This window comes from Vidua chalybeata, assembly GCF_026979565.1.
Source record: "Vidua chalybeata isolate OUT-0048 chromosome W unlocalized genomic scaffold, bVidCha1 merged haplotype SUPER_W_unloc_9, whole genome shotgun sequence".
In the NCBI taxonomy this organism is placed as follows: domain Eukaryota; kingdom Metazoa; phylum Chordata; class Aves; order Passeriformes; family Viduidae; genus Vidua; species Vidua chalybeata.
Window position 1 is genome coordinate 666,031 of NW_026530344.1, and position 72,089 is coordinate 738,119.

Below are 72,089 nucleotides of genomic sequence, written 5' to 3' on the forward strand. Positions count from 1 at the left end.
CCTTTTAGTTGTGATGCAGCCTTTAATCTGACCCCAAAATTAGTCTAAAGTAAAACACCTCTCAAAGCTCTAACAATCTTTATAGATGGCTCAGGGTCATCCCATAAATCTATAATGACCTGGAAGGACCCTAAGACCCAAAAATGGGAATATGACATCCAAATAGTGGAGGGATCTTCACAGATTGCAGAGTTATCAGCTGTTGTCAGAGCCTTTGAGAAATTCAAAAATGAACCCTTTAATCTGGTCACAGATTCTGCATATGTTGCAGGTATAGCTATGAGAGCAGAACACGCTCTTCTCAAAGAAGTTTCCAATCCAAAGTTACACCAATCGATTTCGGCATTAACACGCTTAATCTCCCTCAGAAAGCAACCTTTTCATATCATGCATGTAAGGTCGCACACCGACCTCCCAGGTATCATCACAGAATGAAACAGGAAAGCAGACGTATTGGCCACGGCAATAGAAACTGCTAACGTCCCTGACATCTTTGCCCAGGCAAAGTTGTCACACACATTTTACCATCATAAATGTATCAGCCCTTATCAGAGTGTTCAAGCTTTCAAAAGATCAAGCAAAAGCTATTGTCGCCACATGCCCAAACTGCCAAAATTACCAGATACCCTCTATGGGGACAGGAGTCAATCCCTGAGGCCTGAACAGCTGCCAGCTGTGGCAGACAGACATAACTCACTTCACACCTTTTGGAAGGTCAAAATATGTGGATGTATCAGTTGACATGTTTTCTGGAGCAATATTTGCATCAGTGCATCCAGGAGAAACTACACAGCACACCATAAAGCACTTCCTCCTTGCCTTCACTACCCTGGGTGTCCCTAAACAAATCAAAACAGATAATGGACCTGCCTATACCTCTCGAAAATTAAGAGAGTTCTTCAGTGAATGGGGAATAGAACACAAGAGAGGTATACCAGCAAATCCCACAGGACAATCAATCATGGAAAGGACACATCAAACCCTCAAAAGAATCCTCAGTCAGCAGCGAAGAGAAACAAAAATCATATCTCCAGTTGAAAGACTTTGCAAGGCTCTCTATGTCATCAATTTCCTAACTGGTACAACATCAGAGCCTGACCCGCCAATACTTCGCCACTTCACAAATACCACCCTGTGGTAGATAGGGACAGGCGTACGGAAAATCTCGGGATGTGACGGAAAGCAAGACCCTTCCCCCCTCATCCTGCTATAAGTGATCAATCACCCCTGAAGCATGCAGCCCCTCCTAACTCCAGTAGTTTTCCACTCCTTACTAACCCTAGCCAGACCCACCGTCCCCCTTTGACGTAGTAAAGCCCCCTTGACTATTTAACCCCACAAGATGAGATAATAAACGCCATTTGACCATCCACCACATTGGTGTCTGTGCATGTCAGTGGACCGAGTGACCCGGGCGAGGCCGGGTCGCCGTGCTGTATCTTGAAACCAGGTCGCCTGCCTTCTCAGCAGAAGGTGACACCACCCAAGCAAAGCTCACTGAGAAACCACCTGTGCTAGTGAAGGAGCCAGAAACACATTAAATTTCTGAGCCTTTCCAGTTGATTACTTGGGGTAGAGGGCATACGTGTGTTCTACTACCATCTGGCCCAAGATGGTACCCAGGAAAAAAACATAAAACCATACCTAGGCACTGCACACACTACTCCTACAAACAGTGACAAGAATTCCCCTGAGTCAAATACAAGACCTCCTCAAAACCAGACAAGTTCTGCCTGGAGACGAAGGCACCACCAAATGTCCACATACCGAAGAAAAGACCGTCCCATCACGCGACAGCAGACAAAACAGAAAGTGGAACAGCATTCTGCTGTATCTGTCAAGCCATAAGCCAGACACAGCCTGAACACAAATTATTCTCTGAATTACATGTTATTGCCCCTTTTTTACCCTAAAAAACCTTATTGTTCCCCTTTCTCAACTCTTACCAAAAAGCCCTAACCTTATACCCACTCCCCCATCCTTAGCTTATAGAAAAAACAAAAAACAAAACAAAACAAAAAAAAAAAAAAAAAAAAAAAAAAGGGAAAAAAAAGGGGGGAGGGAAAGGAGGAAAGGAACAAGGGACAAAACCGTAACCCTCCCCTCCCACCATAAAGATAACTAATGTTGCTTATATTCCCTATCAGAAGCCCCATCGTTGTCCAAAGATGAAAATTATCTCCGTTGGTACTGTTCTCACTGCTGCCAGGATGCTCCTCACTGTACCGTATGCCTTCGGCTGGATTAGCCCACAGCCTAGCCACAATGTTTTGGTAACCTTAGCAAAGGCATTAAAACAGGAAAACATGCTTATCCATGGGAAGCCTTGATAATCCACTTTCCACATGTCTGGTAGGGATTCCCTTCATAGCAGATGACTGGCCCGTCTATAATTCAGAGCTCCTCCGCACCACTGGTAAGACACCCAACATGGTAGATACTTGGGACAAGTGGACAAAAATGTTGCCCAATGCTCAAGAGGAACCCCAAGAATTGGACCTGTTGGGGTCCTCCAAAGCAACATACTGTGTCAAATTTTACTTTAGACATCCAAAGAGCAATTGGCCAGAAATTGACCAGACAAAAAACACATACAGAAAGGATGTATTACCCATTAACAAAGCCCATAACTATCCGGATTGGTGTAATTACACCGCTCGGGTGATCTCTGTATCCTCTCTCCACCCCAAAGTATTACCCAAAGGAACGTTTCTCATCTGTGGTGACCGAGTATGGGCTGGGATCCCCTCACGTCTCCAGGGAGGGCCTTGTAGCCTTGGAAGACTTTCTACCCTCACTCCAAATATCACCTTGTTATATAATTAGAAAAAAGAAAGCGAATTAAAATGCCACAAAAGATCCTACATGGAATTTGATGAAAATTGCGATCCCAAATTATACTATTGGAACAAACCAAAAAAAGATTGCTGTCTCCCTATTCCTACCCTGGGTAGCTGCAGCCAAAGCCTTTGGTGAAATAAATCACCTAGGGTGCTGGCTCAGCAAGCAAGCCAACGCTACATCTGCTGCCCTGAGTGATCTTTTAAAGGAAGAAGAAACCACGAGACATGCATCACTTCAAAATCGAGCAGCAATTGACTTCCTACTGCTTGCCTACAGACACGACTGCCAAGACTTCAAAGGGATGTGCTGCTTCAATCTCTCTTCATACTTGGAATCCATCCACACAAACATCCAGAAACTGAAGGAACTTGTGAAGGACTTAAAAATAGAAAACAACCCAGACTGGGTCAATGACCTTTTTGGTCAATGAGGATTAACAGGATGGGTTGCATCTTTGGTTAAGGGAATTTTGTGGACTTTCATTGCAATTGTCATTGTATTAGCTATGTTCTCATGTCTGTTCCATTGTTTTAAAAGAACTATTGAGAACGCCTTTTTACTAAATACAGAAAGTGGAGTTGTAGCAGCCACAGGCCCTGCAAGGCCTCCCTGGCGGTCACTTGCCTAAGATAAAGACATGCCTAGTCATGATGATTGGACCAAAGAAGCCCCTCTTCTGCCTTCGGACCCTCATTATCTTTCTGTAAGACCATAGGTCATATTCGCCTTGACCCTTACTATTGGACTGTTTCCCAAAACCCCTACACCCTATATAAACCCGTATTCTGCGCTGTTCAGCAGAAGAGCTGTAACTGAAACCCTTCGCAGAAGCTGCCAATAAAGACACATCTGTGGAACCTCATACAGCCTTCTCCTCTCTCTCCCCACGTCTGCTGAGGCACTTAGCAAGCAAAGAGCTGAAATCACTGAAGATCTGAATTCACCAAAGAGCTGATCTCACTTAAGAGCTGAGCTGCTTGCTAAGATTGCCTGCGGCTGGGAACCTGCCTGAGGGACCTGGACAGGTTGTGCTTAGCGGGACTTCGCTATCCTGGACACCTACAGCAGCTGGGGTCGAATAGACCCCAAGAACCCCCACCGTGGGTAATAAAGAGGTATCAAAGAGGCAGCTCTACATAATTGAATCAGGGACTCATAAATTCCGGGAGGCTGGATAGGACAAACGCATATCCGCACCAATGTGGTGAAACGTACGTTCTCCCTTTATTGTTTGTAAGATTGCAGTTCATATACACTTCAATATAGTTTACAATTGTGAGTACAATTTCATTGGCAAGTAAACATTGTTTGTCTTCGTCTTAAGGTGGTTAAAATTTCACACTGCAGACCTATACTACTTCACACCCAGAAATCTCAATTAGACTGTGATTACCTTAACATAATTTCTAACTGCGCCACAGACTGAATTTCTAACTGCGTCAGAGGCTTCAAGGCTTCACCAAGGCCTGCATCTGAGGCCTAGGCTGGGGTAGCTCAACCTTCTAAATATAAATCATGCCCTCTTTCTCTCAGAAATTCTGCTACAATTCCACCTTTTTCTTTTTGAGCTACCCAGATTGATTTGAAGGCGCAGTTAGTCATTTCCTGCATGCACCGTAGCAAACAAGGTATAAAAATTAGGATAAGTATAATAATAAGAAAAACTACAATACCAAAACGAACTAAATCTTTGATCCAACCAGTAAAACCTAAAGAATTGAGCCAGTTGGCAAATGGAGAGTCTACCACAACAAGTTTCTTCATGTTGCCTTTCAATTGCATTAACTGTTTATAAATTGATTGAGAATGGTCTGATAAATTCATGCAACACATGCCTTCATATTCTTCACACCTATGTCCTTGTGCTAAAAGAAGAAAGTCAATGGTGGCCCTGTTCTACAGAACCTCATGACGAATGCTATCTACATCTGTGGCAAGCTCACTTAACATTTTAGATGTTATATTAATTTGTTTTCCTGTCCAGCAGGCCAGGGTTTTCAATTGTGTGAGAGTTTGCGCTGAAGCAACTCCTGGGGAGAAAATTGAGGCGAGTATTACAGATGTGCACCCCCATAATGATACTTCATCTGGGTAATTGGGGTCTAGTTGGAGAGCACTCTGTCTAGCTTGTCGAGGCTTCTGAGGCAATCCTAGAACCTGATGAATGGTGGGAGCAAACAGGGTTAATTTACCGACATAACATGGGCCTCCCATAGCATTTGAGGCACTGCAGACCAGGCTCGATCCCCACAAATGAGGAAAATTCCTGGCGGCAGTTTTCTTGGAGCAGTTTTCAGTGGTATCACGGATTGGCTCCAATTGTTACAACATTCTGAATAATTATAATACAATGGAGATCTGGGACACAACCAAGTGTTGTCATCTGTTGGCTGTTTTTCTTTTTGTGTTGGTGCAGCAGCATGAGGTCCAAATATCAAACAGTAATTTCCTGGAACAGAACCCAAAAGATTGAATTCTTGAGGTTTGACATTAATAAATATAAGATTTTGCACAACAGCAGCAGCCTGTGCTCCCAGACCACTTTTTGGATTTATTTTGACCAGAGTCCAGGCCTTGAACTCAGCCATGGAACTCAGTGGAACTCCAATTAAACAAGTATGAAAAGGATTGGACGGTGTGGTCAATGACAAGCAGAACGAATCCTGCTTAGTTTGTTGGGCCCAAGTGACCCACATATTTTGTCTTTTAGCAATGTCAAGGATTCCAGATACTTTGGTTACTAGAACACTACTTAATAAAAACACTTTGACCCACCACATCTTTCCCACGTTCTTGATTGCCCTAAAAAACAAACTTAATTCTAAATACAAACTATAACTTATGATAAACTTAAGGTTATGCTTATGATTATTTAACTTATTTTCTGCTATTCTACTAAATTAATTTTCATCAGAATTAGATTTGTCATGGGATGTTCCAGGTAAATTGTTGTCGTCAGCGCTGTTATCACTGTTGGCGGGTATCTCTGCCTGTGGACACGCAGGCATAAATCTGGTTGGCACCCAAACTGGACCAGTACCTGTTGAAACACACATATAACCTCAACCAGTAAACAAAACAGGACTTGGCCCTTGCCATTCACCGGTTCACATGTCCTTGTGATAAACATAGAGTCCTGGAATTGCTTGTGGTCTTCCCTCCTTCACTGCTTGGTGATGTATCACAACTGCAGGTTCTTCTCTACCTTCTGCTAAACAAATAATTCAGGGTAAACAGTACTTTTGACAATCGATTAAAAACATCAGTCTCATAATTTTGCTTTTGTTTGGCTAGATATTCTTTCAAGGTACGATTGGCTCTTTCTACAATGGCTTGGCCTGTAGATGAGTGAGGGATCCCTGTGGTATATTTCACCCCCCACTTCTGCATAAATGTAGCAATTTGTTGACTAACATAAGAAGGAGCATTGTCGGTCTTAATTTCTACAGGTAAAAATTAAAATAAAAACACCCATTCAAGCAGAATCACTGCTGAACCAGGTTGGGACTCCCCCTTTTTCTTTTGCCATTGAAAAACAATGGCAAGAGAACAGGCATCAGCGTTAGAAAGAAACAGTGACAACGGCACATGTTCAATGCGACGAGCACTCAAACCCTGTTGTTATATGATTCTCTTTTTTTTTTTTTTTTTTTTTTTTTTCTTTTCAAAACTCGAATCAGAACTCTTTGTGGTTCAAGGGTCCAAAGTCGAGGGTTATTGACGTTGTTGCCTGACAAAGCAGCTGCAATGATGTGTCCCTGTTGGTGGATTGCATCCTGGATGGCTGCTGTGAATGCTGCAGTTCAATTGCTCTGCTCTGCTCTGCTCTGCTCGTGTGGCTCTGACAAGCATCTCGTCGACTGGACAGCCTTGAGGAAGGGTGGCCAGGATAGTTCTTGTGTGTGAATTAGGATTTTCAAACGCAAGAGAACGAAGCAAGTGGTCCTGCACATCTGCTGGCACATCTGGTGCATCTTTCAAAGCAGCTGACAACCTGTCAATGAACTGTCCATAGGGTTCTGTAGATACCTGTTTTATGTTTGTATAAGGTGCTGTTTTCTTTTTATCTGGTACTGAAATCAAAGCCTGATGAGCCAACTGTTGAGACAATTGATGTATTTCAATTGGGTAGGTAAGTTGCACTCTGGTTGTTGCATAAGGTCCATGCCCTGTCAGCATATCTGGCTGTATACCATAAAAAGGATCCCCCACCACTATTGTGGCTTGGTGGTCCCCAGGGGTCCATCTGGCCCCCGGGGCAGCAACCGCCGTAGGTGTCCCGGATAGCACTGTGCTGATGAGGCGCAGCCTGTCTGGGCTCCTCGGTTAGCTCCGAGCTGCTGGCTACTTTGCAAGCACTTGTGGAGTGATTTCAGCTCTTAGTGATTTCAGCTCTTAGTGATTTCAGCTTTGTGCTCACAAAGTGCTGTGGGAGGGGTTCCTGTTCTCCCTTGGGAGGCAGCAACAGTGTAGAAAAAGGTTGCCAACCAACTGCTGCTCTCCACCCCAGAAGAGCTGTCAATCAATGTTTAGCATGCTCCCCAGTTCCAGAAAGTTCAGTTATTCCGTTACCCCCATTGGCTCCTGTTAGAATACCACTCCTCCTCTGTACCCCGATTAGTTCTCTGTATGTCACCCCACTCTGTCTCCCCCCTTTACCCGTTGCCTGTTGGCTGTCTTGTACCCTAACCACACCCACTTCTTTGCCCTTAATACCCAGCCCCACCTTTCCTCGGGGCTTCCGGAGTTTGCTCCCTTCTGGAGAGTTCGTGCCCCTCATTTCACCCTCCTGTTCCTGCGACGCTCCTGAAATAAAGCCTCTAGGAATAAAGCCACTTCAGAGCCCTCTCGTCCTTACGGTGGAGCTATCCGGGTCCCGCCACATCCTCCCCGCGGACCAGTCCTCTGAGGGTTTTCCCCCGGACAGGCTGGGCACCTGGGTGAAGCCCAGAGGACTTGTATTTTAATACAAAGTGCCTCAGCAGACGCAGAGAAGGAGAGAGGTGAAGGCTGTGTGCAGTTCTGTGGAGATGTCTTTATTGGCAGCTTCTGCAAAGGGTTCCAGTGACAGCTCTTCCATCCAAACTGGGCAATGGTATGGGTTTATATAGGCTGTTGAGGGATCAGGATTTGTCCTATGGCTGAGGTCGAAGAGCATACGACCTATAGCCTTACAGAGAGATAACAGGGGTCTGATGTGCAGAAGAGGGGTAGCTCTGGTCCACTCATCATGACTCTGCATTTCTTATCTTAGGCTAGTGACTGCCATGGAGGCCTTGCAGGGCCTCTGACTGCTACACACCACTGCATGTTTGTTGGCTTCTTCAACTGCGAGACGCCTCCATTCCCTTTCAAACATAAGATACTGTGAAGGTGTCAGCAAAAAGGATGCAATGCTAGATGAATCAGAGGGACAAAGCACATCAGCTGTAAATATATACTGAATAATGTTCCTGGCTGCCTCTGATCTGATCCCATAATCTGTGACTGTCCATTTGGCTGATTGGAGAATTTTCCATTCATGAGGTTCCCATACTGCATTATTATTTCTTATGATGACAGGGCAGGCAAAATATCTGGCAGCTTCCCAGTCCCCATCTAAAATAACATCCTTCACCACTGAAGCCCACCGGGACTGAATTGAATTTCTTAAAACCACTGGCATTGTCAGTTGCTGCTCAGATTCTTCTAACTGAGCCTGTGGATTTGAAAGGTCAGCAAGTTTGGCTATTCTGTGCTGTAACATATTTGTTTTCATTATCTTATTCTGTGATCACTTCTTTTTGTGATCATTGGAATCCAAAAGATCGGATTCTGATACATCTGAATCAGAGTTTGAGGGAAGGGAACATTGATGTGCAGCAGTGTGAAGTGGATGGACTGCTGCGGGCTGCAGAGCCATGGTCTGTGTTGAGGCCTCTGCCGTCTCCCCCCCCCGCCCCCGCATGGGTCTCTGTTGTCGTCTCCAGGCAATGCAGGGTAGCCCTTTGCGCACGCGCAGCTGCTGTCGCCACTCGCTGCGGGGGTTGGGGGGACGGCGCCGCCTAGCTCTTGTCCCCGCCTTTTTCTCCGCCTAGATCTCCGCCCCTGTCTTCCGTCCCCTTAGCCAGCCCCATTTTGTCATCATCTCCGCCTGTCTCCTCGGGTTTCACCCCGCCCCCAGAGTGGGGTGGCTGGCTCACTTCCTGTTGCCTCTCATTCTTCCAGGGAACTGAAGGAGGCACTTCCGCTGCGTGCGCACGACTTTCAATGCGGGCTACAACCTCCTGCACTGACGAGCTGACTGAAGCTTTTTGTGCCCGCACCAGATGCATATTACCAACACCAAAAAACCTTTCAAACCAAGATGGCTCCTGCCCTTCTGTCTTTTCCACCCCCGACTGTTCAAAAGCTTGAATTGCAGCCTCTGCTGCCTTCCTTTCCGCGGACACACTTTGCAATGTACTCATAACTTTCTTCCAAATCGCTCTGAATTCTAATATAATTTTCTTATTGTTTCCGCATTCCACAGCCGATTTCCAAAGCAACTGCCCCAGTTCTTGCCACTCGGTCTCACTGAAAACGAGTGAGGGTTTTTGTAACTTGCCTTTATTTCTGGCCCATAGGACTAATTGTTCTAAATCAGCGTCTTTTACTTTTTCCCCTCTCTTAGAGAGAATATGCAAAAGGAGCCGCGTAGCTGCCTATAAATCACCATCCATTTTTCTGTTCACTCACTTTGCATACGGCTTACCTTCCAACCACTGCGAGGCGCCCTGTATCCTCCCTCGACACAGCGGCGACACTTGCTCCAGCTCCCTGCTCCATCTCGTTCACCTCCTCTGTGCTTCCGCTTGCGGTCAATCTGTGAACCACGGAGACCTACCCGTTTCCCGTCGAAACACTCGACTCGGAAACTGAGGAGGCTTCAGTGCTCCGGCATCCCAATCCCCGTCGTCCTAAAGAGCTGTGGGGTCCCAAAGAATGGAGATCCCTACTGTGATAAGAATGATTCGGGATCGCAATCCCCTCTTTGCGCCCTCCCTCACGCGGACCAGGGACCACCGTCCGACACCGTCACAGGCGTTTTGACAGCTCATCGGAGTCTTCCAGTCCCTGTTCACAGGCGCCACATGAATCAGGGACTCATAAATTCCGGGAGGCTGGACAGAACAAATGCAGATCTGCACCAATGTGGTGAAACGTACGTTCTCCCTTTATTGTTTGTAAGATGGCAATTTATATACACTTCAATATAGTTTACAATTGTGAGTACAATTTCATTGGCAAGCAAACATTGTTTGTCTTTGTCTTAAGGTGGTTAAAATTTCACACTGCAGACCTATACTACTTCACACCCAGAAAGCTCAATTACACTGTGATTACCTTAACATAATTTCTAACTGCGTCAGAGGCTTCAAGGCTTCACCAAGGCCTGCATCTGAGGCCTAGGCTGGGGTAGCTCAACCTTCTAAATATAAATCATGCCCTCTTTCTCTCAGAAATTCTGCTACACATAATCAAAATGCCCGTAAGGCTTTCAATGAGCAGCAAAAGAGGGAAGAAACCCCAACAGAGTGGCTGGAAAAATTGAGGAAAAATATGAGGCAATATTCAGGGGTTGACCCTGATACAGTGGCCAGACACATTTTACTAAAGATAAATTTCATCACTCACACCTGGCCAGATATACAGAGAAAGTTAGAATAATTAGATGGCTGGCAAGAAAAGAGGTTAGAGGATCTTTCAAGGGAGGCACAGAAGGTCTATGTAAAGAAGGACGGAGAGAAGGCCAAAGCGAAATCCAAGGTAATGGTAATTGACATTAGGGAAGGAAACCAGCACGTAAAGAACTATCCAGGGAAGGGAGGGGGACCCTGAATGCAGGAAGGTAGACCAAGGGAGGATGCAGCCCCCTGGGGCTGGACACAAAAAGGAGAGTTTGGAAAATGGGGGAACCTAGGACCATTTTGCTTTTACTGTAAAGAGAATGGGCATATCAGAAAGAATTGCCCCCAGAGGGAAAAGGACCCGAGGGTCTATGAGACTAAGCAAAAAGGGGAAGCGGAAGACTAGGGGTGTCAGGGGCTCTACCGCCTGGGGGGAGAATACCATCAGGAATCCTTGATAACTTTAAAAATAGGTACCCAAGAGGAAGAATTTGAATTCCTAGTAGACATGGGGGCTGAAAGAACTTGTGTTTGTAGAATCCCAAAGGGGTGCAGAAAGGGTCAAGATACCATACAAGTAGTAGGTGTAAAAGGGAAAGGATTTAAAGTCTTAGTTATAAAGGAAGTAAAGTTTGAAGGGTCAAATAAAATAGGCATTGGGGATGTTCTATTAGTTCCAGAAGCAGGGTGCAATTTATTAGGACGGGATTTACAGGTGCAGTTGGACATTGGAGTACTCCCAGAGGAAGGGAAAATGGTAGTTAAGCTTCTCCAATTAAGGGAAGAGAATGAGGAGAAAATTAATGAGATGGTGTGGGAGAAACCAAAAAATCGAGGTAAATTGAACATGAAACCTATAGTAATAAAAATAGTTAATGAGAACCATCCAGTTCGGGTACGACAATGCCCACTCTCCCTGGAAGGGAGATGAGGACTGCAGTCAGTGATCCAGGACCTACTTGAAGAAGGGGCCTTAGAACCATGTATGTCCCGCCATAATACACCCATATAACCAGTAAAGAAGTCAGATGGGACTTACAGGCTTGTCCAAGATTTGAGAGAAGTGAACAAAAGAACAGTGAATTGATACCCAGTAGTGCCTAACCCCTATACACTACTGAGTAATATCCCCCCAGCACACCAGTGGTTTAGTGTTATAGACCTAAAAGATGCTTTTTGGGAGTGCCCACTAGCAGAGGAAAGTAGGGATATATTTACCTTTGAATGGGAGAACCCCAGTTCCGGGAGGAAGCAACAGCTTCGGTGGACTAGATTACCCCAAGGGTTTTCCGAATCCCCAAACCTATTTGGTCAAGCCCTAGGAGAAGTACTACAACTCTTCTCCATCAAACCTCAGATAAAACTCATCCAATATGTAGATGATTTGCTTCTCTCAGGACAGGAAGGAAAAGAAGTTTGGGAATCCACCATAGCATTGTTAAATTTTCTGGGAGACCAAGGACTTTGAGTATCAAAAGGGAAACTCCAATTTGTAGACCATGAAGTAAAATACCTAGGACGTGATTTGTCAAGGGAGCCGGTGATTGAACCCTGAGAGAATTGTGGGGATAGTCTCACTCCCATGGCCAAAAACTAAGAGGGAAGTTAGAAGGTTTCTAGACTTGTTGGGATATTGTAGGCTATGGATTGAAGGATATACACAGGCCATCCGGTTCATGTATGAAAAGTTAGTAGAAGAAGAGATTAGGTGGGAAGGAGATGATGAGCAAAAGTTTGAAGCATTAAAGCAAAAATTAGTCAGTGAACTGGCACTGAGTCTTCCTGCCTTAGACAAACCCTTCTATCTGTTTGTAGATATAGAAAAAGGGGTAGCTCATGGAGTACTAGCCCAGGACTGGGGAGGATCCAGGAAACCAGTGGCCTATGTATCAAAACTGCTAAACCCTGTCAGCTGGGGGTGGCCAACCTGCATTCAGGCGGTGGCAGCGAAAAATTAACCTTTGGGGGAAAATTGAAAATATATACCCCACACTCAGTTAGAAGTATCCTAAGCCAAAAGGCTGAGAAATGGCTCACTGATTCCCGAGTGCTAAAGTATGAAGCCATCTTAAAAATAGTTGAAGCACGGACAGACGACTCTTCAACTAATTAAGTTGAAAAGAGAGTATATTTATTACAGCACTGGACACATGGGGAGTAACCTCCCAAAGACATGTGTAAAAAAGTCACCAACTCCTGCTCTCTATTTATCTATAGGCTTCTGTCTTCCTGCTCCAATCCATTCCCTTGACAGCTCAAACACCTCCCACTCTTTGCAGCATAAAAAAATCCTTCCATTCCAATAGTATAATACAATCTACCTTCCTCCAGAAAATAAAGTTAGATTTTAAATCAACAATCTCTATGACGTATACTTTCATTAATTCACACTCACTTTTATTTCTTTAATATGTCACTCATTCTCACTCACAAGACAACAAAGTACCTTTTACTTTCAAGTCACTTGTTAATATCCACCCACGGGTATTGTAAAATCTCAAATGTTGTTGGCCAAACCCAGGTGCTCTTGGATCCCACACTTCCGAGCCTCTAGTGTTTTCTACTGTCAACCTGGCAGCTTTCAAGCCCAGGTGCTCTCGAGTTCTACACTTCCCATCTTGTGTGTTTTTGACCCTCAACCTGGCAAAATTTTAGCCCCCCCCCCCCAACACACTTTTTATCCTGTTTTCCCAGTGGATTGTGCAAGGAAAACCCTCGGCTCTCTTCCTCCAAGGGGTCCAACCCCTCCCTGGGACCCCTGGAACCCCGTCCCAGTTAACCCAGGTGGTCTCTGTTATAGATGCATATTATATGATTGGCTTTTCGCAAATATTAAAATGAATACTATATGTGCTATGTTGGAAAGTTATGCTGTATTAATCTCTTTTAAGTAGTGTGGTAAATATAGTTTTTAGGCTATAGCATAATATCAAAATAGAAACTATATGATGTAAGATACTTTTTGTAACTAGCTCAAGGAATTGATAAGATAACCAAGAAATTCTTCACATACAGATTCCAGCAACAAAACACCAAAATCCCAAGAAGAATTATTGCCTCCTTATCGAGACTGTTCAGACTTCTTCCAGACTTCTAAGAGCCAAGAAACTGATTTACAAGATGGGGGGGGGGGGGGGGGGCAGAAGTTAAGAAGAGGACATCCTTTGTTTGAAAAGAATGTTTGCATCATGTATGAGATATATGAATATGCAACAGGCTATTGCTTTTAAGGGCTAATCCTTTGTTAGTGCGGTGTGTTTCTATGGCAGAGTGCCAGACACCTGGACGTCTGTAATTCTTTACTTTTTATTGTTCTTTATTGTCCAAATTCTTATTGCTCTAATTTTTACTACTATTTTTATAACTATTTAATTACTATTAAACTTTTAAAATTTTAAAACAAGTGATTGGCATTTTTCACAGTCTCTCTCACTCCTTTTATCTTTCGCTTTGCCTCCTCACTGGCCGTCTTTCTCGCGAAAGATCTGAAACGCAGCCCTCAGAAACCCCTCACTCACTTTGCAGGTCTGGAATAGCCAGCCTGAGTCTCATTCATACACATTCGTCCCCCGTATTTGCCCCCCTCCCCCAAAACTTTACCAATCCTCTTTTTTTTCTTTGGGTCTTCATGCACAAGAATTTATGGGGCTACCTGCAACCTCCGATCCATGCCAGAAGAAGTGGAGCAAGGTCGCCAAACTTGGGTGGGGTGCGCCCCCTGTGCTGCGTCCCCAGGGATCTCAGAGGTGAGATATTAAACCTGAACGAGCTCCCCAGTTGTGAAAAACAAGGTTCACTTTCCTGGTAAAACTTAAAAAGTTTAATAAAAAGACTGTAGGAGACAGAACTAAAGCAAAGGGTTAAAAATGGCTGGGGTGCTTGGCATTCAGCCAAGAGCACACTGTTATCTTCTGAGATACCCCTTAAATACCTTTTCCCTTACATCAGCCTGTTGCATATTCATGCATAGCAAACTTTTCCCCCAAACTAGTTTGCATGTTCCAAGAACTGTTTAGCATATCTTCTGTAAGATTGATCCCTGGGCCTTTGTGGTCCTATCCGGCTAGCTCTGGACCCCCGGCCCCTCTCAATCTCACAAGGACAAAAGTAAAAGACGGGAGACGCTCTTTAGGAGCCTCCTGGGAAAGAAGGTGGCATCCTAGAGGGGCAAGAGCAGGAAAGCCTGATGGCAGGAGATTTTAAACCCGGGGGAATGGGGGGGGGCGTAGGAAAAGGGGCCACAGCCAATGGGATACAAGTGATGGGAGGGGCGAGGGGAGGAAGTAACCCAGGCTAAGACCACCACCACAAGGCTCTGGGGGGAGAGGGGGAGATATGGAACAAATTACTTGGTGCAACACAACACCTCCCCCCTTTTTTGTTAAAGCAAAGTCAAAAGAAAAGCATCAAATAACAACAAAAAACAACAGAATTGTTTTAATCATATAAGTCGTCGTCGTCCTCCCCCCGCCAAGAGTCCCCAGTCCTTGAACAGTCTGCTGAGCCAGTCCTCGAATTCCTACTTTACTTGTCCGATCAAGCCTTTCACTTCTCGGAGAGCTGTGTGGACATTGGGTGCTTTCGATGTTAAGTTCAAGCAACAAAGTTCTTCAAATTCCTGGCACTCATGTCCATGTAGCAGCAGGAGGAAGTAGGGTCTCTTGCTGCTGCAGTGGACAGGCTTGCTGAAGCATCTGTGCCAGGGTCACCTACATGTTTTGGCATGGCTGAGGGATGATCCATGCAGCTGTCAGACTGCTCAGCGCAAACAGGATGACAACTTGGACAAGGCTCACCGTGAGGCTGAGTGGGAGGTAGATTTTCTTTTCTAAAAGGAAAAAACAAACATTTTAAAACACATTAAAAGTCAGGGGTCTGCTGGAGTGTAGGAAGGCTCTCTTCTTAGCAGCGTCTTCTTTTTGAGGCAACGGCTGCTTGCTTCTCATTCCCGTCTGCTGGTGCTGGATTTTTGGGGATGAAAGGTTTTATCCACTTTTGGGGTATCCATTGTGGGCCTGTGGAGGTGGACACGCGCCCGTAGCCACGCCCCCAGGTGACAAGCTCATAAGGACCCTTGGTTTCCCAAGTTTCTGGGTCCTTAATGAGAACTGGTGGACGCTGTCATAACTTAAACTGATTGTTACTGTGGAAATGCCGTACTACCGGAGGACTCATATTCTCAAATGAACAATTCAAAAATTTTATCGCAAACAGGGCTTTGCAGAGCTTTTGTTGTGGTGTCATCCACACTGCTGAAGTGCTCTGCCTTGCCAGGACTTGTTTGAGCATATGGTGGGCACACTCAACTACATCTTGACCTGTGGGGGAGTGCGGAATGCCTGTCTTGTGCTTCACCCCTGTAAGAGTCCGTCTGAAGCCCCTTGTTCTCCATTCTGCCTTCCGATTGCCATGAGAAAGAATCCCTTCCCCCACTGCCGTTCCGGCTTAGAACAGGACACAGTGCAGGTGGAACCACTGAACCATCATGCTAGCTGTTCCAAACAAGGCCTGACAAGAACTTGGCAAGGAGTTGGCAAGGACTTGGCAAAGACCTGACATGGACCCAGCACGGGACAGCCTGATGCGCGGCCTGCTTCTGATCTCCGTTCTTAAGCCGAATGAACTTTTGGGGTGACTCCCGTGGTCCTTCGTTGAAGACCCCTCATCTGCCTCATTACCACTGTGACAAACAAAGAATGAGAACCCTCCTCTCAAGGACTGAGACTGAGACCCCTACTATAGGGAGGAGGGGAAATTGGTGGTCTGACCACTAATGACATGACCTGTTTCCCTTCAGTAATTTCAATGGACTTATTCTTCATTGTATTCGTCTTGCTTTGGTGGTTTCTGTGGACTCACCTGTTCCCTCGTGGCGATTACAATGGACTTTCATTGTTACACTTGTTCCCCCCTCTTTCCTCTGTGAACCATAACTGGACCCCCGAGTCGACCAGAACTTCGGAGACTCCACCGACACGACAGATGGATCCCCATCGTCCGGACCACTGAGGATCTCGCCTGTGTTGGTAGCTATTTCCCATACCCCTCTTCTCTCTTTCTCTCTCTCTCTCTATCCTTTTATCTCCTTTCTGATCCCCACTATTGCATTTACTGTTTTGGCTCCTAATAAAGGTGCATTTGTTGTGATTAACTGATAGTCCCTTGTTGTTTGCCTTTTCCTTTGCACTTTTGGGATCAGTGAAAAGAACCATCACGACACCCCGCAATAAGCGGATCATGACAACCCCCCACTGCTGGACAAACTTTTGGAACTCCTTGGAGGCGTACGCTGGTCCATTGTCGGTCTTAATTTCCCTAGGGATCTCCAACACTGTAAAGGCTTGCACCAGGTGTTGTTTGGCATGCACAGCCCTTTCCCTGCGTGTGCAGAGGCATACACTGCACCTGAATATGTGTCTATGCTGGCATGTACATATTTCAAGCAACCAAAACTGGGAATGTGTGTCATGTCTCTTTGCCACACTTCGCAGCTTCCAAGGCCTTGAGGGTTAACCCCAACACCCAGCAATGGCATGGCCTGGAGCTGGCAAGTGGGACAGGTGGCCACAATGGCTCGAGCCTGACTCCATGTTAGTTGGAACTGACGGATCAGACCTGGCACATTTTGATGGTATTACTCATGACTTAGCTTTGCTTGTTGGAAGACATCCGGAAGGCGTGCCATTTCTGCTGGGACGGCAAGGGAATCTGCTTTGTGATTACCTTCTGCGATTTCACCTGACAAATCGGTATGTGACCTCACACGCATTACATAGAACGGATGCTCCCGATGTGAAACTAAATAAATTAGTTTTGAGAGCAACCTGAAGAGATGCTCGTTCTCGACATCGTTGAGAACTGCCTGCTCCACCCTGGACACTACTCCCGCCACGTAGGCTGAATCAGTGACCAAATTAATTGGCTCCGAGAACTTCCCAAAGGCTCTCACAACTGTGGCCAATTCAGTGACCTGGGGCGACCCCTCCACAAACTCAGCATCAGCTTCCCAATGCTGAGTCTGGGGATTTCTCCAAGTCATCATTGACTTGTGGGATACCCCAGATGTGTCAGTGAACACTGTAAGCGCCTTGAGTAGCCTATGGCTCCATTTCTCAGGAGCAATGAGGTGGAATTCCGCATTAAACAGCTTGTGTGACAGGGCGTGGACTGCTATTTGTCCAGTGTAGCTGTCCAGAGATAGCTGGAGACTGGCATTGCTCTGCAGCAGGTGCTCGAACATCTCTTTGGTCAACCTCTTGGGAGAGTTCCTTCCCTCCTTAGAAAGTTTGACCGGGAGGTGAATACACTGAAAGTCACAACCAGCCAGCTCACGCAATCTTACTCTGGCCTTCCAGATCAGATGAGCTATCAGCTCCTGTGGCTGTGTGATGGTTTTGGATCACTGGTGGGAGAGGAAAACCCACTCTATGATTAAAAGTGAATCCTTCTGCCCTTCGATCCATTGGAATATCAGACCATGTAAGTGTGGTAATTTTCCCATAACAATGAATTTGAAAGGCAGTTTGGGCCAGCCTCTCGGCCAAAGCCTTCTGCACTTCTTGGATTGCAGTTTTTGCCTCTGGGGTCAGTTCCCTGAGACAAACTATCTCTCTCTCCCCTTTCAACAAATTGAGGAGGCGATCTAGGCCCTCATTGGTGAGGCCTAGATGTGGCGTGGGTTTTCGCTCTCCCCAGATGCACGCGGCTCTTGGGAGCCCAGTTGTGAGGTAGCTTCCACGTGCTGCCGGGGTTTGCTGCTGCGGGTTCCCGGACATGGCTCCGTGTCTCGGGCGCGTGGGCTGGCCAGCCTCTGTTACCCTGCGCTAGGGATCCGGTAAAGAGGTAAGGAATTTGTCCATTTACTCCGTGCTCGGCAGGAACGGTTTATTGGTCACGTGGCGCGGTTCGATGGAAAGACGCAACCGCTCCCGTCACTCGCATGGGAGAAAATGGTGCCTGAGTGCCAGTGGGATAGGATTTTATGGAGGGGCGGGGCGAGACGATCCACGGCCTGCCGTCCAATAGGGGTGGCTGCCGTGGCGGTGACGCCAGCAACAGCGACCAACCAGAGAACCCTGCAGGGGCGGGCACCGAGCCTCGGGCTGAGCGGGATCGTGTGGATTGGGGTGGCAGGCACGGGGTCTCCCGGGGCCGGACAGGGGGTTGGTTACAGGAGCGGCAGAGGGGGAAGATCCGGCAGCAGGCAGTGTGGGGCCAGAAACCGTGGGGGGGGGAAACGACATGGGGGGTGTGCGGGGGTACACAGGACTCGGCTAGCTAACACAAATAAGAACCCCTAAAACCCAATCCCAGGATGCAACAATTCCCTCTTTTTCAAAATATAAAAAGGAAGAACGGCTGCTTGATCTTCGCTTAACTTCTGTTCTTGGCATTTCAGCTGCTTCAACAGCTGCCCTTTGCAGATGGAGAGGGCCTGCTGCAATGATGCTGGGGTGGTTCTTCCCTGGGTGCTTGAGGATAGGGGAACTGGGACAACTTTATTACAAACATGGGGATTTGGGACACACGCAGACTGGAGTGGCTGGAAAGTTTTCCTGGGGCTTTGGGGAAAAACATTTTTTAAGGAGATCGTAGGGTCCTTTTTCTTTTTGCGTCGCCTGTGGTTTGATGCAACCCCCCTATTGGAGGGGTCATCTGCTGCACTCACAGGCACCCTGATGTTTTGACCTACCACCTGCACAATTACTTGATAAATCACAGCTCCCCTTAAGGTGCTGTGGCCTGCCTTACTTTTATCTTCATGCGAGGCAGGTGCGCGTTGTTTTTTCAGTTTTTCTGGGGGAATGGGATCTCCCTCCCCCCCTCTCCCCCCTCCCACTGTCCCTGGGGTGCCCTGCCCAGAAATGGACATTGAACAAGAAAATGTCCTCTCTGATTACAGTGGAAGCACTGGCGTCTTGCTCGAGGCTGCTTCGGACCAGCGTTCTTTGGAGGCACAGCATCCAAGGCAACAGTGTTCATGGATGCCGCTTCCAGGACAGACTTGTCCTGAACCTCCGATCCTTCCACATGCCTCTCAGCTGTCAGCTCGACCCATTCCAGGGAATCTGGAAAATGCTCAGAGACCCACATCGGCTTCCCCCTCCCCCTGCTTCCCTCCCTCCCGGGTCTCCGGGAACCATGGGACTGCATAGTCAGGGGCCCTTGTTCCCCCCTCCCTCCTCTTCCCTCCCTCCCGGGTCTCCAGGAACCATGGGAATGTGGAGGCAGGGGCTCCAATTCCCCCCACATCCTTTTCCCTCCTGCCCAGACGTCTGGGGCCCATGGGAACTTGGAGGTAGGGGTTCCCGTCCCCCCCCCTCCTCTTCCCTCCCGCCCGGCTTTCCGGGGCCCATGGGAAAATGGGGGTAGGGGTCCCCGCTCCTCCCTCCCCCCTGTTCCCTCCCGCCTGGATCTCCGGGACCCATGGGAAGATGGGGACAGGGTGCGGGGAACAGGACGGCGGCTGCCTCCCTCAGGCAGCGGGGTGGAGATGGCAGAGCTCTCCCCGGTGGGGGAGGGTGGGGTCGATGACTGGACATGCAAAGGACTCGAGGGAACGCCCACACGAGGGGGAACAATGGGTGAGGGAGTAACCTGACCTCCCAAGGGGGCGGCGCCCACGCCCACAGGGAAGCAGGTGGAGGTTGGGTTAAAGGCGGGGACATCGGGAACAAAGGGCAGAAAGGGGTTGTGGGAAGAAGACACCCTGCCATGTGGCCGCCCTCCATCTTGGGAAGACAAAGAGATCGACCACGTGGCCTCGGCCTCCTCAGAGGAACAAAGAAAGGGGCTCAAAGAAACAGAACTGCGCGGGGTAGCGGCGAAACTGGGATTTTCAACTGGGAAAAAGGGATTGGAAAAGGGGTTTAGGGTCGTGGCCTCAGCGAATCGACTGATCTCGCTAAGGCAGGGACGCCGGGATGGCTTGGGGGAGCCAGGAGCACGGTCCATGTTTGTGGAGCTGCCCTGCGTCTCAGATCGACGGGGTGCCCCCCCCTGCCCACCCGGGTTAGGGGAAGAAGGGGTAGGAGAAGGGGATGGGGAAACGGATTCAGGGGGAGTAACAGATTTTCTGGATGGTTCTTTCCTTTCCCCAACTGAGTTTCGCGCGGGGTCTGATTTCACCACATCTGAGATCAACAAATGGAATTTAGGGAAGCTGTCATCTATGGAGGGATCCCTACCGATCCCCTCTGCTAGCCTTTTTCCCACTTGCTCCCAAAATTCTGTTTTGCACGCGTCCTCGGTAGACAGACGGGGGAAAGCAAAGAACAACCACCGGACAAATTTCTTCACTAATTTTTTTGGGTATCGGCCCTTCACCGAAAGGATTTCCTTAACTTGGGAATAAAATTCCTTTTGTTGGGCAGATAGCACGGTCCCCATGCTTCTTCCACCCAACCCGCCTCACCCCTGGGGCAGTAAAAAAGAAAAAAAAAAGCAAAAAAACGCAGGCGACTCCAGCGGCTGCCATTCGTGCTGCGCGCCGCACGTCCCAACCTCGGGAACACGGCCAGCCCTCCCCGTATTAGCTGGACACGTTTCCACGACTAATACTTACCAGACTGAAGTCTCTGCAAAGAAAAGCTGCCACCAGGGTCCGGGAGTCCCGAGAAGTGTCCTTTCTGCTGCCCTCTTGGCTGCGAAAGTTTGCACTTCCTGTCCCATGCATGGCACACTGTCTGGTCCCACGTGGGTGATGGAGACTTCACTGACGTACTTTGGAGTGCCCCTGCTGTCGGTTTCCGTCCGGCTCAGAGCGGTGATCCGGCGCGGACCGCTGCCTGCTCTGGCTTGGCGGCGGCACTCCCCCCTTGGCGGCGGCGCGGCCCCAGGCCAGCGGCGGTGGCTCCAGGCACTGTTTCTGAATCTCCGCGGTGAACCTCCGTCCACGCGATCAGCCGAGCACTGGCCTCGGCCCTGCGTTCGGGCGCCAATTGCGGCGTGGGTTTTTGCTCTCCCCGGCTGCACGCGGCTCTTGGGAGCCCGGTGGTGGAGTAACTTCCACGTGCTGCCGGGGTTTGCTGCCGCGGGTTCCCGGACACGGCTCCGTGTCTCGGGCGCGTGGGCTGGCCAGCCTCTGTTACCGTGCACTAGGGATCTGGTAAAGAGGTAAGGAATTTGTCCATTTACTCCGTGCTTGGCAGGAACGGTTTATTGGTCACGTGGCGGGGTTTGATGGAAAGATGAAACCGCTCCCGTCACTCACATGGGAGAAAATGGCGCCTGAGTGCCGGTGGGATAGGATTTTATGGAGGGGCGGGGCGAGAGGATCCATGGCCTGCTGTCCAATAGGGGTGGCTGCCGTGGCGGTGACGCCAGCAACAGCAACCAACCAGAGAACCCTGCAGGGGTGGGCACCGAGCCTCGGGCTGAGCGGGATCGTGTGGATTGGGGTGGCAGGCACGGGGTCTCCCGGGGCTGGACAGGGGGTTGGTTACAGGAACGGCAGAGGGGGAAGATCCGACGGCAGGCAGTGTGGGGCCAGAAACCGCAGGGGGGGGAAACGACATGGGGGGTGTGCGGGGGTACACAGGACTCGGCTAGCTAACACAAATAAGAACCCCTAAAATCCAATCCCAGGATGCAACACCTAGCCAAGGCCTGACCCAGTTCAAAGACCCACACAGGGAATGGAGATTTGCTACGGTTTTGGGATCACTATTGATTTCCAATTTCTGCGTAACAATGGTCCGCGTAGCGATCTCGAAGCCCAGGTACTTCCAAGGTGGCATCCTGTGAACCTTGTCTTCCTGCAGTTGGAATCCAGCAGAGGTTAAAACTTTAACCAGTAGGTCAAGTGTGTTTTGGAGTATTATGTCATCGGGGGCGCACACAAGCACATCGTCCATGTAGTGTAGGATGATGGCTTCCCTTTTCTGAGCGCACACTGGGGACAGCAATGAAGCCACGTACCATTGGCAGATGGAAGGAGAGCACTTCATTCCTTGAGGCAATACTCTCCAGTGGTAGCGCTTCATTGGGGCTTCTCAATTGATGGTAGGAACCAAGAAGGCAAACCCTGGTGCATCTTCCAGGTGTAGGGGAATATGGAAAAAAACAGTCCTTGATGTCCAGGACAGCCAATTGCCAATTTTGGGGAAGCATCGTTGGGGAAGGCATCCCTGGTTGGAGTGACCTCATGTCCTCAATTACCTTGTTTATTTCTCATAAATCATGGAGGAGCCACCACTTATCCTTCCCTGTTTTTTTTATTACAAAGACCGGGGAATTCCAAGGGCTGGTCGTCTCTTCAATGTGACCTTTATCCAATTGCTCCTCTACGAGCTCCTCGAGTGCCTTCAGCTTTTCTTTGCTGAGTGGCCACTGATTTACTCAGACTGGGGTATCATCCAGCCATGTTAACTTGTGGAAAGGGTGCTCCACAGTGGCCGTCTCTAAAAATCCTGGGGTGTCTTAGGGATGACCAATTTGACCCCCCACTGGGACATGGTGTCTCTCCCCCACAAGGGAACTTTGTAATCGGTGACAAACGGATGGATGCTGGCCAATTTTCCGTCCGGCCCCTCAATTTGCACGACATTTTTTGATATCTTTGCCAATGTGACTCCTCCTACACCTTGGATTTTGCCAGCCACGGGTTGCAAATCCCAATGTGATGGCCACAACCTTTCAGGTATGATTGTCACATCTGCTCCCATGTCAAGCAACCCTTCCATGTGGAGATGGTCTGCTCCATGCGTTAAGTTGCACCCCATAATGGGTTTGTCTTCACCAACCACTTCTGCCCAGTAGATGCCAGGTGATTTGTCATCTACTGGGATTTCTGCTGGAACTGGAATGTCCTGGGCAATGATTTGGCCTTGGCCAAATAGAAGGGTGGCTGAGGGCAGCGCACCAGGAGAATGAGGTTAGGTATATCTCCCTTGATGGTCATGGGAGCCACCTCAATCTCCATGAGTGTGTGTGCCGTGTCCCCAATAACAAAGTACTCACTGTCCAGTCCTGTGCGATCTAACGTCAAGTCCTGTGAGTCCTCCTGCAGGTCCACTCCAATGACTGTCCACTGGGTAGACCTGAAAACAAAAGCTTTGGTGGTCACAAGCTTGAAATGCTTATGAGGCCGCCAGATTTTGTCACGTAAAGATTTCTTTTGTTGTCCAGCACCCTGCCTCCCTTCCTCCCCCTTTTCTGTTTTGGGAGAGGTTTTCCCCTTAGGGAAGCCTGCTGCATTTATGTCATGGCGCAGGGCGGGCTCACGCTTGTGTCCTAATTTTTTGGTTTGAAGGTCTTTTTCTGCTGCTGACTTTGGGGGCAGTCTCAGGCAAAGTGTCCTGGGTTCTTGCATTGGAAGCAGATGACATGTTGAAGCTGCTCCGGTGACATCTGTTGCCTCCTCACTCTTGGAGACACAGTTGCCACAGTCCTTGAGTTTGTTGACCTTGGCATCACCTCTTGTGCATCAAACAGCTCTGCCTTCCTAGCACATGCTTCGATCATCTGTGCTAGCATAGGTGGAGGGTCAAGAGGCAGTCCCAGGAGCACCCTGCAGCAGACCTCGTTGGCATTTCTCTGAGCCATCTCCTTAATCAACTCTGCCGATGTCGCGGGGTCTGGTACTTGTCTATCTGTGCATGGAGCCAGTCAACAAACTGCAAGAAACTCTCTGAAGCAGACTGTTTAATGTTAAGGTAACTACCCCTAACTTCAACAGCTGGTAGCTGGTTAATAGTCTTTTCTGCAGCTTTTGAGATTTTATCTAGGACAAATTTAGATAACACCCGAGCTTGGTCCTCAGGGTTAGTCCACTTGCCCTCGCTGCATAGATGTTCATATGTGATGTCTTTATTTTCTAAATCTTTTGCACCCTAGGTGCTTTGCTGAAGTTCTACCAGGAGTCCTCTCAGGGATCTCTTCCAGGAGCTTTCCCATAGATCAAACTCTGGGTAAGCAGGCACCGGAAAAGATCTCGGAGGTCAGTAGGAACCAGTTCAAGGGATGTTAAAGTGGCTCTTATCATGCTTCTAAAGATTTCACTATGTCTACCAAAATATATTTGAGCTTTGCATAATTCTCTTTTACGTTGGTAGGACAACGTCTGATAGTTTCTACGTCTGCTTATACCACCAGTATATAGAACAAGGGCCACTGAGGGAATTGCTTCCTCCCCCCGGTTTTGATCCCCAGGGTTTTCCCTTTCGGCTTCACCCCCGCTGGACCCGGCAGGGGGAGCACACACTCCGTGGGAACTGGCAAGAGGACCAACCCCTTCCCCAGTCCCACCCCTGTGGGCACTGGACAAGGGACCACCCCCCATCCTGGTCCCACCCCCTTGGGGAGTGGGCGGGGGTCCAAGTGAGTGTACCCACGGCGTGGGGGGGGAAGTTCCACTCGCATCTGAAGTGGCCGAGTGAGGCCCGAGGCGCCGGCTGGTACAAGCTGTGGGGGCAGGGAGTGCCCCGTGGAGAAGTGGAATAAGTGGAGAAACGTGGGTGAGGACATTTATTGTGTTTGAAGGTGGTGATTTGTGTAGACTGTGCACATTTTAACCATGGATAGATGAACTTAGGGGGGCTCCTCTGCCCCAGTGGTGGGAATTTTACTGTGTGCTGTTATACTGATTGTGTCCAGAGTGTGTGAGGACCAGAGGAAACTGATGTGGGTAGATGCTGAAGTGTTGTATGCCATGTTGTGCTGAGAAAAATGGGCACGTTAAGTTATACCACCTTTCCCAGTGAGTTTGTGTGGTTCTTGCCCTGCATTGGGGTAATTTGATTCTCCGGATTGTATGGTTGTGTCTGTGGAGATGTTAGGATTTTGTTTGCAACAAGTGTAGCATTTTAGGAAGAAAAGCTACAGTATAGTGATTTATGCTTAACTGTGGTAAAACAAATTAAAGGAATTCCAGGAATTCCTCTCCCACAGCAGCTTAAGCCCTGACTCTCATGAATTTGAGAGAAGGAGGGGGTCTGTGTTTGTGGGCATATCAGAGTTTTTGCTGTAACAGGCACAGCCTTTTGCAAGGCAGCAAAGTGAGTGTCAGTAGAAACAATGCTTTAATTAGATTATGCTGGAAGAGAACTAGAAAATACTGAGATTTTGTAAAACACAGTTTAGATAGAGGAGATGAATGAGTTTATATAAAGGGGCTTTATCAGACTTCAGCTGGTAATATAGTAAGTCTGGACTGAAAACAACCAGCCGTAGAAGTTAAGTGATAAACGCTGAAGTGATAAACAGAATAGCCTGCAGTCAATTCCCGGAAGTTTTTGGCGCATTGAGAGGCTGGCACTTTGCGTGAGTACTATTGCAATACAGAGTTTGTGAGAGGGGCTGGTATTGCTGTTCTATGCCCCAAGTGTAAATTGAAGGTTCCTGATCAAGCCGATTCAGAACCTGAGATCTTAAAGCTTATGTGTGGAGGATTGTATCTGATACCTGCCACCTGGAGGTCTGTGTGTGAGAAAAACTGAGAAAAGATTGTGAGGCTTGGGTGGAAACAAAATAGTATACGGAGAAGGAGATAATGAGAACTAACCAGAGCAAAGAGGTTCCCAACCGAGCCCCTCGGGGGGGGTTCACTGGAAGAAAGCTGCCAGTAGGGGCAGCTCGGAAAATAAAAAGATTTATAATACCTTATTGCAATTAATGCTGTTTTAAGACAGGAAAGCAAATAAGGTGAGGTCTTGTATGCTGATATGTTTTTCGCATTAAAGAATCACCCAAAATGGCAGAGTAACTGTGGGTTCAGAGTTGCCTCTGACCTACAGGTGTTAGCTCATGAAAAAGAAAACAGAACAAAGAGAAGGCAAAACAAATGTGTTGTTCAGCATGCAGTATAAGGCAGTGATGTATGAAATCAGACAAAGTTTATCATGCTGTAAGGCAAAAACTAAATACATGATTTATAAAAGGCTCCTCCTAAGGTAAGGGAGGATGAGGAGGACCTCCGCAAAAGGGAAGACGACTCAGGCTCCAAAGGTATACCCACTCAAACCCATCCCCCTCCTGGCAGTCCAATCTCATCCAGAACTAGGAGGCAACATGTCGCCCTGATGATTTAAGATTTTCTAAAGCCTTCTGAGTTTACATTCTTGTAGAAAACTTTCTCACACAACTTTCTCTAAATAACTTATTGTTTTGCGTTCCTTCATAGAGGCAGAGAAATTTGATGTACTGGTAGTTTGTCCAGTCTCGTTGGAGAGGTGGCACGTTCACCCTCCAATCCACTGGCATCTTTGGAAAACTATAAATGTTGGAGTCAGAGGAAATAAAGTTAGTCTCTTCATCGTGACCAGAGCTGTGGTGCATCGTTTTTCCTTGTGTCCTCTAGTGACACTAACAGACCCCTCTGCAAGAGGCAGTGGGACCAGAAGAAAGGAAAAGGGTGGAATTTTGGTTGATACAGGGGCCATATATTCAGTTTTAAATAATGCTTTAGTACCTGTGGAGAATGACTATGTTGTAGTGTGGGGAACAACTGGCCAGTCTGAGAAGGCATACTTTTGCAATCCTTTAAAGTAACAATGGGGTATTTACAAGTTTTTGTATATACCCAGCTCGCTAAACATTCTAAAATGGGGAGGTTACTCTGGAGGTAAATGATCAAAGGCACATAGAGGTGTTAAGTTTAACATTTACAACCATTGAAAATAAGGAGGAAATTAGTGAAGAGATATTAGGACAAGTATTTTCAGGGGTATGGGCCTCTGATGTACCAGGGAGGGCAAAGAACGCCCCCCATAGTAACCAAGTTTAAGGAAGGGACACAACCAGTGAGAATTAAGCAGTACTCCCTGAAAAAGAAGATAGGGAAGAAATCAGCCCAATAATTGATAGTACAGGATTGAGGGCTGTCAATAAGATAACAAAGGATCCTGTGGTAGCAAATCCATATACCTTACTAACTTGTTTACTGTTTTAAATCTGAAAGATGCTTTCTTTTGCCTCCCTATCCACGAAGCCAGCCAGAAAATTTTTGTATTTGAATGGGAAAGCCCTAAAAGCGGGTGCAAAACACAGCTCACATGGTCCATGTGCCTCAAGGCTTCAAAATTCCCCACTCTGTTTGGAGAACAACTTGCAAAGATCCAGAGTTCTGGGAAACTCCACAGGAAGAAGGAAGAAACCTTTCAGATTTCCTAGGACTCCAAGGATACAGAGTATTAAAGAAAAATATACAGGCATGGTAGGGTGGTGCTGGCTGTGGGTTTATAATTACAGACTGTCAGACAGACATCTCCAGTGGACAAAGGAAGCCACACAGGCCTTTCACCAGCTAAAGAGTGCCCTCATGAGAGTTCCAGCTTTGGGTCTTCCAGATGTTATTTTCTTAGGGGAAATCAAGGAGAAGCAGTACACCACAATTGCCTGGAGACTGCTGAAGCTACTTACTCCAGCCGCCCAGACTTAAAGGACACTCCTTTGTACAATGCAGAGACCTGGTTCACTGACAGGAGTAGCTACGTTGCCAGTGGAAAGTGACATGCTGGATATGCAGTCACTACCTGCAGAGAGGTAATAGAATCTGGACCCTTATCAACAGGCACCTCTGCGCAGAAGGCCGAGATAATTGCACTGACCCGTGCCTTAGAAATGGCAAAAGGAAAGAGAATAAACATTTATACAGACTCGAGGCAAGCATTCGGAGTTGTGCACGCACATAGAGCCATCTGGAGAGAGAGGGGACTGCTGACTTCACAAGGAAAGAACATTAAACATGCACAAGAGATAATCCGGCTGCTGGAAGTAGTTCAGTGTTGTAGGTTGGGTTGGTTTAGTTAGGGATTTTATTAAATGTTAGTTAGGTTGGTTCTCTGTACCCCTATTTTCCCTCACAATGGTTTGCTCCAATTTGTTTACCACAGGAGCTCTTGTCTCTCAGACATGTCAATCTTCTGACCTCACACAGTTTTCTCCTTACAAGGTTATGTCAGTCTTGTAGCCACTCCTGGCTTCTTCATGAAAGTTCTGCATCAATCACCCCACCTTTGCAATGCTATTAGTCCCAGAACACTGTACCCACCTCTGTTATGTTCTCATAAGTTGTTAGGTTCTATATCACTCCCCTGTTGTCTGTCCCTATTGGGCGAGGGGCATTTCCACCCCGGTCCATCCACTCCCTGCTTAACCTAATGCTTTCTTTGTCCCGTTGCCATTTTCCCTTGCATTGTGCTGGGAGCAGTCATTCCAACCATCACTGTGACCACGCGTGGCATAAAAGTTCTCAGTTTCGCAGGCAAAGTGTCCTTCTCTCATCCCTTCAATTCCTCTCAGCGTGAAGCTACCAAAGCTGCTTACCCACACCGGAGTGCTCAACACTGTCCAGGAGGCAAACACCATAACCCTAGAGCGCCCGTTCACGTGGCGGCTATGGTCTCACAAAGGCAGCACTAGCCGGGGCTTTTTGGCTGCTAGAGGTCGTAGGAAGTAACAGCCGCAGTTCAGCTGCCTGAGAAGGCAGCAATTATGTATATTAAAGCACACCAGAGAGTGAGCTCAGAATTGGGAAAAAGAAATGAGCTGGTGGATGGAGAGGCAAAGAAAGCAGCAAAAGGTGAGGTAATTATGGACAGATTTCCCTTAAAGGTAAGCCAGAATATAATAATAATACTAATCAAAAGGGACATATAACCAAGAGGGATGCGCTACCATTGAAAGGGAGCTGGTAATCCCTTCCCATATGTGTGGTCACTAGTAAGGGAGGAGCACCAGAAAATACACTGGGGCCTAACTACTTAAAAGCTTTTATAAAGTGTGGCTCCTTTCCCAGAATGACCGAGACTGCCAGTGTTACAGAGTGCATCGAAATGAAGTGTTGACTTTTAAGTGGTAGTTTCCACAGTCTTTTTAGAACACATATCTGATTTAAAGGATCATCGCCAAGAATTTATATGCCACTGTCACTCAGGTGAACTGACAGTGTGATCCTTGCCTCCAGACTAACCCCAAGAATACCCCCAGACAAAACTTGATCAGATTGGGAGGGGCCATGGATCTGGACAGCAGTGGTAAATTGGCTTTTCAAAACCCCCATGGAAAGGGGGGTGTCAGTATTTATGAGTATTGGCAAATACATTTTCAGGGTGGCCAGAAGCATTCCCCACCAGACCTGTCAAGGTGACCAGAGTAAATAATACTGCTTTTGGAGTTCCAGTCACAATATTCCCAGACAAAGAATCGCATTTTATTTCCAGAATAGTGCAAGAGACCTATATGATGGCTTTAAGTAGACAGGTCAAAGAAAATGAAGACATGTGGCTGGAACTGAGCAGGGAGCTACATAACATACAGCCTGGGAATTAAGTATACGTTAAGTCTCTTACAGAAAAGACCTTGGAACCACAGTGAGAAGGACCATTCCAGATACTTCTCACCACCTACACCACACTCAAGGTTAAGAAGCAGAATGCCTGGATCCACCACACTCGAATGAAGCAGGCCCCAGAAGCCCCTTGGAAATTGACACCAAGAGACAATGAACTGAGACTAAAACTTGTTCGGAAAAAATGAGTGTATTGCAGGGGGTTAGTTTGTAATTTTATTTATAGAGTTGTTTTGTGTATAATTGTAATTGAAGTCCTGAAGTACCTCTATCCAAAACAATGCTGAATGGCCTTGGTCCCATGTTTTAATCAGTATACTGGATCTATGAGAGAGCTGGCCACTGCAGCAGGTGGACTGGCAAACTTAAAACAACCCCTACAATTATCCCTAAAAGGCTGGGATCCAAGATCACAAGATAATAGTAGAAGTGCTTAGTATGGTTCAAAATAATGTGTCTTTAGCTTTCAGTTTTATGCAAGCACAGTTATGGATGCAGGCTACAGCAGCTTTGATCATACGGGAGGGGGTGAAAGTAATTTTCCAGCTGAAATTCGAAGGATTGTCTGGGATAATGCGATTGATTCTGACAGAAAGTTCCAATCCTGGTGGACTATGGTAAATTTTCTGATTATATAAAGAAATCTCAGAAGCATCTGTGACCTATGATCCTGCTTCTAATGTGGCTACTGCCTTTGTACTTACTGTATGCAATGCCACTGTTTATGTTATCCACCCCATCATAGCACTAGGATTGCATAATAAAAAATGGTGCTCTATCCCCCAGAACATAGGGTGTGGGCACAAAAGTGGATGAAAAGTGGCAAACTGTAAGCAATACTATTGATGCTCAAGATGTGTGTCTTGACACTAAACAAAGTATTCGCCACTTCGAGATTCATCCAGTCACTGATCAGAAAACTCTGCTTGTATATACTAGTAAAGATTGTGTATGTTTGAGAACTCCTTGCGCTATTGTAAAAATCGATAACAACAATTTTATTGTGCCTAGTAGATCAAATGTACATGGTAAAGCATTAAGGGACACTTATTATCATAAGGATTTGCATTAAGTAAAATAATTTTTTTTTTTGAAAGGGGGAATGAAACAGAGTGAAAATTTATCAGGGTAGAAATCCATTTGGATTTAGGTGAAATGTGCCGCTTTGAGCTTGCTAGCATAAGTAAAATATGCTGTTTAGTCTGGTAACTCTGCAGCACTAGTAAAACTGCACCAGCTGAGGAGAAAGAATGTGCATTTCCAAGCTAAAGAGATAAGAGAGGCTCCTCGAACCTTGAAACAGACAGGGCAGGGTGACCCAAGAGTTCTTTCTGTACTTTCACATAAAAAACTGGCTACAAATGGAACTGGTTGTAATGCAAAATCAGTAGAATGAATATACATGAACCTACTCTGAAACACTATGCATATGTAAACTAGCAAAGAAGAATAAAAAGGCATCGGGAGTTCTCAGGGGCACACATGTCCTTTGAAGGGGAACGATCCCCACGTGCGCCCAGTGCTGTAATAAACATACCGTCCCTGCAAATCTTTATAGGAATTGTGGGATTTTGATTTTTCATCCACGTTTCAGTGCAACACAACAATCTTCTTCTTGGGTCCAGCTTTTTAGAGCATGCGTATTCCTTGGTGGTGGTTTTAGTCCTTTTTATTACATCCAGATTTTGGGCCTTGGTCCACACTGTCTTCAGACGGTGAGTGCTGATAGTTGGCATATCTGTAGCAGGTGTCCTCATCCTATGTTCATTGGATGCTATCCCATCCAAGCAGGCGTTTTAACACAAGCATACTTATATCAGTATGTTTCCAGCCATCTGGTGGTTGCTTCCACCATCATAAACACACAGGGTTTGGGGGAGCATGATATAGTCAATCTGCCAGGCCTCCCCATTCTTATATTTCAGCTGATAGGAAAGATGCGTGCTAATGTCTTTACAAACAACTCAATGGGTGAGAGTCTTAAGGAGAAATGAGTGTTAATGTCTTTGAAATGGGTCTTAATGTCTCTACCAACCTCAAGCTGCACAAGCTTGTTACAGAATACAGACAGTTCGACTCCTGAACTTTGGGGTAATAGACAAATGGGTCCACACAGTCTATTGCAGAGCCCAGAGAGTCTGAACTTCTGGTGGACCCGCAGAACCCAGACAGCCTGAACTTTTGAACTTTGGGGGGAAATGACAATACATGTTCAAGGGGGAATATGTGGTAGGCAGTTCAGGAAGGCTGTACCTTCCTAGTACCTCAGCCAATAGGGAAAGGAAGAGGGCAACATGCAGCCAGGAGTTTAGGGTAAAAGAAGGCTGCACCCTCCAAAACCTTGAGAGAGAAAACACTGCGGGTATGTGCCCCAGGGGACTCTCCCTTTATTTGAATAAAGTTGCAGGACTCCTCTGTCTCCTTTATGGACAATGGCTTTTCATAGCGTGATTTTCTGCACACAGCCATTGTCCTCCATACCAGCGAGGCTTTAACTGCTTGGCCTGCTTAATTGCAGCGCATGTTTCACATTCATGGATGTCTTGGTTGAAGACAATTTAAAGGAGAACACTCTGGAATTAGTTGCTTCCCTTTTGATGCCCAAAACTAGGCAAAAAAAACCCCCACAAAACTCTATAGTCAGATGGCTCTAAAGCAGGTATTTGTTTATTCAGCACTGGGAGTGATGGGGATCGCTCCATCACAATCTCACTTGTGAAAAACGCCATTCACTTTTGTTAAAATTTTAGAAGTTTAATAGTAATGAAAATAGTAATGAAAATAGTAATAAAAATTAGAATAATAAGAGACAACAAGAAGCAAAGAATTACGGATGTCCGGGTGCCTTGCACTGCCACAAAGTACACCTTGCTAACAAAGGATTGCTCCTTAAAAGCAATAGCCTATTGCATATTCATATATCTTATATATGATTCAAACATTCCTTTCACACTAAGGTGTTTCTGCTTAATTTCAGCTTCCCTCCTCATCTTGTAAATCAATTTTCTTGGTTCCTTGAAGTCTGAGCTTTCCTGATAAGGAGGCAATAATTCTTTTCTCATGGTGTCTTGTTGCTGTTATCTCTATCCAGAGAGGATAATGCCAAGAATTTCTTGATTATCTTTTCCATTCCTTGAGCTAGTTACAAAAAGTATCTTACATCACATAGTTTCGATTTTAATATTATGCTATAGCCTAAAAACTATATTTACCACATTACTTAAAAGAGATTAATACAGCATAACTTTCCAACATAACACCTATAGTATTAATTTTAACATTTGTGAAGAGACAGTCATATAACATGTATTTTTCACTTCACTCTTCTGTAGCCTGTGGTTACATTTTAAAAGTCCTTCTGCGCAACATCATGATTACAGCATATCATTAGCATACTCACATTTGCATAAAGCTGTGTCATGGTTATATAATGGTTATTGCTTTCGTGCATGCACAAGTTCCTTCTGTGGTGGTCGTCAGTCTTCTGGTGGTCTTTTGATGAAGACTTTTGTAGTCTTCTTTACATTTGAATTTTTTACCTCTGTCTTCAAAGCAGGCCCTGTGCTCTTGTTTTTCAGTCTATTTTTAGCTAACTTTGCAGTTTGCAAGTTCTGTTAAAACTTGCTTTTTTTTGCTTGCATGTTATCTCTCTTGCTCTGCTTTCTTGCTTGCTTTGCCTGCATATTTACAATATCTTGTTACAATATTAGTTGTGGTTAACCTTTTGTTACATATCACCTAGGTTTCGCTTTATAAGTTCAGCCAATCCCTTTCCACGAATAAGGAATGAATACAAATAGATTTAAGTGAAAAAAACCCAGTTTACTAACAAATGGAACGGCAGCAGGCAAAAAATAACAGTAAATAACTGCTAGATACGAAATTGCTAAATCTCATTAGCCCCACTGAAAGGAATGAGAAGAAGGAGTCTTTACAAACAAACTGTGGGCCTGCTGGTAGATAAAGCCAGATACTGAGAGGTGAAAGGGTGTGTGAGAGACAATCACTCACTTTAAAATTTCAAAGGTTTCTTAAACCTCAACAAGCACAACAAAGGACTGAATAAGGAAAAAAGGACAGCACTGGGAACGTGGCTGACTGCCAGAGGCTCATCCACAAAATGGCGGCTCCGCCTTTTATACCCCTGTTGTTGCATCAGCCAACCCTGGCCCCTCCCAAAGCCTGCCAGTCAACTCTTCTTTGCCGTCCATTCATGGAGACCTTCTTGCAACTTGATTGGAGGTGAGTTGTCATCATGCCAAGACTCCCCAGCAACAAGCTTTCCCCATTACCAACTGCCCTATGCAAGGGGCACATGTACACGCCCTCCCTCCACATGTCCCTGACAACCCTGACAACCAAGGCTGTCCGGTGGCAACAATACAGAGGGGGGAGAAAAGGGACTATGGGGAGAACAGAGGGTGTCCAAACAACAAACTACAATAACATAACCATATATCAACAAAACTTCTCTTAACATATATGTGGCCGCAGCTCTCTGGCTACAGAGAGCAGCACGCAACTTTCCCAGGCATTGTCCTAGGGAAGGCTGTGAGAAGATCAGAGAAAAGAATGAGAAACAATTCTTATCTTCACTTACTGCACCTGTTGTTGTGAGCATGCGGAATGTGTTATGGAGATTTGTTTACCAAAGGGTGATTTCTTAATTGGCCAATGGTGATGGTGTTTGGATTTCAAGGACCAATCTGGTCTGACTGTATCAGACTGTCTGTAAGGGCAATGGGTTTTTCTTAATTAGTATAGTGTAGTATAATATAGTACAATAAAGTGATTGATCAGCCTTCTGGAATCATGGAGTCAATGCTAATTATTATCCTGATGGGGACTAAATAACTAGAGGCAACATCAGCAAATTTAAAGATATCTCTAATTTGTGTAAAAATGCAATGGAAATGAAAACAGATTAAGCCAGTTAGGGCCAATGGAAATCTAATAAGACCAGTATAAATTGTTTGGGAAAAAAAAATCTATGGAATATATTTTTCTATAAAGTTTTTAAATTTTTCCTATAGAATCCTATAGAATATATAAATGTATTAAGGTATGCAGTATAGTTCATATATAACAGAAAGTTTACTTTTTAAAAAATTATTTAATAGCAATACTAAATATAAAGAAATTCCACGCAGCTTCTTAGCTAGTGCATTTAGATTCTTCTCATTCATCTTGTAAAATGCTGGAATTGAAGGAATACAAAAAAAAAAAAAAAAGCAATGTCCATTATGTACAGCTTAAAATACAGAGGAATGGAAAAGGGAACTGTAGGAAATCCAGTGCTAGTGATCTTTGGCTCCACAAAGAAGCCACAAGAATGTCTCTGTCGCAAACGAGTGTTTTAAGGCGCTTAAAAAATCACTGGCAAAGGTATCACCAAATCAGGTTTAATATAAAAGTGACAGCACAAAAAAATTTGGTGACAAGGTTCACTCTACTACTTACTAAATGGTTAAGGCACACCAAGGAAAAGCAAAGAAACAAAAATCCAGACTCAGTCAATCCAAACTGAAATAAACAAAAAACTATGTGGTGCGGGGGAGGGGGGGGGTATGCATGTGTCAAAAGAATAGAAAAGGTAAGGATAAAAAGCAATATGGCCTAAAGGCCCAACAGCACTTAACAGCACCTTAATAACATCTAATTTATAATTTAAGTTAAATAATTTAGCAAAGGATTCATACAGAATTTACTATACTACAACAGTAACTCACTGGCTTAACTTACAAATCTAAAGTACTTCGGAATCTAGGAGAGTAACATTCCTAGTCCATTTCGTATAGCATATGCACACTTGCATGCACACAGACCTAAAGAGTCTGTACAAGGTACCTGTGAAAAATTCCCCTCTAGTTCAGTGAAGTACTCACTTTGGATGCCTTTGCATCTTCTCAACAGGAGAGGGGCTGAACCTCATGGAATGAGGGTACCAGCCCAAAATTCATCATCATCATTTGGCGATCCTGTGAGTACAGCAAATTGAGAGTTTGCTGGCACTGAGAGGCCCCACTCAGAGGGAGGTTGCTGACCACAGCCTGCTGTGGTCCAGGAGACCTCAAAGGGTCTCACTTAGAAACACTATTTATAGGGTTGCAAGAGAGTTGGCTTCAGTGATAATAATGTTTCATCCTGGCTGCACTTCAGGTCAGAAAATTTATTTGAAACTATGAGAACAAAAATATCATTCCACTTGGGTTGTTATTCAGGAAAAAAACTTCCAAGGCTGTTCATTAAAAAAAAAAACCAGCAGGAACTTGTTAGCACAAGTTCCTGGGAACAGACACTGTTTCTGATAAGCTCAAGAGGGGCTGAGTCCAGGTACAGTGTGTCAAGGCCAAGGCCTAATGAGCATTTCTGAGATCATAGTGCAGACGGAGAGAGCCCTGGTGCTGCCACCAAGGAAGGAGCGGGGACAGCTGTTGTTCTGGACTTCAGCAACAGACTCTGCACACCACGCCTCCTCATCCTCGGGCCACCGGTGTGCCACAAGGAAAGAAGAAAGGACAGCTGCTGCTCGGGACTCCAGTGACCGACTCTGCACGCCTCCTTCCTTCCGGCTGCCTGGGAAAGCTACGACCGCGGGGGCGAGCTCTGCATCGAGCCCCCTGCCCAGCTGATCTTTTAATAAGGAGCTGAACATTAATAAAGGCATTAGCCCTGTTCATTTCATATATCTGTCCCACTAAGTCCGGGAGATGTCCGGGATTTTAAAAAGGAAATGGGACATCTGTTGGAAGACCCCCTGGGGGTGGCGGACCGATTAGACCAATTTTTAGGACCTAACATTTACACTTGGGAGGAGCTGCAATCCATCTTGGGAATCCTATTTTCTGTAGAGGAAAGGAGAATGATTAGGGAGACGGGTATGAGGATCTGGGACGATGAACACCAGCAAGGACCGTTAGCAGACACCAAATGGCCCCTCCAGAATCCCCAGTGGAATAACCAAGACCCGGTACATCGCATACACATGAGCGATTTGCGGAATATAATATTACAAGGAATAAGGAAGGCCGTTCCTCGTGGGCAGAATGTACAAAAGGCATTTAAAGAGCACCAGAAAAAAGATGAAGATCCAACAGAATGGTTGGAGAGATTGAAGAAAGCTTTCCAGTTGTATTCAGGGGTGGACCCAAATACCCCAGAGGGTGAGACACTTTTGAAGGTGCATTTTGTAGTCAATTCTTGGGTAGACATTCGGAAGAAGTTGGAGAAATTAGAAGGATGGCAAGCGAGAGGATTGGATGAGTTGTTGCGAGAGGCTCAAAAGGTGTGTGTTAGGAGAGAAGATGAGAGTTTCAAAAAGCAGTTTAAAATCATGTTGGCAGCAGTAAGGGAGGGACAACAGAATCCCCAAAGAAGAACTGGAGGTCAGTCCAGAGGTCAGACTGACGTCCAGCGAAGTCGGTTTGAAGGGAAGTCGGGAGGTGGAGAGCAGCGAAGTCGGTTTGAAGGGAAGTCGAGAGGTGGAGAGAGCATTGTCTGTTTCTATTGTGGGAAGAAGGGACACATGAGGAGAGAGTGTCAGCAGAGGATTGCTGATAAGGAACAGTTCAAAGAAGATTAGGGGGGTCGGGGGCTCTATCTGCTGGGGACAAGAGAAAGAACAGAGCCCCTGGTAAAATTAAAAATAGGTCCCCAGCAACAAGAATATGAGTTCCTTGTGGACTAAGGGGCGGAGAGATCAACCGTCCAGACCCTTCCCCAAGGGTGTAAGATTTCACCTGAAATAATACAGGTGACTGGGGCCAAAGGGGAACCCTTTGGAGTACCTGTAATTAAGGATGTACTCTTAGAAAGTGATTCTAAATTAGGAATTGGGTCATTTTTACTAGTTCCAGAAGCAGATTATAATCTATTAGGGAGAGATTTGATGGTCGAGTTGGGGATAGGGATAGAGGCAAAAAAGGGAGAACTAACAGTAAAACTATATCCTCTCTGGGCTGAAGACGAAAAAAAGATTAACCCAGAAGTTTGGTATACCCCCGACAGTGTGGGGAAATTAAATATTGAACCCTTTGAGGTAGCTATCAGGAACCCAGAAATCCCTGTCAGGATTCGGCAATATCCCATACCCAAGGAGGGGAGGGAAGGACTAAAAACAGAAATAAAGAGACTTCTGGAAAAGGGACTTTTAGAACCCTGCATGTCCCCTTTCAATACCCCCATTCTGCCGGTAAAGAAACCGAATGGCAGTTACAGATTGGTGCATGACTTGCGGGAGATCAATAAAAGAACAGTTGAAAGATTCCCGGTCGTAGCCAATCCACATACTATTTTAAGCCAACTTGGCCCAGAAAACCAGTGGTATAGTGTAATAGATCTTAAAGATGCTTTTTGGGCCTGTCCCTTTAAGGAAACTTCTAGAGATTATTTTGCTTTTGAATGGGAAGACCCGGATACACATAGAAAACAACAATTGAGGTGGACAGTCCTTCCCCAGGGGTTTACCGAATCCCCAAATTTGTTTGGGCAAGCTCTGGAACAAATATTGGCAGAATATTCACAGGGGAGGGGATTGTGCTTCTACAATACGTAGATGATTTATTAATTGCAGGGAAAGAAGAAGAAAGAGTAAGGGAAGAAACTATAAAACTCCTAAATTATTTAAGCCTTAAGGGACTCAAAGTTTCAAAGTCGAAATTACAATTCGTGGAAGAGGAAGTTAAGTACCTCGGACACTGGCTGACTCAGGGGACTAAGAAATTGGATACTGATAGAGTCCAAGGAATACTTTCCCTGGAAGCTCCAAAAACTAAAAGGCAGGTTCGACAGTTACTGGGACTTTTTGGGTATTGCAGACAATGGATTGAAAATTTTAGTGGGAAAGTTAAATTTCTGTATGAAAAATTAAAAACAGACGGGCTATTAAAATGGAGCTCCGAGGATGAGACCCGGTTAAAATCATTAAAAACTGAATTGGTCAATGCCCCGGTTCTCAGCCTCCCGGATCTAAAAAGACCATTCTTTTTATTCATTAATGTCAATGAAGGGGTGGCGTACGGGGTGTTAGCTCAGGAATGGGCTGGAGGAAAGAAACCAGTGGCATATCTTTCAAAGCTTCTCGACCCTGTTAGTTGAGGGTGGCCTGCCTGTCTGCAATCGATAGTGGCTGCTGCCCTTTTGGTAGAAGAAGCAGGAAAGATAACTTTTGGGAGTGAACTGAAGGTTCTATCTCCTCATAACATCCGTGGAGTACTACAACAAAAAGCGGATAAATAGATAACAGATGCCAGACTCCTAAAGTATGAAGGCATCCTAATTTCTTCTCCTAGGTTAAGTATTGAAACCACAAGCTTACAAAATCCAGCCCAGTTTCTATATGGGGAACCAGTTGTGGGACTAACTCATGATTGTCTTTTGCAAATAGAGGAACAAACAAAAATAAGACCAGATCTCGAAGAGGAGGAATTAGAAGAAGGATATCGATATTATGTAGATGGATCCTCTCGGGTCCTTGAAGGGAAAAGGAAATCTGGGTATGCTATTGTGGATGGGAAGATTCTTAAGAAAATAGAATCTGGTCCTCTTAGTCCCAGATGGTCAGCACAAGCATGTGAATTGTATGCAGTACTCAGAGCTTTAGAACTACTAAGAGGAAAGGTTGGGACCATTTATACTGATTCAAAATATGCTTATGGGGTGGTTCATAAATTTGGTAAAATTTGGGAAGAAAGGGGACTTATCAATTCACAGGGAAAGGGGTTGATACATGGGGAATTAATTCGGAAAGTGCTCCAGGCCTTGAGAGGTCCGGAAAGAATAGCTACTGTTCATGTAAAAGGACATCAAGTGGGGATGGGAAACTCAGTACAGGGAAATAACTTAGCCGACCAGGAGGCGAAAAAGGCAGCTCTAATGAGTTTAAAACCATATAAGGGGGGGGTCGCACAAAGGAAAGATTGCTCCACTTGTGGAGCTGACTTAGAGGAAGAACCATGTTGGGCTTGTTGGGATGCATACGGAATTGATTCGATACAGTGCGCCTGTGAAGACCCCCAAGAGAAACATTGCCGGTTCCATGGACCCATTAACCATGTGTTAGCCTTCACGGTACAGGAAAAACAAAAACTAAACCAAATGGGGGTGAAGGAAAAAGAGGGAGGCAAGTGGATACTACCGGACGGGCGGGAGGTACTCCCAAAAGGAATGGCAATGAGGGTCCTGCAAGCAATCCATGAGAAAACCCACTGGGGAACTCAAACCCTGGTTGACCAATTTGCAATTAAATATATGTGCATAGGGGTCTATAATCTTGCAAAACAGGTAACCCAACAATGTTTAACCTGTCAAAGAATAAATAAACAACAATTAAGAGAAAGACCAATGGGCGGAAGGGAACTGGCACAACGACCCTTTTCACATATACAAATAGATTTTACAGAATTACCAAAAGTAGGGAGGTATAAATATTTATTGGTACTGGTAGACCACTTAACCCATTACGTGGAAGCTTATCCTACGGCCCGAGCTACTTCGAACACTGTGGTAAAAGTATTATTAGAGCAAATTATCCCCCGGTATGGATTAATTGAGTGTTTAGACTCGGACCGGGGACCCCATTTCACCTCTAAAATTGCAAAAGATGTCCTGACAGCTTCGGGAACTCAATGGAAATATCACACCCCATGGCATCCACAGAGCTCGGGGAGGGTGGAAAGGATGAATGGAGAAATAAAAAAACAACTCACAAAATTAATGCTGGAAACAAAAATGTCATGGGTTAAGTGCCTACCTCTTGCCTTATTGAACATTCGAACTCAACCCCGAACTGATGTGGGAATCTCCCCATTTGAAATGCTATTTGGAATGCCTTATGATATGGAAGCCCCCACAGATCACCCCTGCCTAAAAGATTCTCATATTAAATTCTACATTACCCAAATTATGAGCAGAAGGCAGGAATTGAGGAAGAAAGGAGTGTTGGCACAGAGACCACCTCTGGATATAACAATCCATAAGATAAAACCAGGGGATCAAGTACTTATTAAGTCTTGGAAGTAAGATTCCTTAACTCCATGCTGGGACGGTCCTTTTCTTGTTTTGCTTACCACAGAAACGGCAGTCAGGACGGCCGAAAAGGGGTGGACTCACGCCAGCCGAGTGAAAGGCCCGGTTGCCACAAATAACCAGTGGAGAGTGACTAGCCAGCCTGGGAACTTGAAAGTGACTCTTAAGAAAAACTAATGAACTCTGTGGACATTATACAAATCAACCATAAGGGGGAGCAAAAGGGATACAATTACAAACTAGCTGAAGACTCTATAGTGATTTGTAATAAGGAAGGTTGTGGAGATTGTTATCCTTTTGTGTGCTTTATATGTAAAATTTGCCAAGAACGGTGGTGGGTCCATTGCCAGAGGGGAAGACCACCAATTGGGGTTTGTACTGAGTGCTATAAAAACTCAGCGAAAACTAACTGAAACTGTGCTAAGGATAGGAGAATTGGAAAATCGGTGGGTCAGTTTTGGATCTGAGTGGTGGGAAATATTTACCAAGGGAGTATACCCTGAGTATTTTTGTTTACATACTAACGAGCCCACTCCATTTGCTGCTCAGATAATAAAAGGGTGTTGTCGAAAGGAACTGAAGGGGATTCCTTGCAACCCACTTCTGGTCAAAGATAAGAACTGGGAACAGAACAAGGTTAGGCAGGAGCGGAAAAGGGGACGCTCAGGCGAGTACCACTGCTGCCGAGAAGATGGTTTACCTCGCGGCTCGAAGCACCTGAGTCGGCGAGCGAGGCAGAGAGGAAAAGGCCAAGCCCCCTCTAAGTGGAACAATGCTAAAATGCTCCAACCATTGCCAGCCGAGTACTAGGCTCCCTCAAAGGACCAGTCTAAGTGCCTCCGAAACACCAAGGGAGCAGCAAGCCCAAAAGGGGAAAGCAGGATGTTACGAAACAAAAACAAGGCTAGGACTCCACCCTTATTGGCAAATTATTAGTTTTCTATTGCTCTGTCCTAGTGGTGTTTCTGGTCAAGACAATGCTGAATGGCTGTGGTCCCAAGCCTTTATCCAATACACTGGATCTATGGGAAGCCAGCCTGATTTAGAAGGTTTAAATTTAACAACTCTAGTCATGCACGATAACCAGATATATACGAAGCAGGAGTGGAAAAGACAGGAGGGGTGGTCACTTCAAGGAACCATAGGAGAGGAAATTAAGATAGGGTGTCGAATGATTAATGAGACTACCTACAATAAAGTTATCCAAATCAGTGTGGATAATCACAAGCATTCGAAGGTCTGCAATCATCCAAGTGAATTAGACTGTTGGTATAACTTCACATTAAGACAAACTGTTGACGTGGTTTGCCTCTGGGCCCACAATACCATTGGGTTGTCTTTCAAATTTATAATAAACGCCATGGCCAAGCCTTTTACAAACCACTCCAGCACTCAAGTACACACCCAAAATATACCATTCAATCTTGAACCCAAGGTTTATGAAATTGGCCCATACGTTATAAGAAATATGGGTCAACAAAAACTGCTCTTTAACCCAGAATGGTCCCTTAAACGTGTTGAACTGTTAATGGAAACTAATATCTCGACAGTTCAGCCAGCCTGCTCTCCCTTCCTAAGGTCATCCTTCGAAGGATGGACAAAGTGGCTACAAAAGCAAGTACATCTCCGAGGTAGAATGCGAAGGGATTTAACCAGGATGTTAGGAACCGGATTGGGGGTTTTGAATGGGATTGACTCTGAGATATTAATGAACAAATTAGCTGCAGCAACTAACGATCTGACAAAATTAAAGCAGCCTTTACAGTCATCTCTATTAGCACTAGGAGATAATCAGTGGCAAGTCTCAAAGGTACTGCCAAGATGGAGAGATATTGAGGATCACGACCATGACTTACTGGTAGACATGTTACAAGTGGCACAAGAGAACATATCTTTAGCCCTTAGTTGTATACAAGCACAATTATGGATACAATCAACAGCAGCTTTAATCATAAGAGAAGGAAGTGAGGGGGTGTTTCCAACTGAAGTACGAAGGGTCGTCTGGGACAATGCCACAGACTTTGAGAGGGACTCCCAATCTTGGTGGACCTTGGTAAATTTTACCTATAATCCCACCACTAACACCGCTACTGCCTTTGTGCTCACTATACGGAATGCCATAATTCACACTATACACCCTATTGTTGCCTTAGGAATAAGTCATGAAAAGTCAGTATTATACCCCTCAGAACATAGGGTATGGGCCTGGAAAAACCAAGGGAAATGGCAAACCATTAACCTAGAGCCTTGCATTGCTCGGGAACAGCAGGGATTTATCTGTGAGACTAATTTAATTAGCGCTCAAGACGTATGCCTTGACACTGACCAAGGCATTTGCCACTTTGAAATCTGCCCAGACCCCAACCCACGAACTGTATTAGTGTATATAGGTAATGGCTGTGTGTGTTTAAGGACTGTGTGTGATGTTATAGAAATTGATAAGAACAAGGTCTCCTTATTTACTAGAAATCATTCCAATTTCTGTATTTGCAACTTTATCAAAGTTACTGGGTGCGACTTTAACTACTCAGCACCAGTTGTATCCCACCAATTAATAAAATCAAACTACACAACATACAACAAATTACCACCCACACCCATTGGAATGAATTTAACCCTGGTTAAACAATTAATGAAACACCAAGATCTAATCAAAATTATAGAAGAAATTCACAAGAATGGGCAGAAAACTCTCGTAACTGTCCATCATGACATAACTGAAATAAACAGAGTCCTGCAAAGAGTAAAAAAGGATGCAAGCCATAACTGGTGGGATGCACTATTCGGATGGTCACCAACTGCAACTGGGATCATGAACACTTTAAGTCACCCCATTATAGTTTTACTAATTTTAGTCACTATAAGTTTAATAATGTCCATTTTAACACTCATATGGAATTGGAGGATGTTGCAACGTGTGGCTACTTTGACTTCACTCTTTAGAACTCATGGAATCCTGCTGAAAGAGAACTGTCCTGAAATAGAAGACACTTTACTTCTAGCATACGAAGCAGCAAAGCGATTTGATGAACAAAATGGTAAAAGAGAAAATGGGGGATTGTGATAAACTGTGGTAACTTGTTTGTTCATCAAAAGAATTGGAATATTAAAGGAGGAAATATAAAATTAAAGTATAAGGGACTAGCCTGCTTGTTAGGAGATACGGGAAGCATCTGTGAAGTTGGGAAACAACAACTTGTGGGTTTTACTAAAAAAAAAAAAAAAAAAAAAAAAAAAGAAGGACAATAAAGAAGCAACTGCTACAAACCGCAAGGCTATAGACATATTGCAAAACCGCAAGATCACAAGTATGATTAATCACCATATAGGGAGCTTTTCTTAGCTTTTTTTTTGCAGACACAGGCTAAGGACGTTGGGGGATGGCCGGAGCTGATTATGAAATCAGCGACCACCAGGCAACGGCCACCGGACTAGACAACGTAGGAGTGCTCCGGGTACGCCCATCACTGTCCGGAACCGATTGTGAAATCAATGATCACCTGCCTCGACACAACGCAGAGACGATGCAGAGGGATGCTCAAGCTACGCACACCGCTATCGCAAGAGACACAAATGAAGAAACCTCCAAGAAACTATAAAAAGAGACTGAATAAGGGAGTGGGGTGTGGGGCACTGCAGTGTGGGACACTGCAGGAGGGGCGGCTTGGAGACCCCTACCCACCCAGCGCTGTTTTGCTTGCTACTGCTTGCTGTAATTAATAAAATTCTAATTGACCTTAAAAAGGCTGAATCAAATTTTTCACCTCAATTTATCACACCTCCACTGGTGCAGCTTGCGGTGGTGGCGGCAGTGCCACCAGCCACGGTCGCGCTGCCCACCGCCCCACCTCCGGCCACACCATCCGCAGCTGGGCCCCCGGCTACGGCGCTGCCGGCGGCCAGTCCCCCTGTGTCTGGGCTTGTAACTAGCCCTTTGGTCTTGCAGCCCACAATCAGCCTCTCGAATCCAGACCCTTTGGCTAATCCCCCACCCCCTGTTACCTGCTGGCTGTCTTCCCCATCCCTAGATGGGGACTCAGACAGCGATGACGGCCAGTGGCCAGTCCCTCGGCGGGGGCGTGCCCTGGTGGGTGACCACCAGCACCGACAGTTGGAATCATCATCTGCCCGTAACCTCGGGACTTTGCCTCCCTGTTGGGTGACCGTGTGCCCCAAGAATCCCCGTAGCTTTTGGGGTGCAGTTAAGGCGCGAGCTTCAGAAGCTGGGGATGGGGATCCGTTGGGCAGGACGGGAAGGCCATGGTGTACAGCTGATGACACCACACTTGCCTCGGGGGATGGGGCCACAGGTGTCAGTCAGGTGACTTGTCCAACGTCTGAGGGAGGGGCACGGGTGTTTCAGGAGGACCATGTTCTGCCATAAGGCAGGGTGCTGAAATAATTATCCCTGCAGCCCCCCGGAGTTACTAGACTAGCCCAGATCTGAGAGGGCTTTGGGGGAATATTTCAGGGTCAAGGCAAAAGATTCCAAAAGAGGCTCTAACCCCCGATGTAGTCCAAGACATTTATTCTTGAAGGTTTCCAGGGGAGAAAGAGAGCCAACAAGGAAGAACAGGGCCTTTATCTAGACTCCTGCTCAGGAAAAGAGAATTGGCTCTCAGCCAATTAGGTCAAGAAAGGAAGGGTTAAACTAACATGGTTACAGCTACAAGGGTCTCTGGAGGGGGGGGGCGGGAACCATTTCCCAGAGGAATACAACATCTCCCCCTCTTTTGTTTAACAAGGTTACAAGAAAAACATCAGGTTCATTTTGACACTGAGTGTGGGTTTTCCCACCACCTACAATTGGTGGGGAAGTCAGATTGCTTTAGGTTTGCCAACTCTGTGTGGTTGACTTCTGAGGTAGAAGGTATGAGACCTCTGATAGCTTTGAAAATCAAACAACGTAGGATCCCGAATGCTACAGTTACAAGGAAAAGAATAACAAGAAATAACAAAATTGTTTTAACTATAGAAGTCCACCACCCTGTGTATCCCCAGCCACTGAACAGTTCTTTGACCCTATCCTCAGATTCTTGCTTCACTTGTCCGATCAAGTTGTTCATGCTTCGAAGTGTAGCATGGATGTTTGGAGCTTTTGCGGTCAGGTCCATGCAACAGAGTCCTTCGAATTCCTGGCATTCATGTCCATGCAGTAACAAAAGGAAATCTATAGCAGCGTGGTTTTGAAGCGTGGCCTGTCTGGTAATTTCCTCGTCTTCTAGGAGAGAGCTGATGGCAGTGGACGTCAAGTTTGCCTGTTTGACCACCCAGCACTCTAGATGGCCCAATTCACCTAGAGCTTTGGCTGCTGCGACCCACAGAAGGAACAGGGACACTCTTTTTGACTTAGCCCAATGAAAAATTTCTGAATTACAATTTGGGTCCAAATTGTCTACACTCCTCTTTTGAATTTTGCTTGCCGATTTGATTTTGTGAGTCCATTCACCAACTAAAGTTTGGTTGGGTGTCAATACGGACAACCGCCCTATGGTACATGGCCCTCCTAAAAGCCGAGACGGAATTCCTGCCCATGCCTGATCCCCACAAATCAAGAACAATCCATTAAGGAGGCTTTTGGGACTTGAGTGAGATGGGTTGTCTACCCCAATATGGCTTATATTATGACACCACCTCTTTGCAGTAAACTCCCCACAGTATTGTCTTATGATGTGGTACTTGTTAATGCTAGAAGGTTTTGGGAGGATGGAAAAATGTATGCAGCAAGATGCAGGGGAAGAACCCAATAACTCTAACTCTTGGGGTTCCTGAGCCATCTTGGGCAAACTTCGCAACCACTCCTCTAAGGGGTTCATGATCACCACAGCTTGCTTCTGATGATCTTTGTGTGGTCGGGGGGTGTGCGACTCTGGGATTTAGTTGGACCTATATTTGTCCAAACCTGCTGGAAATTCTCCAGCCTGCAATGGAATTCCTACCAGACAGGTGGACATAGGATTCTTTGCTGCTGCAGCGGACAAACATATGTTTTCCTGGTGAAGTGTCTGTGCCAGGGTCACCCAGACGTTTTGACGCGGCTGAGGGACGATCCATGCAGCTGTCAGACTGTTCAACATTAGCAAGATGACAACTTGGATGGGGTTCATCACAGGGTTGAGTGGAAGGTAGGTTTTCTCTAAAAGGGAAAACAAACATTTTTAAAACATGTTAAAATTTTCTGTTTCTGCCGGAAGGAATTCACGCTTAGGAAAATTGTCTTTCTTCCATCCGGCGGCGTCTTCTCTTTGAAGCATCGGCTACTTGCTTCTCATCCCCTTCTGCTTGAGCTGGATTTTTGGGGACAAAAGGTTTCACCCACTTCTGGGGAATCCACCGAGGGCCTGAGAAAGTAGCCACACACGCATAGTCACGACCCTAGGTCACGAGCTCATAGGGACCTTTGGTTTCCCAAGTTTCTGGATCCCTAATCAATGCCAGTGGACGCTGAGACAATTTGAACTGATTGCCACTGTTAAAATGATGTACCACTGGTGGACTCATGTTTTCAAATGAACAGTTCAGGAAATTAATGGTAAACATGGCTTTGCAGAGCTTCTGCTGCGGAGACATCCACACAGTTGAACTGCTCTGTCTAGCCAAGACCTGCTTGAGCATCTGGTGTGCATGCTCAACCACAGCTTGACCTGTGGGGGAGTGAGGGATGCCAGCTTTATGTTCCACTCTCCACTGCTGGACAAATTCCAGGAACTCCTTGGGCACATACGCTGGGCCGTTATCAGTTTTGACTGTTTTTGGGATCCCCAACACTGAAAAAGCTTGCACTAGGTGCTTCTTGGCATGCTCAGACTTTTCTCCTGCATGGGCAGAGGCATACACTGCACCTGAATGTGTCAATGCTTACATGAACATATCTGAGGCGACCAAAACTAGGAATGTGTGTGATGTCTGTCTGCCACACCTCACAGCTGCCAAGGCCCCGGGGGTTAACCCCCATGATGGCATGGCCTGGAGCTGGCAGTTGGGACAGGTGGCCACAATGGCTCGAGCCTGACTCCATGTTAGCTGGAACTGTCGGATCAGACCTGGCACATTTTGATGGTAATGTTGGTGATTCAGCTTTGCCTGTTGGAAGACGTCAGGGAGATGTACTTTTTCGACTGGTGCAGCAAGGGAGTCTACTTGGCAATTCCCCTCTGCAATCTCACCTGCCAAATCACTGTGTGACCTCACATGCATCACATAAAATGGATGCTCTCGGTGAGAAATCAAATAAATTAGCTTTGAGAGTAATCTGAAGAGATGTTCATTCTCTATTTCTTTGAGCACGGCCTGCTCTGCTCTGGACACTACCCCCACCACGTAGGCAGAGTCTGTTACCAAATTAATTGGTTCTGAGAACCTCTCAAAAGCTCTTACCACTGCAGCCAGTTCAACCACTTGGGGGGATCCCTCCACAAACTCAACATTGGCTTCCCAATGCCGAGTCTGTGGATTTCTCCAAGTCATCACCGACTTGTGGGAAGCTCCTGATGTGTCCGTGAACACTGTGAGATCCTTGAGTGGTCTCCGACTCCTCCCAAGCAATGAGGTGGAATTTCTCATTGAACAACTTGTGATATGGGGCATGGACTGATATTTGCCCCCTGTAGCTGTCCAGAGATAACTGGAGACTGGCACTGCCCTGGAGCAAATGCTCAAACATCTCTTTGGTCAATCTCTCAGAAGAGTTCTTTCCCTCCTCAGAAAGTCTGACTGGAAGGTGAATACATGTAAAGTCACAACCAGTCAATTCACGCAATCTCATCCTGGCCTTCCGAATCAGCTGAGCTATTAACTCTTGTGGCTCAGTGATGGTCTTGGATCTTTCATGGAAGACCCACTCTATGATCAAGAGTGAATCTTTCTGCCCCTCAATCCACTGGAAAATCAAACCATGCAAATGTGGCAGCTTTCCTAGAACAATGAAATGAAAAGGCACATTCGGCTCACACCAATGAGCCTGCCTCTCTGACAAGGCCTTCTGTACCTTTTCAATTGCTGTCTTTGCCTCTGGGGTCAGTTCCCTGGGAGAGGCCAGCCCCCTCTCCCCCTTCAATAAATTGAAGAGGGAGTCTAGATCCTCATATGTGAGGCCTAGCCAGGGTCTTACCCAATTCAAAGACCCACACAAAGAGTGTAGATCTCCTAGCATTTTGGGATTGCAATTGATCTCCAATTTCTGCAGTCCTTGCTGTGATTTCCAAACCCAGGTATTTCCAAGGTGGCATCCTTTGAACTTTGTCTTCCTGCAATTCAAATCCAGTAGAGGTTAAAACCTTAGCCAGTAGGTCAAGCGTGTGTTGGAGTATAGTCATTGGGGGCACACACAAGCACATCATCCATGTAGTGAAGGATGATGGCGTCCTTTCTCTCCGCGCATACCGGAGAGAGTAATGAGGCTACGTATTGTTGGCATATGAAAGGACACAATTTAAGACCCTGAGGCAAGACCTTCCAGTGATAGAGCTTCATTGGGGCTTCCCGATTGATGGTGGGAACCGAGAATGCAAACCGTGGGGCATCTTCGGGGTGCAATGGAATTTGGAAGAAACCATCCTTGATATCTAGGACAGCCAATTGCCAATCTCGAGGGAGCATTGTTGGATTAGGCATCCCTGGTTGGAGTGGTCCCATGTCCTCTATAATTTTGTTTATTTCTCGGAGATGATGGAGCAACCTCCACTTGTCCTTCCCCGGTTTCTTTATTACAAAGACTGGGAAATTCCAAGGGCTATCTGTCTCTTCTATGTGTCCTTGAGCCAATTGTTCCTCCACGAGCTCCTCAAACGCCTTGAGCTTCTCTTTACTCAAAGGCCACTGTGCTACCCACCTTGGGGTGTTATCCAACCACTTTAACTTTTGGGTAGGGCACCCCACAGTGGCTATTTCCAAAAATCCTGGGGTGCCTTAGGAATGACCAATTTGACTCCCCACTGGGACATGGTGTCTCTCCCCCACAGGGGGGCCTTATAGTCTGCAACGAATGGACGGACACTTGCCAATTTTTCATCGGGTCCCTCAATTTGCACAATGCTTTTTGAAATCTTTCCCAATGTGGTTCCTCCTATACCCTGAAGTTTGCCAACCACAGGTTGCAATTCCCACTGTGATGGCCACATGGTCTTAGGTATTACCATGATGTCCGCGCCTGTGTCTAGGACCCCCTCCACATGGGGGCGCTCTGACCCACAGGCTAGGTTGCATGCCATTGAGGGTTTATTCTCTCCCACCACCTCTGCCCAGTAGACTTCTGGTGATTTCCCTTCTGTTGTGATTTCTGCTGGAACGGGAATGGCCTGGGCAAGAATTTGCCCCTTTTCTAGGTAAAATGGTGGGTGCATGCAGCGTGCCAACAACATAAGGCCTGTTATCTTTCCCTTAGTGGTCATGGGAGCTACCTCAATCTCCAAGGGTGTATGTGCTGTGTCCCCAGTAACAAAATACTCACTGTCCAGTCCCATGTGATGTGGTAAACTGTCAGGTCCTGTGAGATATTTGACAGGTCCACTATAATGACTTCCCAATCAGTAGATCTGAAAGGAAAACCTTTAGTAGTCACGAGCCAAAATCTGCCTAGCGGCTGCCAAACCTTATTAGTTGTACATTTGACATTTTTATTTCCCCCCCCCCCCCCACTGTGTGTCCTGCTCTCTCCCTTTCTTGTTGAGAGAGAGGCATTTGCCAGTGTGGGTCCCGCTATATTTATATCTTTGCGCGTAGTTGTATTAATAGCGGGTACACACTGTAAATTCAGTTTTCTTGTTTGTTGAGCTTTTTCTGTTTCTGGTTTAGGGGGCAGGTTCTGGCGAAATGTCCTGGTTTCTTGCAGTGGAGGCAGATGATGTGCTGTAGCTGGTCTGGTGACATTGGTTGCCTCCTTGGACCTGGTACCGCAGCTGCCACAGGCTGTGGTGTGCCGATCCTGTATTTCTGTCAGGAGTACTGAACAGTTCTGCTTTCCTGGTACAGGCTTCTATCATGTGTAAGAGACTAGGTGATGGGTCGAGGGGAAGGCTGAGAATAATTCTACGACAGGTCTCATTAGCATTCCTCTGAGCCATTTCTTTAATCAATTCGGCCTGCAGCACTGGATCTTGTACTTGTCCCTCCACTTGTGTTCTCAGACGGTCCACAAACTGCAAGAAATTCTCTGAAGGAAACTGTTTAATGTTAACATAACTGCCCTTAACTTCAATTGTTGGTAGCTGATAAAATGTCTTTTCTGCAACATTACAGATCTTATCTAAAACCGACTTAGATAACATTCGAGTTTGTTTTTCTGGACAGTGCCAGACACCTTCACCACACAGATGATCATATGTAATAGGATTACCATCACTGTCATTTGCTTCATCAGGAGTTTGTTGAATCTCATGTAATACTGCTGTTAAAGCCCTTTTCCACCTGCATTCCCACAGATCATACTCTGAGGGAGTTAACAAGCATCTAAACAAAACTTTGATATCACTGGGTACCATCTCATTTGAATTAAAGGTTGCCCTCATCATTCCTTTGAAAATCTCACTGGATCTCCCAAATTCTCTCTGTATTTTGCAGATCTCCTTTTTATCTTGATAGGATAACGGCTGGTAAGCCCTGGTGTTATTTCTCCTACCAAGATAAACGACAGGTGCTACAGAGGGTATGCTTGCTTTCATCAATGTATTAAAATACAAGTCCTCCGGGCTTCACCCGGGTGCCCAGCCAGTCCGGGGGAAAACCCTCGGGTGGCTGGTCCGCGGGGAGGATGTGGCGGGACCCGGATAGCTCCACCGTAAGGACGAGAGGGCTCCGAAGTGGCTTTATTCCTAGAGGCTTTATTTCAGGAGCGTCGCAGGAACAGGAGGGTGAAACGAGGGACACGAACTCTCCAGAAGGGAGCGAACTCCGGGAGCCCCGAGGAAAGGCGGGGCTGGGTATTAAGGGCAAAGAAGTGGGAGTGGTTAGGGTACAAAACAGCCAATAGGCAACGGGTAAAGGGGGGAGACAGAGTGGGGTGACATACAGAGAACTAATCGGGGTACAGAGGAGGAGTGGTATTCTAACAGGAGCCAATGGGGGTAACAGAATAACTGAACTTTCTGGAACTGGGGAGTATGCTAAACATTGATGGACAGCTCTTCTGGGGTGGAGAGCAGCAGCTGATTGGCAACCTTTTTCTAAACTGTTGCTGCCTCCCAAGGGAGAGCAGGAACCCCTCCCACACATCAACATTTTTCTGAGTTGCTAAAAATTCTGCTGCTCTTCCAGTGCCCAGGGAGGCAGGAGGTATACCTTTCCCCACCCCTTGAGGTCTGGCAAGAGGCAGCTCTCTCCCCCTCTCCTGGGGTCCCTGGAGAGGCTGCTCATGTCCCCTTGCCGCGAGGAAATCGCCCCCCCCCCGCCAGGGCTGTGGGCTGGGTTTGCCCCCCCCCACCATCGCTGCAAAGGGGCCGCCCCCTCCCCCGTTCCCATGGCAGCTCGGAGGGAGGGATGTTTGTTGTATCTTTTCCTCTACGATGGTAAGTCCTGCTTGTTAGATGATTGTGACGGTGGCTTTTAAAATTGCATCTAAAGATGGATTATTTCCAGCTGCAATAAGTATACTATCCATATGATGATAAACAATAGCTTGTGGATGATTCTGGCAAAGGGAAGCCAAGACTTTAGCTTTATACATGGTTTACTAGGCTTTCACTTTATATCTACAAAGTCTGGAGCAGGTGTGTTACTATCAGGCACTTACATAAGTGCTTTCCTTGCTGCATTTTTAATATGATCAAGCACTGCCTTTGGAAGATTTGCAGCCTACTCATTGGGTTGGGAATATGCCTCTTCTCCAGATAAATGTTGTAGTGTTAGCACTGCCCGTGCTTGGTCCTCAGCACAGACAAACAACAATTGATTTAACAGTCTTTTCCACCCCGTCTCCCACAGCATGAATTCAATTGGGGATAGCAGCACAGTCATCACGTATTTTAAGTCATGAGGGGTTAAAAGATGTGCAGTGAAAGTAGCTCACATTAGATTGTTAAAGAAAGGAGAATACCTTCCATAGTTTTTGGCAGCCTTACTCAGTCCTCAGCCCTGTAGGCTAGAGATTTCCATGTAGGCCAGCCCCTCCCCTTCTATTCTTTACTGTATTCGGTCGGGTCTTCTGCCATGGATCGATGGAATTACTGGATCCAGGACAGATGAGGTATTCTTCCGAGGAGGGTGGGGAGGATGCAAGCACAGTGTTGTCACTGCTGAATGGGTAAAAGCAAAGCTTGTCCCCCAGCAAAGCTGCTGGCCTAATTGACATAGAGGCCGCCATGCCGGAGAGCAGCGCTTCCAGGACCGTGGTAGGCGCGGTTCCGGTTTCCCCAGGAGGGGAGTGACCCGAGGCATGCTGGGAGTTGTAGTCCAGAGCGGGAGCGGTGGGACCCGGGGCGGTGGGGGCAGAGCTGAGGGGGGAAACACGGTATCTCGCGTGTAATACACATTAGCAGAGTGTTTAGCAGGCAATACAACAGGGTATTCAGATGAATAGGAGGGAGGTTGGGGTGGCGAAGGCCCAGGGAAGGTGGGGGGGGAGGTATCCGAGATGGTGTGGCCACCGCCATCACAGATCCCGAGCGGAGGAGGCAGAAGGGGATACAGAGTGTTATAAATTGAGGCGAATAATTTGTTCAGCCTTTCAAGAGTCAATCAGAAATTTATTGATTACAGCAAGCGATGGCAAGCAAACAGTGCTGGGTGTAGCCAGGGAGTCCCTGCTCCGCAAACGGCTCACACTGTTTCCCCCTTCCCACAGTCTTTTTATACTCTCTTTTTTCCATGTCCGCGGTATCTCTGGGTGTACTCTGCGCTTGCGCCCTCTCTTGCTAGGGGGTCGTCTTCTACTCTCTGGTGGTCGTTTGAGGAAGGCTTCTCTCTTCTTGCTTGGTGAAAGTCCACAGCCCTGTAATGGTCTTTTCCATATAAGGTTATATGTTATATGCACCTAAGTTCTAATTACACAACCAGCTTAAGTAATCAACATACTAGCTAGTTTCTGTCTGGCAGTTTTCTGTTATCTACACAAGGCTTCTCCTTTGGGTCTCTGTTATCTACACAAGGCTTCTCCTTTCTGTCTCGATGAACAAAGAGTCTTCTCTAACTTATCACACAGAGTAGCGGAATAACACATGCCTAGGTTTCGTCTACGCTCGGGGGCGTTCTCTACCCCGTATCCCATTCCAGGGCAGTCTGAGGGGCGACAAGGGAGAGAATACGAGAGCGCAGGAGTAGCTAAAATCTTCGGCTCCTGTGTATGCAACAAGGACTGCTTCCAAATTTCCTCCCCAGGGATAGAAGGGTTAAAAGCAGTCTTGGTTTGGGAAGGTACCCCAACTCAGTGGAGTGTCCCCAGACCCCGTGGAGCCCTCGGAATTCCGCTGCGCTGGCAAGGTGAGGAAGGGGTCGAGCGCTGGGAGCAGGTGATTTTCAGCTTTGAGCGCTTCGAAAACTGCGTGGAAAGCAGGTCATAAAGCTTAATTCCTACTGTTATTGAAATGAACAGGGCTAATGCCTTTATTAATGTTCAGCTCTTTATTAAAAAGATCAGCTGGGCAGGGGGCTCGACGCAGAGCTCGCCCCCGCGGTCGTAGCTTTCCCAGGCAGCCAAAAGGAAGGAGGCGTGCAGAGTCTGTCACTGAAGTCCAGAGCAGCAGCTGTCCTTTCTCCTTTCCTTGTGGCACACGGGTGGCCCGAGGATGAGGAGGCGTGGCGTGCAGAGTCTGTTGCTGAAGTCCAGAACAACAGCTGCCCCCGCTCCTTCCGTGGTGGCAGCACCAGAGCTCTCTCCTTCTGTTTCCCTGCTTCTCACAGCCTAACCTAGTCTATTCTTTCTTAGGTGATGGCGACGGGTAAAAGTCAATCGGGGGATGTGTTTCCCTTTTCGTCAGCTAGGGCATTTGTCTAGACTCCTCTACTGTGTTCAGTTTTTGATTTAGATTCTTTTTTATCTCCTAAAAATACTCCCATGATCCTAAGGGGTTTTTATTTGCATGTTAGTCCCAGAATGGCAGTGTGGAGGGGTGGGAGGCCAGTTATCTCCAGGTAGTTTAGAGAAAACAAACAGAGCAATTAGGTAATTAGCATTTCAATATCGGTACTTAGCTAGAGTTAGTAGTTTTTTTAGTGTTGCCATGGGAACTAGGAAGGCCCTGCCCGCATCTCTGGGGAACACATGGAAACTGTTCATTACAGTTATAGATACATATTATAATATTGGCTTTTCGCAAATATTAAAATGGATTTATATGTGTAGTGTTCAAATAACTTTGATATAGTTTTTATTTCTGTTGTTAATTAAGCTTAGACATAGTAGTGAAATAGCTATGCTTGTGTTAAAATGCCTGCTTGGATGGGATAACATCCAATGAACATAGGATGAGGACACCTGCTACAGATATGCCAACTATCAGCACTCACCGTCTGAAGACAGTGTTGACCAAGGCCCAAAAACTGGAGGTGATAAGAATCGACTAAAACCAACCCCAAGGAATATGCATGCTCTAAAAAGGCAGACCCAAGGAGGAGCCATGCTGAACCGTTCTTGGAATATGTAAACTAGTTTGGGAAAAAAGTTTACTATGCATAAGGGTCTATGAATATGCAACAGGCTGATGTAAGGGAAAAGGTATTTAAAGGGTATCTCCAAAGATGACGGTGTGGTCTTGGCTGAGTGCCAAGATGCACCCAGCTGTAATAACCTTTACTCTGTGGTCCTTGTCTCCTTTTGTCCGTTATTAAACTTTTTAAATTTTCACAGGAGGGTGAACATGTTTTTCACACTACTGAGTCCCAAAACACTGCAGTAAAGATTTTACGGTCTGTGCCATCTTTCGTGGTGCTGCCCGGTCGGTGCGGCTGAGCCCGCGGTTTTGATTGGGAAATTGCGAAATACCCATTTTACAAGGATTTTTAGCTTGCATTTTCCAACCTTTTTCCCATGGTCTGCTAAAAGAATTTTGTACTGTCCATATACATCCCTCTGTGTCGTGGACAGTTTTAACCCCATCCTGCAGAGCAGTGAAACTTGAATTGGGGTAGGATGTGCCCCCCCCCCCCCACATTTGGGGAAGGTGTGACAGGGAAACCTGTCCGCTCTCTGCTTACCCTATGTTTTGTGCAGGCATCCTGAGACGACTGGTCCTTCTCCGAAGGTCCTGCGTAACTTGCTGAAGGTGTCAGGCCTGACCCAAAAAATCCACAGCAGAGAGGAAGTACTACTGGTTGACCAAGATCCAGCCAAACAGAACCAAAGAGGGTCCCTCAATATGAGGGTCCCCTGTTCTGGGGCGCCAGCTATCACAGTCCAGCTCACTGCAATCCCTAATCTGACTTGGCTGGGAAAAGCATGGCATAAAACAGAGGAACGAGTACAATGAACTTGCCCAAAAATAAGGATCTTTAATAGCAAACTAACAAATGAAGAAACCGCATCATCTGAGGGACAAGATCCAAAGACCTGTGAGCGTGGCAAATGCAGCCAGGTATAGTGGTCTTTGAGGGCAAAGGTCCAATCACAAATGTGAACTCGGAACATGACCTTATATGTGCCAGGTATCGAACCAACTAAGAACAAGAACCAGAAACTTGACCAAATATAGGATAGTTCTATTAGCATCCTGACTCCCATGACCTAATTCTTCCCACCATGACCTGGCTAGGTGGCCCCCTCCAGTATCCTGTTTCCCATGGCCTGAGGTTGATGCCTTCTGTAAATGCTACTGAGGCAAAAGTCCCAGCTGGACACAATTCCATACTAAAGCTGTTATTTTACCATGCTTTTGGCCTTCGACTCTACAAACCAGAAAGGTTAATTTCTGTATCCACCTGGTAGACTAGAACAGTGGCCTCCAAATTTTTTGGTTGTGCCCCCCATCAGTACAAAAGTTTTTTTAGCATGAACCCTCATTACATGTTGAATCAGGGACTCATAAATTCCGGGAGGCTGGACAGGACAAAGGCAGATCCACACCAATGTGGTGAAATGTACGTTCTCCCTTTATTGTTTGTAAGATGGCAGTTTATATACACTTCAATATAGTTTACAATTGTGAGTACAATCTCATTGGCAAGCAAACATTGTTTGTCTTAAGGTGGTTAAAGTTTCCTATACTACTTCACACCCAGAAAGCTCAATTATACTGTGATTACCTTAACATAATTTCTAACTGCACTACAGACTGAATTTCTAACTGCGTCAGAGGCTTCAAGGCCTCACCAAGGCCTGTAGCTGAGGCCTAGGCTGGGGTAGCTCAACCTTCTAAATATAAATCATGCCCTCTTTCTCTCAGAAAGTCTGCTACAACATGTCTATTGTCCTGGTTTAGGACAAATTAGGGGAAAACATCTCCAAAGGAGCCCCTTATAGGAAACAAAACCCTCCGCAACTTCCACATGGGTTCGGGAGGAATTTCTTCAGAGGGGAAGTGGAAAAAACTTGTTTATTAAGGAACAACAAAAAACACTCCCCAGCACAAGAGAAATAGCCCGAGATGACCACAGATGTTTTCACCAGTCCAAGGGGGTTGAGCTGTATCTCTCTTCGCCGCAGAGGGTACGAAGCTTCTTTCGCAGACCCCGGGGGAGCTCCTGCCCGGAGTAGGTCCGATATCTTCGGGGGGTGGGGGGGGGGGGGGAAGGGAACAACGGAAACCAGGGAAAAAGGAAGAAAAATGGCGCAAAAAAGCAAGCAAGCGAAAAGCAAAGGAAAAAAAGAAAGGAAAACAGAGCCAGCAAAGCAGGCAGCCAGCAGCGAGCAAAAGCAGCAAGCCAAAAGCCAAGCAGCAAGCCAGCAGCGAGCCGGGGGGGAGGAGGAAGACAAAACAAACTGAGAACAGGGAACAGAAACCACGATTGGGATAATAAGCATGAAAATGTCCTGTCCCCACGACATCTATGTATTTATCTATAAATCATATGCACAAATTACTGTGCTAATATATTATGCACATTATAAAACATACAAAAATAAAGAAAGATGAAAGGAACAATATTTTTAAACTATTTTTATTTCATTTATTAATGCTACAAAAATAACTCTTTGTCTTGCTAAAAAATTACTAATTTTTAATGAGAGCAATGTGATTAAATAGGCTTGGTTTTTAAAAAAATCTTGGTTTAACACTTTAGGATAGAGCAATTTAAAGGCCTGCTTCTAAATTCAGTATGTTTTGATACTTGGTTTTAATGGCAGTCATAGATGGAATGAGACCTCACAGAGATACACGGGTCCAAATGGATGACTTGCGCTTACTAAATCATGATAGTAATTTTTCAATCCTGTCCAACAATTTTGCAAAGTTCTTTGTTGAAATTCATTGTTGCAGTTTAACGCTGGACTGCAACTAAGCACTACACAGCTACTCAGTCACTCTCACTCCAGTGAGATGGGGGAGAGAATCAGAAGGGTAAAAGTGAAAAAAATTATGGGTTGAAATAAGGACAGTTTAATAGGTACAACAAAACCTGCACATGCAAGCAAAGTAAAACAAAGAATTAATTCACTGCTTCTCCTCAACAGTCAAGTGTTTAGCCATTTTCCAGGAAAGGAGAGCTCCATCATGCATAATGGCTACTTGGGAAGACGAGTGCCAAAACTCTGATGGTCCCCCCTTTCTCTCTGCATCTTTTAGTGCTGAGCATGATGTCATATGGTATGGGATATCCCTTTGGTTAGTTTGTTGTCCCAAACATGGGCTTGTTACCCAGTGTGCAATACCAATTCACACACTGAGGCAAGATATTTCTATTTCTTTATTCTAGTTTGCGCAAAGTAGGGAGCTGGGTGGTAACCCCTGAAAGGCTAGCTCCCCAATCATCAAAACTTTACACTGTTTATACATTTTAATAAATAAAGACATCATTCATTTGAAGCTGAGTCTGGGGAGGTTTAGGTTGGATATAATGAAAAAGCTTTTCACCCAGAGGGTGGCTGGGCACTGGAACAGACTTCCCAGGGAAGTGGTCACAGCACCAAGTCTGTCTGAGTTTGAGAAGCATTTGGCTAACACTCTCAGGCACATGGCATGATTCTTGGGATGTCCTGTATGGGGTCAGGAGTCGGACTCGATGATCCTGATGGGTCCCTTCCAACTCAGCATATTCTGTAATTCTATGATTTTATGATTGTTGCATATAGGTAAAGCCTTACAAAAGGAAGGCCTTGTAAAATCATGGCTCAGGCCTGTTACTTCAGCTAAGTAGAAAAGGACTATGGGAAAGTGACTCAGCTGAATTGGAAGTAGAAAAACAAGTTATATAACCATTATGTGCTCACATTGTGGTTTATGGTAGTTGGTTGAATTACATTTGTTGTGCTTAAATGGAATGTACCTGATAAAGGGCCTAACTGCTCAAAAAGGCCTGGTTTTGCAATAAAGCAGCTCTCCTTTGCACCTGCCTGGGGACTCTGCATCACTCTGGACCCTCATATATAATTGGTTACAGATTACAGAACTTTTTCATTAATTAGTACTCAAACGCACACTTGCTAGTTATATCTCTCACTTCTCACACTAGTTAGTCTGCATGTGCAATTCTTTCCTCCATTTGAGTTGGGGGTCCATTTCGAGTAGGTGGTCAATGGGTTGGTGGTTGTGATCTCCCCTGCCAGAATTACCTTTCGCCCAGTTACTGCTCAGTCCACCTGACTTCACTCCTGATGGCTCTTGTCCCGAGAAGCCATTCATCTTGGAATTGTTCCCTTTTCCTTAAAACAAAGGATTAGCCAAGCCTACAAATTTCTATAACTTTCACAGTGCAATTGCTTAATCATAACTGCTATAGCTACTGATTGCCAACAGCAAAAAATTTTTCAAAGATCGGTTCAAATCTTGAGAGTAAGAGCCTGAATGAGAGATGTGGGACTTCAGGTGGCTCTTCAAAATGGAGTTTATTGTATCCAAGATGTTACAGCAGTCCAGGGTTGTGGGTGACAGAGCCTGCGCCTACAGCTGTCAGCCCCAGCTGCAGACAAGCCTGAAGATGCTTTAATTTTGGTTACAATGCATGATATACTTTGCTGAGCATCTTAATACAGAAGAACCAATCTATATCTTTACTTTCACCTATAGCCTATCATAACTATTATAATTACCATATTCATGTTACTATTTTCCAATCACTAAAAGTTAGTATGTTACAGTTTAAGCTAGAAGTTGTTTTTCAGTTTTCTTTCAGTGGAAAATTCTGAGACCTTTTTTTCTACTTGCAGCATCAGCAGACTTGTTTGCCTGTGGAATCTTTCTGCTTGGTAAAAACATGTTTTTGTTTGTGGTCAGCTTACCCTTTGCTCTAAGTCATAAAAACCCCTTCTAACTATCATACCCTTTGCCTTCTTAGTTATCCAGTAAGACTGGCTCAGCAATTCTTTTCTTCTATATCAAAACTTGCTTTAATTTCTATTCCTTCTTCAGATTCTACATTCAAAAATATTTCTGCCAAGCATACACATCTGTTAAACTTTCTTGTCAAATTTTCATCCTTCCCAACACTTGAGGGACTAGATATCAAGTTGGGGTCAAGTGTTCTGGCTGTGTCCCCTCTCCAGTTCTTGTGTACCCTCAGCCTACTTGCTTGTGAGAAGGCTTTCTGAGAAGCAGAAAATGTCTTGACACTAAGTACTGCTCAGAAATAGCTAAGGCATGGGTGTATTATAAATACTGTTTTCATCACAAATCCAAACCAGCTCCTTACAGCCACTATGAAGAAAAGTAACTGTGTCGCAGCCAAAACCAGTATATAACTCTCCATCTTCCCTTATGTCAATCAGTTGTTCCTGCAAATTCATAAGGTGTTATAGTTTTATAGCTGTAATAAATGGGTTCAAATGTGGGTATTCTCTGCTCAGTCAGAGAGAAAGAGAAAGGTTTTCTAACCAGGCGAGAGCCTGGGAAGCAGTTGGGAAAGAATGTAAATAATTCTCTAATCTATCTTGTTATTCACATTGTTTATAGATATGTTCTGTCAGTGTGCATCATTCACTGCACACCAATGGTGTGGGATGTTTTTACTCTAAGACCAATGAAATTAGTCTTCTCTATGTTCTCTATATATAGAGCAGTACATTTGAAATAAAGAGAGTTCATTTTCTTCGCCTTTTGATCTGCAGTTCTCTGTTCCCGTCCTGCTCAACAGTGTCATTCAAATCCTACTGGAACTCTTCATTTGGAAGATTTTTACACAGGTTATAAAATTCTGTTTCCAAAATTTTTAAGTGCAAACATATGAAAGTTTTTATTGGTGATGCACTTACCAATTGATTATATGGACCCATCAATTTTCATATCCAGTGTTTCTTTTTCACTGCTGTGGTGTTTACTGTAGTTGGGGGTTGTGTCCCTTTAACCATGGTGTCCTAAGATGTGGTTTGAGTCCCTGTCTCAACCATACTCCTCTGATGGTGCTGAACAGTCTTGAGAGGCATAGGCCAAGCCCCAGTACAGTGTTAAGAGCTGCTGGGTCTCATTGGGGTAGGCAAGGCACCCTTCTGTCAAGTGATGCTTGTTCAGGTGTAAAATCCTGGGCTATCAGAGGTGATAAGCACTCTAGGCATCTGCTCAAAATTATCTACACACCTTGCCACCCAAGAACTGACTGTCTTAGGGTATGTTTCACTGTGGCCTCACCAGCAAGTAGTTTCCTCCAGAATGAAACCAGTTTCTATACACCTGGCAAAATGACAACAATATTAGATAACACAATCAATCTGCTTATATAAGGATGTGCAAGAACCTTGGTATCTGGATTAACAAAGCCAGCCACATCAGCCCCAGAGGAGAAGAGGAAGGTATAATCCTCATGGCCCTTCACTGGATTCATTCCAGTATATATGTGGTTTTCTTCTACTTGGACCCCAGAACTGGACACAGTACTCCAGGTGGGGGGGGTCTCAGCAGTGCTGAGTAGAACAGAAGGATCACCTCCCTTGACCTGCTGGCAACACTCTTCCTCATGCAGTGCAAAATGTCATTGACCTTTGACACAAGGATGCATTGCTGTCTTATGCTCAACTTTTTGTCCACCAAAATCCACAGATCCTTCTCTGCAAAGCTATTTCTTCATGTTGTCAACATCCCTCTGAATGACAGCACAACCATCTGGTCTATCAACCATTCCTCCCATCTTTGTGTCATCAGCAAACTTGCTGAGGGTACACTGTCCCATGATCCAAGGTCACTAACAGATTTGTTAAAAAGTACTCACTCCAATATTTATGCCTGAGGTACACTACTTGTGACTGGCCTCCAACTAGACTTTGTGTCACTGATCACAACCCTCTGAGCCCAGCAGTTCAGACAGTTTTCAATCCACCTCACAGTCTACTTAGATAAGTCATACTTCATCTGTTTGTTTATGAGGATATTAGGGCAGAGTGTCAACAGCTTTGCTCAAATGAAGATAAACAACATCCACTGATCTCCCCTCATCCACGAAGCTATTCATCTCATCATAGAAGGTAATGAGTGTTGGGGATGAGAGAAAATGCAAAAAATAAATATATCAGCAAAGGAAATAGTACACTTATGCAGTGTTGTAGCGTTGGGCTTGCAGGTGGTGTTTTTTCTCTTCTTCTCTTTCCCATGCAACTTCCTTTTAATTTCATTACAGATAAACTGCCATCTTCTGATTGGTCCCTTGGGCCGCTGCTAATTTTGTAATACACAAAACATGTCTCAAGCATTCCATGCATGTGATGGTTTTCAATCACAATGTCACACACTCATACAGCAGATTTTTCCACCAAAATTTTTTTTTTTTTTTTTCACAGCATCCTCAGAAATCACACAAATTAGCAAAGCCTTTAGGGTTAACATTCTCTTGTTCTAATCTTGATTAGGATACCAGGTGTTTGGCACTATTCCCACATCTCCCCCTTTTTTGTTTTTTGCGCAAAGGGTTCATGGCAATCATGGTGTACACCTATGTCAAGGTGTTATTGTGTCTAGGGTCTTCAAAGAGACAAGAGCTGTTGTTGGTTGCTATAAGGTTGTTTATTGCATGAATACATCAGTCTCGAAGGCAAAGAGTTCAAGGTGTTAAAGTCCGTGCTAAAAGCTTTCTGGCATAGAGTCCCAAGCAAGATCAGCAGCTGCAAGGCTGCTCTCTAGTATAGAGTCCCAGGTCCTGTGCAAGAACAGCAGCAGTAGCAGCAGCAGTTGTTCCAGGCACAGAGTCCGATGTGTCGCTATTGAGTAAGAAATGACACACTCATCAGAAGGCTGATTGGCATAATAATGCACCCTATATTTGGAACTGCTCCTTTTTATAGACTGTGCGGATCCAGGTAGATTTGATTGGTCATTTAGTTAATACATTTCACATGATTGGTTAATTAACCAATTAAGATGTCCTTGTTAATTGTCCTGTGGCCAATTCTTTTGTCTCTCTTAAGTAGCTGGTCATTATATTCTCTTAGCAACACATATGGGAGAAAATTCTTTGAGAGAAAGAAACAAAAGGAAGAATCCTAACCTGCAAAAGCTTTGTCTTCTCTGAGGCAGTTGATGCTTCAGATGAGTTGCAGAACTATGAACACACAAAAAGATTTTTAAAACTTCCCTCTGCCACAAAAACCTACATGCATAAATTAAGTCTCTCAAACCAATGTTTGGGGTTAAGCCATTGTACATAATTTGACAATTCATTCCATACATTTTGTTCTGCTAGGTTTTGTACCTTAGTCATCTGCTGCTTTAAGGTTTGGGTTAAATCTCGCACTTCACCATTATTGTTAATAGCAAAGGCACCCTGTAAATAGGCTTCAACATTTCCAGCCGCAAGTGGTTTTGTTATAAGTTTCAAGCGACAATAATGGGTCACAGCGACAATTGGATCAGATTAATTTATTAAAAGCAGGTGACAGCGGGCAAAACAGCGCTGGACGGCCAGGGAGTTAATACTCGCCAATGGTCCGCATTTTTTCTGTACAATCCTTAGGTTTTTATTGCTTCTCTGTTTCCGGCTCTGAGTTGCTCTGCATCTGCGCAGCCTGTTGCTAGGGGTTCTGAGTTGCTCTGCGCCTGCACAGTCTGTTGCTAGGGGGTCATCGTTCTGCTGTCCGGTGGTCGCTGGGACGAAGGTACCTCCTCTTCCTCGGATTCTGCAGGTGCCCTGAGAAGTAACTTTACATATATGGTCACACAAATCTGCTTAAGCAAGCGATATCGGCGTAGTTCTGCAACTGGCTTTGTTAGGCCAGATGCCTCCGGTTTCCTGTCTGCCTGGGAATTCTCTGTACCCTTTGTGCTCTTTTCCTCCCCTCTTTTTTTCCCTTTTTTTTTCCCCATTATATGAACAGATTAATATACTACAGTTTGATTCCAGTAAAGGTCGAGCTGGGTGTTCTAGATGGCAGGTGGGGGAGACAGCTCAGATCTAATCAGCTAGGCCAGAACTCAGCAGCAGCAGGCCAGGATTGGGGGGGGGGGGGGTGGGGGGCATTCTCTTTCCCCCTGCCCAGTGCTTGCGGATAACTTCTACGAGGTAAAATCCTGGGGCGGAGTGGGTGCGGCCGGGCCCCGGGCTGGGGAGTTGTAGTAAGTAGCTAGATGTTAGCAAGGCCGGCTCCATTCGGCCCGCGGCAGCCCCATCTCCCTGCCCGGGAGCAGATGGGGGAAGGGAGGGGGAGCCGGCAGGCGGCCCGGGGAAAGGGAGCCCAGCCCCGCAGCAGGGCCGGTGGGCCCGGTCCGGGACGGGGCTCGCCCAGCTGTGTTACCTCGCTCCTGACTGGAAAGGAAAGAGAGAGTTCCCGGGTTTTTTTGTCTTTAACATGTGTGTTTCACAGAGGCGTGTCCAGCTTCTAAGTGATTTAACAGATTGTCAGTTACAGAAAAAGCTTTGCATCACTTCCTTGAATTTCCTCCTATTCCAAACTATAACACTCTACCTTTCGCCTCTGCGAAATACACATGCTAAAGAACTATTATTAAAGTCACATTCTATGTACAACTTCTGCTTAGAACAATAAAACTAACTAAATTAGGCAAAGAAGAGGGGAAAAAATTTACACTAACCTTTCCCCCTAGACTTTCACCATAATTAAAATAAAAAAAATTCACTATAATTCTACTTAATCTTATGATCGAATACGTGCCTCGCCATTCATTTCTCCTAATAAATTCCCTATCTCACAGCATTCATCAATTGCCCGCATTCTCCACCAAAGGATGTGGCAGTTTCTGTTCGAAACCGGGCGAAAGCACCAATTTTGTGCAGTGGTTTTGGTTTGCTAATTTAAGATTTCTCTAATTTTGAAATGTTCTTGGCTAACGCATTAAAGAATGTGATGGATTCAGTGCTGGCCTATTACTAATACACTCACTTCCTGCTGTGAGACAGGATTAGGAGAAAGGTAAGGCAGGTTCAAAACTTTCAAAGGGTACAAAACAGAATTTTATTAAAAGTAACTAGAAAGAAAAAAAAAAGGTAGTAAGAATCAAAACAAACCTTTCAGAACACTTCTCGTCCCCCTCCTCACAACTTTTTTACTGACTATGTAAAGAAACTAAACTTAAGATTTTTAGTCATTTTCCCCCTTTTAAAATAGTCTTTCTTCAGTGTGGAAATCCAGGGCACCGGGAATATTTCTCTGTCTGCTCTGGGGTGTCCTGACCCCCAGGGGAGCACTGACTTGGACCCTTATTCATGGAGAAAACTTCTAAAGCCTCAAGGTAAACTACAAACCACAAAAGTGTGAAATAGACTGTAGAGAGTAGTTTAGTATGTCACATGGGTGAGAAATTTAGGTTTTAGGATTTTTAGTATGCTATGTGAAATGAACAGTTTCCACGTGTTCCCCAGAGACGCGGGCAGGGCCTTCCTAGTTCCCATGGCAACACTAAAAAAACTACTAACTCTAGCTAAGTACTGATATTGAAATGCTAATTACCTAATTGCTCTGTTTGTTTTCTCTAAACTACCTGGAGATAACTGGCCTCCCACCCCTCCACGCTGCCATTCTGGGACTAACATGCAAATAAAACCCCCTTAGGATCATGGGAGTATTTTTAGGAGATAAAAAGGAATAAAAATCAAAAACTGAACACAGTAGAGGAGTCTAGACAAATGCCCTAGCTGAGGAAGAGGGAAACACATCCCCTGATTGACTTTTAACCGTCGCCATCACCTAAGAAAGAACAGACTATGTCAGGCTCTGAGAAGCAGGGCGACAGAGAGACGGAGAGAGCCCTGGTGCTGCCACCATGGAAGGAGCGGGGACAGCTGTTGTTCTGGGCTTCAGCAACAGACTCTGCACGCCACGCCTCCTCATCCTCTGGCCACCGGTGTGCCACAAGAAAAGAAGAAGGGACAGCTGCTGCTCTGGACTTCAGTGACAGACTCTGCACACCTCCTTCCTTTCGGCTGCCTGGGAAAGCTACAACCGCAGGGGCAAGCTCTGCGTCGAGCCCCCTGCCCAGCTGATCTTTTAAATAAAGAGCTGAACATTAATAAAGGCATTAGACCTGTTCATTTCATTATGGATGGGTTCAAGATGGAGGATAGAGGGTGTTGTCTCGAGTTCATTTTTCTTCCTTCTTGGGTTTAGGTGGTATCTTGTAATTGGGCAGAAATATCCGCATTACAGGTCTTTAGGGGCAGTTATTGGGTTGGAAAGGAAAATAATTTAGGTGTCACTTTGAAATGAACAGGGCTAATTCCTTTATTAATGTTCAGCTCTTTTATAAAAAGATCAGCTGGGCAGGGGGCTCGACACAGAGCTCGCCCCCGCTGTTGTAGCTTTCCCAGGTGGCCGAAAGGGAAGGAGTCGTGCAGAGTCTGTTGCTGAAGTCCAGAACAACAGCTGTCCCCGCTCGTTCCATGGTGGCAGCACCAGGGCTCTCTCCCTCTCTCTGTCGCCCTGCTTCCCCCAGACTACTATAGTCTAGTTTTTTTTTAGGTGATGGTGATGGACAAAAGTCGATCAGGGGATGTGTTTCCCTCTTCCTCAGCTAGGGCATTTGTCTAGGCCTATCTACTGTGTTCAGTTTTTATTTAGGGGTGTCTTTATCCCCTAAAAATACTCCCATGATTCCAAGGGTTTTTTATTTGCATTTTAGTCCCGGAATGGCAGCGTGGGGGGGGTGGGAGGCCAGTTATCTCCAGGTAGTTTAGAGAAAACAAACAGAGCAATTAGCTAATTAACATTTCAATATCGGTACTCAGCTAGAGTTAGTAGTTTTTTCAGTGTTGCCATGGGAACTAGGAAGGCCCTGCCCACGTCTCTGGGGAACACCTGGAAACTCTCCATTACAACTTCTTAACTGGGTAGCTTAGTTTTTTATTGGACTTAAAAGGCCTTGTAACATGAGATTGTTAGCCATTTTTGTGCTGTTTTTCCTGCACGCAGAGTCTGGTGCAGGCGGCGTGCTGAAGTTTTGATAAGATAACAATAAACAGAAGCTGAAGACTGAAAAAGTCCAATGCGTCTCTTGTTCCTGACACAGAACTGCTCCGGCAGGGTCTCCCCTGCCAGGGGAGCCCCCAGGGAGTTGCCCATCTTTGGGCCCGCAAACTCATAACTGATGCCCCCGTGTCAATGAAATAGAGCTCTGAAGAAATCACCTCACGAAGTCCCTGGAATGGAGCCAGATACATTCAAATTCCTCCGGAGGTGAAAAAAATCTGGAATCGAATCCCATGCTCTGCTGGACGGACCCCAGATTTGGTAAGCGCCCAAAGGGACCAAAATGGGAGAAACATCTCTTGAAAAAAGAGGCAGACGCATTCCAGAAACTAGAACTCTTACTGAAACAGCACCCAGTTAAGATCCCTGAGAAAGACTTTAAATTCCTGCTGCTGTGGGCAAGGAAAACTTACCCAGCTCTTAGAGAAAAAGATTTATTTGAACCCCCGGTTATGGGAAGATGCTAGCATGAAATTATATGACTGCGTCACCTCATAGGATCCAAATGCAGGAGCGCAGACCTCCAGGGCAGCTGAGGGTTTTCCCCCAGGGACAGAAGGGCAGGAGAGTCCGCTGCCCCAGCACCCGGATTCCAGAGCCGTCCCCTGAAACTCATGACCCCCTGCGCAGCCCCCCCAGTTCCCGGAGGAAGCCGTTCCCTTTGAGAATGAAGGGGATTTTCCCGGGGGGAGGGCGGAGGAGGCAACTGTGAAAAATGCATATTTTATGATTGGCTTTTCAGAAATATTAAAATGAATATTATATGTGTAATGTTAGAAAGTTATGCTGTATTAATTCTCTTGAGTGGTGTGTTAAATATAGTTTTAGGTTATAACATAATGTTAAAATAGAAACTCTGCAATGTAAGATTTTTTACTAGCTCAAGAAAGGGGTAAGATAATCAAGAAACTCTCCGCACAGAGATAACAGCGACAGGACACAAAGAGTTACAGCCTCCTTATCGGAAAAGACAAACATTCTTCTACCTTCTCTCCATTTTTATGGAACCACCAGGATTAAGGGGAAGAAGTTGACAAAAACCAGAAAAATTCTTAATTTGTAAGGAATTTATGCATCATGTATGAGATATATGAATATACAACAGACTATTGCTTTTAAGGGTTATCCCTTTTTTCGCAAAGCATGCTTTTCGTGACTTTGTGTCCGAGAGCATCCGGATGTCCATAATTCTTTGGGTTTTTATTTTCTTGTAATTGTCCTAACTCTAAATTTTATTACTCTAATTGTATCACTATTTTTATAACCATTTTATTATTATTAAATTTTTAAAATTTTAAAAACCAAATGATTGGCGTTTTCCACACAACAAATCTCAAGCTTTGAGTTGCTCCTTGGTGAAGAGGAGGGAGACGGGATACGATGTGTCTTTTTTCACTTTCCTTGCGTCTCTGCATGTTCCTGGCGGGGGGAAGGGGGGTTGGAAGAGCCGCCCTTCTCCCTGCCACTTTCCCCGCCCCTTTCCCCACCTTGGGAGGCGTCACAGGCACCCAAGGCTTCAGTGGCAACGCCTTCGGTTTTTGGCGGGCCGCCCACAGCCTCTGTCACCACCCAGCCTCTGAAAAAGACATCACAAGGGCATGCCCCGCTCCATCGCTCGGTTAGAGCGGCCCCGGGGCCGGCCGACGCCATCCAGGTCCCTCCCACCCCCACCCCTGAAGCCAGAACCACGACATGGAGGGCGGGACTCACAGCAAGCGGGTCTGACGTCACCACACGCTCCTCCCGGAGGTCCGCGCAGGCTCAGTCCGTGCCAGTGACAGCGCATGCTCCCTGCGCACACCCAAGCCAACCCGCTGCCCCTGCCATCTCCATCGGACCCACAGCCGCCCCTCCCTTCCTCCACTGAAGAGGCCGCCGTGCCTCGCCGGTGGTCGATGCGGTCAAGCATCACCGAGTTCGGGGAGCCATCGTTTCCCGAGGAGGCACATCCCATTCCACTCCGTCTCCGACAAAAGGAGGTGCTCTCCACAGACAGGAGACCCCCTGAATTAGTGGGGACCAGCCCGAGAGCGGGGGGATCGCTCCCCGGTGCTCAACAGTTTGAAACTGTGAAAAGTTTACAAGATACACAATCTGCACAGCCAGGAACTGCACAGACAGATCAGGCTACACAAAGTGCGCAGCCACCGCAAACAGCAGAAAATAAGGAAGTAACACAGGCCTGTGTGAGTGGAATTGCTTTTAGTGCCAGCGGGGCAGGGTCAGTGGCTCCGTGGCAATTTTTAAATGTAACAAGTACAGCTTTGCTTTCAGCAAGTTTGCAGAGCCCAGCAGAGATGAGCCGGGGGCAGACGGAGGTTGTGAGAGAACAGAAACCACTTCTAACGAGCGAACGGGAACACGGTCTGGATTGCGGACCAGGAGTTGCAAACACAGACCCAAAAATCACATTCGGTGCTCACTAAGGTTCGTAGCAGCAGCGCGGAGTTTCCCTTCCCTGCCTGCTTTCTCTCAAACACCGACAGACCACACGGCAACAGCCGTGCCCCCCCTCTGGGAATCCAAGCCGCTGCGGGCTCCAGGGAGCCAAAACTACGGCTGTATCCCTGAATTCAGCACTGCCCACGGTCAGAGTCAGCACTGCCTGCTACAGCCCAAGCACAGGGCTCAGCAGCACTGGCACCAGCGGCGGAGCCTGGACCTGGACTGGGTTCCATGCAATGATACTATCCAGCAACAACACCACTGCAGCCAGTTCAATCGTATTATAAGACATTTTTTCTGGTTTCCATTTTAAGTGAACAGAATACAGTAATTATATTCCCAGGTAAATGGGAAATCACCGGACAAGACACAGCACTTCCAAAACTGGAAATGACAACTCAAGACACTGATGATCCAAAACAACGACAATTCCCTGCAACGCAGGATATCAGCGATGAAAATGTTATTTCCATCACAGCAGAACAAGACATTCCTATGCTATCACACATCCTACTCTATTATGGCCTGGGGTTCCTGGGGTCTATCCGACCCCGGCTACCGTAGGTATCCCGGATAGCACTGGGCTGATAAGCACAACCTGTCCAGGTCCCTCAGGCAAGCTCCCAGCCGCAGGCAATCTTAGCAAGCAGCTCAGCTCTTAAGTGAGATCAGCTCTTTGGTGAATTCAGCTCTTCAGTGATTTCAGCTCTTTGCTTGCTAACTGCCACGGGCAGACGTGTGGGGAGAGAAGACTGTATAAGGTTCCACAGCGGTGTCTTTATTGGCAACTCCTGCGAGGGGTTTCAGCTACAGCTCTTCTGCTGAACAGGGCAGAAATGGGGGTTTATATAGGGTACAGGGGTTTTGGAAATGGTCCAATAGTAAGGGTCAAGGCGAATATGACCTATAGTCTTACAGAGAGATAACAAGGGTCCGAAGGCAGAAGAGGGGCTTCTTTGGTCCAGTCATCATGACTAGGCATTTCTTTATCTTAGGCAAGTGACCGCCAGGGAGGCCTTGCAGGGCCTCTGGCTGCTACACTACTCTGCTTTTGGCAAACAACAAGCAAGACTCCAGCACTTCACCTGCCTGCCCAGAGCGTTTGCTTTCCAGGGCAACAGACCAGCTCCATGATTTATCCACACGTTTTTTCCATTTTCAAAAGACTTTTTTGTGACAGCTTTTCTTCCAACTCAAGGAAATGTGCTCAAGAATTTCGACCACGACATAATGGACACTTTCTTCAAACCTCCTTTCTAGAGCAAGATGGCAGCACCCCTTCTGCAGCCTCTGTAAATATTCCCTATATGTCTACCCCAATGTCATCTGCAATGCCCTTGATGGCAGGTTCAGCCATTGCACCCTCATTTCCACTGCGTGCACAACCACAGAATTTCCTCCCCATGCCTCAAACAAGAGGGGGGGGGGTGTCCAGAAGGTATTTGCACAGAAGTAAAGTAAGGTCTCTCTAAGCCTTTCACTTCATTCATCGATCGTCTCACGCAAGCAGTGGACTGACAAGTGAGTGATGAAGCAGCAAAGCCACACTTGCTTCGAAGTCTCGCTTTTGCAAACGACAGTGCCATGCCTGAAACACAACCCACCATGACTGAAATGATAGAGACATGCAATAAGGGGGGCACACCTCAGCACATTGCAGCAATTCAAGCAGATGTTTGGGGAGAACAGTTTGGGAAACTCCTTCAAGCACAGGATGAAAAACTTTCAAGAACTCTCACAGCGTTTTATACAATTTCTCAACAGGGCAACTCCACAGAAAATGCAGCAGCACCGAGTCATTGTCCAAGATGTAAAAAAGGGGAACACTATGTAAATCAATGTTATTTCAAATATGATATAGATGGAAATCTTTTACTGTGAAAAATGCTTCCTAGGGAGGGAAACAGCAGTGTAAAGATAAAAGTATTAGTAATAATTTATCTACAAAAATATCTCTGAAAACAGAGCATTTGGGAAACATCAAACAGATCCTATCTGCAGGGTCATCAGCTGATTCCGCAGAGTACTAGGGATTGTTGGTATTGAGTTTGTAAACTTTGTTATTTTTGGTTTTTATAGGTAATATTGATAAATAGTGATTGTTGTTAATGTTATATGAATGCTTTAAAAAGGTTGTCTTAACCCCTTTCAAACACTTCCTGCTGATAAGTTGATTATATAATGTGAATTCTCTAATTTTTGTGATAAGAATTATTATTAAGGTATTGTTGTAGTATTTACAGCCGGCTTTCATGTGTTTTATTATCTCTCTGTGTGATCACCTACAATACACGTGTCTCTTCAGGATCCCTCTTTTTGTTTCTTAACTACTCATATGTTTTCTTTATTCAGACTACTAGTCTCGTGGCCTTCTTCAATTATTATTACAGAAGTACTCCAGCAGAGTCCAGTTGTAACA